The 71,133-nt window shown below is 44.5% G+C and overlaps 3 protein-coding genes across 6 annotated transcripts in view; 1 reads left to right on the forward strand and 2 right to left on the reverse strand.

Moving 5' to 3' along the window:
* Positions 1 to 2,602: 2,602 nt before the first annotated feature.
* Positions 2,603 to 38,476, reverse strand: Slc39a9 (solute carrier family 39 member 9). 3 transcript variants are annotated; one of them, XM_055595404.1, is made up of 7 exons: positions 37,731 to 38,476; positions 18,047 to 18,155; positions 14,851 to 15,051; positions 8,662 to 8,730; positions 6,393 to 6,478; positions 5,152 to 5,281; positions 2,603 to 3,189 (listed from the first exon to the last, which is right to left on the reverse strand). In XM_055595404.1, exons 1-7 carry the CDS (start codon positions 37,824 to 37,826, stop codon positions 2,978 to 2,980), a joined length of 903 nt encoding a protein of 300 aa, XP_055451379.1. In that variant the 5' UTR covers positions 37,827 to 38,476; the 3' UTR covers positions 2,603 to 2,977. The 3 variants fall into 3 exon arrangements, with proteins under 3 accessions (XP_055451379.1, XP_055451376.1, XP_055451377.1); XM_055595401.1 differs by having other exon boundaries at positions 2,603 to 3,194; positions 5,147 to 5,281; XM_055595402.1 differs by lacking the exon at positions 37,731 to 38,476 and adding an exon at positions 35,506 to 35,545 and having other exon boundaries at positions 2,603 to 3,194; positions 5,147 to 5,281.
* Positions 38,477 to 38,847: 371 nt separating this feature from the next.
* On the forward strand, positions 38,848 to 49,496 carry Erh (ERH mRNA splicing and mitosis factor). The gene is made up of 4 exons (XM_055595530.1): positions 38,848 to 38,942; positions 41,588 to 41,675; positions 45,830 to 45,950; positions 48,952 to 49,496. Exons 1-4 carry the CDS (start codon positions 38,940 to 38,942, stop codon positions 49,052 to 49,054), a joined length of 315 nt encoding a protein of 104 aa, XP_055451505.1. The 5' UTR covers positions 38,848 to 38,939; the 3' UTR covers positions 49,055 to 49,496.
* Positions 49,497 to 68,199: 18,703 nt separating this feature from the next.
* Galnt16 (polypeptide N-acetylgalactosaminyltransferase 16) overlaps positions 68,200 to 71,133 on the reverse strand; it is an 80,840-nt gene continuing 77,906 nt past the window's right edge. For both annotated transcript variants that reach the window (XM_055595425.1, XM_055595424.1), the window contains exon 15: positions 68,200 to 70,406. In XM_055595425.1, coding sequence (XP_055451400.1) covers positions 70,269 to 70,406 — 138 coding nt within the window. In that variant the 3' untranslated portion in view covers positions 68,200 to 70,268. The remainder of the gene's footprint in view (positions 70,407 to 71,133) is intronic.

Genomic DNA, 71,133 nt, shown 5'->3' on the forward strand with positions numbered 1-71,133 from the left:
TACAAACAAACATTTTTTCCCTTTCTATAAGAACAGCCCCTCCCTTTCTTCTCTGTAAGGATCCAAACCCCCAGAGCAGGCTGACTTGGCTGTTTTGAGTAAGCGAGTAAGGTGAAATACGGGAGAACACACGGCCTCAGTGGGTGGTACTGTTCCACCTGCTAGCATTCCAGGCCAGGGTGTCTGCCTGGAATGATGCAAGCTGGCAACAGCACACAGAGGAAAGCAGAATCAGGTGGCAACATGGCTGCCCTGCTGACATAGGGACAGCACTGGGAACTGGCGTGGGTAGAATCTGAAGAGCACGTAGTTTCCCGGGGAGAGACTCCAACTGCAGTTAAGACTGCTTTGGCCATGAGGACGGATGGCCCGTGCTTTTCCTTAATTAATTCTTTGGTAGCCCATAATTCCACTTGTAATTGTGGCAGCAGCTGAAGTATCATCAATGTGTCCAAATGTGTTTGCGTATTAAGGCCTCCACCTCCAGAGGGACTTTTAAGGAGGAAAACAACTGAAATGTGTTGTGAAGCGGACATCAAGGTAGCTGCCCTGCGAGCACTGGCAGCGCACGCGCGACCTCTCTGCACGTTCCCGCTGCCTGGAAGGCAGTTGAGCCCTATTAAGATTCATATGGCTATGTGAGCCTGCCAACCAGGGAAGGGATGAGCGGTCCCCAGGCAGCAGCTCCGGGCCTGAAAGAGGCCCCAGCTTCAGAAAGCTCATTACTACTGAGGCCCAGTGGGGAAGGCAAATTTGGAACTTTGATGATTCAGTCCTTGCCAGAGTCCAAGGCCCTACCCAGCAAGATATTCTAACCAAATTTATAAGCAAGATGGCAAGGCACTGCTGAATGAAAGAGGCTCTGGCCAGCTCAACAAATCTCTGACCACTGGACGTAGAGGGATGACAGGAGTTCCTTCTAGTCAAACCAAACCAGACACAGAATGGGCATTTACTTGACACAGTAAGGTTCTAGAAAGAATCAAGACATTCATATTTTGGAAGGACTGGATGAGACCAAACCTTTCCGAGTCACCTGTTTGTGCCTAATCGTAAGAGTTACCCACACTCACACACTGCACCCCTTAACGCGTTAGCATGGGATGCAATGGCTACCAGCCTCCATGCAAAACTGCACCCCACTTCTGCTTTCTTCACTGCAGCCAGCAGGGGGCTCACAAGTTTAATTCCACAGCTGCTGACCCAGTGACAACTTAGGAGAGAAATTAAGGAAAACCACAGGCATGCTGGCATAGGTATCGCAGAAAAATACAGATGACTGTACCCACTGCTCTGAAGAAACTAGTCTCGGCTCGTCTTTATGTAAAGTGTTTTGAAATGCTACAGAAAATATAAATTAATTCGGCGTTATACACTTATCTGACTAAATAGGATTTAAACAGATTTTGGCAAACATGGAAAAATTACCTTGTTGAATACTTTTGCTATCTCAACTGCCAAAATTATCAGAGTATTAGTGATTGTGTCAACTCACATGAGGAGGTGACATTTCTGAGGGTGTAATACAGTTGTATTTGAAGAAAATGAACAGCGACAGTGTTGTCTTCATCATCGCGGTTCAAGATGAGAAGAGATTGGCTTCACACACGCACTGACATCACCGGGAGCACTAAGCAGCACACGGGGGTGGGGTGCAGCGGGGAGAGGAGCACTGGAAGAGTGGGATGCCGACAGGACTGCAAAGAGCGCGAGGCCAGCAGCAGACACCGCCTTCTGATACGGCCCTCCTTTCCTCTGCACAGGAGCTACTGAGCAGACAGGAACATTCTCCACTCTGGACAAGGGCTTAGCCAGGGGGACTGCTGGCTGCTAAAAGAAATACTTAAGACAGCAGTTCTCAACCCGTGAGTCACGACCCCCATAGGGGTCGGAGACCACATATCCCATTATCAAGATATTTACATTACAATTCATAACAGTAGCAAAACTACACTTATAAAGTAGCAACAAAATAAGTTTATGGTTGGGGGTCACCACAACATGAAGGACTGTATTAAAGGGTCACAGCTTTTGGAAGGTTGAGAACCACTGGACTTAGAAGACAAGGATAACATACTTTATAATAGTGTTACTTTAAAAAAGGTTACTACAGAGATGTAAGTAACTATCCAAATTCCTGGAAATTTTCACATCTCTTAATTTCACTGTAATCACACTGTTCTTGAACTGTGCCTGAACAGAATCTGGCTAAGAATGTGCTGCAGGCAAATGTTCTGCAAAGGGTACTTCTAAAAAGAAAGAAAGCTATCTGATACCAGGCCCCTCTTCAAAGGCTAGTCCCACCTCCACTGCTCCACTGGAAGGAGGGGCAGGCTCTGTACAGGGAGGCACGTGCAAAGGAGCTATTGAAGACTCTAGACACTCCTTTTGATGAATCTCTCTTTCGGGTACAGGTCAGTTTGTGTCTCCTACCCTTATTTTCCTTACTCTAACCTCAAATTAGTTGCCATCACCTTTAGCATCTAAGGGGTGGGGTGTTGCCACCTTCTCTCAAGGCGTGTGGCACAGATACTAAAGCACCAGTCTTACATGGTGAGAACCATGTTAAAAACCAATGGGTAAAGTGGCAGAGCCTCTAAACTTAGGGAAAAAACTTTAGTTTAATTACAGAACACTGTATTTTCATAATTACCATTTCATTGTATGAAGTTCTCCACTTTTCTTTAAAACTAAATTCCATCTTCCCTGAGAATAGGGTTAAGAGAAACATCAAAACTCAGCTTGTCACAGTCCCTTTAGAAGACAACACAAAGTCTCTGATTACAAAGTTCCTGCTGTACACCAGTCCACTTTTCCACGACTGACTCTCATCTCCCTCGGACTGTAGGAACACGGGTGGAGATGGGCAAGGTCAGACAAGACACTGAGGAAGCGAGGAGCGCCACGCGCTAGCTCTTCTTCCTGGATGGCAATGGCCGGAGCTGAGGCTGGGCCCTCAGCGATTAATGCTGGTGTCCTATCGATAGGATGAGTGGTGTGAGACAACCCAGAACCAGGGCTGCCACCTCAAGGCGGCTGAGGCCTCGCCCTCCAGTGCTGTCAGGTCTGTGGCTGTGCCCCATTCCACCCACCTCAGGGAGGACATGGACGGTGGCAACATAAAGAAATGTCCCGGCAGAGAAAAGCATGGCCACTCCAGTGGCATTGACCTCTGACAGGGCTTCTTTACTGCTCTGTGAAGTAGAAGAGATTAGAATTAGAATTAAAACAAGTCACATCAAAGTCAGAGACAAGAAGCTGCCCCAACTAAATCTGAATATTTATACCTGGTACTGCTGACATCTTCAGGCTGGAAATTCTCTCATTTATGGGGAGGTTTTAAATAAAGGTCTAAGAATCTTAGTGACACATACAATCACAGCTTAAAAATGTGAAACTCACAATGTTTAGTATACAGATACTGTGATCTGAGAAAACAATGAGATAATCAAACTAATTAACATTTTATTACTTCAAATGGGTAATGATTTTGCAGGGAGAACATTCTAAATTTGCCCTTTTGCAATGAACATTCTACCTATAGCTGCTTTTCACAGCAGCATTCAAGCACTGGCTAGGAAGTTTCACTTGAGTCTTTGAACACGTATCCTCTGTGTTACCAGGCCAGGTGCTTGAGACACAAACTAATCAAGATGCAAAAGAGGCAGGTGGATCTCTGAGTTTAAGGCCAGCCTGTCTACATTGTGAATTCCAGGACAGTCAGGGCTACCCAGAGAGACCATGTTTTAAAAACAAAAACAAAACAAAACAAATCCAATAGCCGTACTAATAACAGCACTAAAATAGATTTCCCTCACTGATCTGGGTTTTGTTGGTTTTGATTATTTAAGAGAGTGAAGGGATGGCATCATAATTTAAAAGGAACTATCAGGGCAGGGAGGTGACAGCATGTGTCAGGCTCTGGGCTTAATCCTCAGTATCCAAGATAGGTGTGTGTATGGATAACCTATAAAGAACTGCCCACTACCCTTAAGGTCCTCCAGGTGAATGGGAAGGCCCCGTCTAAGAACTCACTTGTTAGACTCAAGACCAACAATCAATAGACCCTGGTTAACAGAATCTAACTACTCACTGACCATCTCATTTTCCATATATGCTTTCTTAAATCCTTCCATTTTCTTCCTTTTTATTTATTTTTTAAATGAAAAAACGAACAGGAAAAGAAAGGAGGAAGAAGGAAAAAGAGGTTGGAGATATAGTTCTTTGGTAGAGTGCTTGGCATGTGTGAGGCCCTGGGTTCACTCCCACCAACCAGCCAACCAACAGAAAACCAGAAGAGTCTGTATTTCTTTTAACATATTTATTGTTTCATATAATGATGGATCAATGAGGGTAAGGAGGAAAGCAGTTCCTACCAACCAGCACTGGTTAGTTAGGTTTTCCCCATATATTCTACTCACTGGCTTTTAGGTAAACTAGGAAGGGTTGTTGCTATAGAGAGATTTATAAGGCTTGGAAATGTAGTATGTGGGCTTTAAATTGCAGACTGATATCTCAAGTCTGAAGCTATATTTAGGGATAAAAAAGTAGAACTGGACTCCCAGCTGCCTACAGCCATCTTTGCTCCAGCTCTACTCTCCTGCAGGCCACTAAATGACTTGTCTTGTATGCTTCCTGTGGCTGCTTCAGCATTAAATGTTGGACAGTGAGGCTGGAGAGATGGTTCAGTGATTAACAGCAACCATATGGCAGCTCAAAACTGTCTGTAACTCCAGTCCAGGGAACCTAACATCATCACACAGACATACAGGCAAAACAGTAATAATACACTAATAAAATACCAATAATGGTTCTGACTTTATCTGCCAAACAAAATAAGCATGGCTGGTTAGACTCTTACTCTCAATTTTTATCTTAGTTTGGAAAAATACTGTATGTGAAAAATTCAACCTAAGATACCCTATCAGGTTTGTTGAGCCTTTGGGTACTGTGACATACCGTCCCACAATCTACAATATTTATGTTAGACGATAATTTAAAAGCTGTATCATGTTTCAGTAAGTTTCTGATTTTGTGTTAGGTCACATTCATAGCTCTCAGCTCCATGCAGCTCACAGGCTGCAGGCTGAGCACCTATGAGAGGAACTAGACACATGACTATGTAGCAAGAGATGCCCACACTTACCTTACTTAATCCTAAGTATGTCAGCATGGACATGGCTGGTGCTGCCAATGCAAATACCAGCAAATGCTTTCTAATTCGATTCCGCTCCAGGCCAGCATGCATCAGGAAGGAAACCAGCCCAAAAGCTGCTGGAGCCTGGAAATGACAAAGTAGCTCTTATTATGACTGGATGAGCAGGGCTTGTTTCCACATCAAGAAATGCATGTGATGGTATCTGAATGTGAACTCTTACAACAGAAACTTAGGTATCCCATCAAGGACAAGCTTGCTTTTTAGGAATCAGTGTTCTCATCAGGAAAACCCTGCATGTGTGTAAATACTATACATGCTGTACACACACGCACACCATACACAAAATTTTTTGAATTTTTAAATTTTTATTTATTAGTATTGTGCGTGTGAATGTTGCCACCTGTGTGCCACTGTGGGTGTGGTGGTCAGAGGACAACTTTTGGGAACTTGCTTGCAAGTACTTTTACCCACTGAGCCATCTAGTCAGCTATGTGAACAAAATTCTATAAAAAATAGAAACTGAGGACTGGAGAGATGGCTGAGTGGTTAAGAGCACTGGCTGCTCTTCCAGAGGACCTGAGTTCACCAGCACCCCCATGGTGGCTCACGACCATCTATAATAGGATCCTGCTCCCCTTCTGGCATGCAGGAGTACATGCAGACAGAGCACTCATATCATAAATTGCAGGGAGGCAGCGGCAGGCAGATCGCTGAAGTTTTAAGGCCAGCCTGGTCTACAAAGTGAGTTTAGGACAGCCAGGACTACACAGAGAAACCCTGTCTTGAAAAACAAACAAAAAATTAATAAGATTTTAGTCACTTGTGAACATGATACACAAATTTTATAAAGCCTTTAAAATAAGTTTAAGAAAATAACAAAAACTTAGCAATGAACATATTTAATTCTCCTAAATGGATAGCAACTAAAAAGTAAAAAAAAAAAAAAAAAAAAAAAAAGGGTGGGATGGGGCTATCAAGATGTCTCAGTGGGTCAAGGTGCTTGCTGTGTAAGCCTTGAGACCTGAGTTCAAACCCCAAGAACCAGGGTAAAAGGAGGGAACCAATTTCACAAAGTTGCTCTGACCTCATCATGCTAAGTAGTATGTGTGCCCATGTGTACACACATATAAATAAACATATTTTTAAGCTAAAAGAAAAATCACATTTTAGAAATGCATCAATGATCAAGACAAATTTTAAACACAAATATGTGCACTATCCAATCTTGGCTTACCTTGTGTAGCATTATTGCCACGAACACAATTAACTGGACACTAGTCTGTGAAGTAGAAGCTGCTGCTCCCAAAGCTACTCCATCCGCTGAATTTGGAGACAAGAAAACAAGATGCTATAAAAGGTGGTGGCTGCAGGGCTGAGTGCATGGGCTTCAAAGCCAGGCAGAGCTGGGCTTGGTTCTGGGGAAGTCACTCAACCTCGATGACATCAGTAAGCGGGGTGATGGAGACAAACCCCTTTAATTCTAGCACTCAGGAGGCAGGGGCAGGCAGATCTCTGAGTTTGAGGCCAGCCTGGTCTCCATAGTGAGTTCCAGGACAGCCAGGGGCTGTAAAACCAAGAAAAAACAAACAAAAATGCTGGGGTCAACAAAACATACATTTTTAGGGCTTCATGAGTGATGAAAATGAAAAAAAGAAAAACCATATGCAAAGAGCTTAGAATCTGAGTAGTCCACATGTTAGCAGTTTTTATTGTTGAAAATGTATGAAATCAACATCCCCCAATGGGTCAAGTTGTAATAATAGCAGTGCTAAGGAAGAACTTCAAAGGTGGCATCTTTCTGTCTTTAAGGCTGGAGGCCTCAATACAGATGATCCACACACGACGGGGACTATCTTAGCTTGGGTCACTATTGTTGTGATGAAACACCATGACCAAAGTAATCTGGGGAAGAAAGAGTTTATGTGGCTTACAGCTCCATGACACAGTTCATCAAAAGCAGTAAAGGCAGAAACCTGGAGGCAGGAGCTGAGGCACAGGCCTTGGATGGTGCTGCTTCCTGGCTTGTTCCTCATGGCTGGCTTAGCTTGCTTTCTTCTAAAACCCAGGACCACCAGTCCAGGGTTGGTATCACCCACAATGGGCTGGGCCCTCCCCCATCAATCACTAGCTAAGAAATGTCCTAAGATGAATCTTATAGAGACACTTTCTCAGTTGAGGATCCCTCCTTTCAGATGACTCTAGTTTGTGTCAAGTTGACATAAAATTTGTCAGGACAGGGACTTTGGCTGAATGGGTGTGTTGGAACACTGTCCAGAAATGGAGTCCTGTTAGGAGAATTCTGAGTGTTTGTGAAAACACTCCAAGAAAACAAACGAGGTCTTGTGACCTCAGTTTCTTCGAAACATACACTTGTTCTGGGAATGTCCACACGTTCTTCCCAGGTCTATGGATAGGAGCGAGTTTACTTCAAATTGCTCATTCTTGCTTGTTGTTGTTATTCAATTAAATGTTTTCCTTTATATGTCTCTATGACATGTTTTTGCCATGTGTGGCTCGTCCTTGTGGTTGAATAGAGCCTGAACTCGTGAGACCTTTACTCGTGTGATCTTTCTTAACCCTCGAGTATACACTGTCTGGGGCTCTGCATGAAGCTGACTATTGTGTAAGACTTTAGTCCGCCTCATTTATTTGCTCCATTCTCCCAGGCCCCCACCACTTCGACAGTGGTGATGAGGGTGAGTCTTGTTAGAAAGCAGAAAACAGCAGACTAGAAGTGTACTACTTTTCACAAATGTATTTGGTCCTGACAGAATGCTAGCGTCAGGTCTAGGTTTGGGTTATGGTGCTGAAGTGAGGCTCCTTAGCCCCGCTGCTGGGTCTTCTGCCTACTGCCTACTGCAGCAAGGCTGTGTGGTATTGACATGCAGAGGCTCTTTCCCAGACAGATCTTAGGGAAGAGGTCAGCAAACTTTTTAAAGCCCAGACAGGACATATTTGAGCTTTATGGGTTAATTGGCCTCTTGTAACTAGTCAACTCTGTCACTACTTTATAGAACAAGGCACAGGTAATATATAACCATGTGGCACAGCTGCCTTCCAAAATAGCATTATCACTCTAAATATAATTTTCCAGTGACAGGAAATATATTTCTGTTTGGTGCTGCTGAGGACTTAACATAGGCCTTTCACACACGCAACCGATGCTTTATAAGCTACAGCAACAGGCTCTTTTGGACAGAGTCTGGATATGTAGCTCAGGCTAACCTTAAACTCATTAAGTAGTTCAAGTTGGTCTCGAACTCTGGATACTATTGCCTCCACTCCTGGGTGCTTATATTACAGGCATGTGTTACTATGCCTCACTTACACTTTGTGTTTAGGTATTAAAAATGCAGAAAACATTCTTAGCTTGTAAATTCAATACAGGACATGCCAGGGCTGTGCTCAAGCTACAGGGCTGTGCTCAGCAACCCTCCCCCAAGAGCATTCAGTGTGGAGTCTTCTCTGTGAGGTGGGGTAGGCTTGCTGCAATCCTGACTTACCTGCGGCATGGACAACCAGCCCCAGCGTGGTGGTGATTTTGGAACTGCTAGGCCTTGCTGTTTCTGGATCTACACGAGAATGAGAGAGGACCACTAAGTAGTGTGACAGAAAGTTCTAGGACACAAGTCTACATAGAGAAACCCTGTGTCTAGAGCTGGAGTCTTGCTGTGCACTCCTGGTTGGCCTTGAACTCAAAATCAGCCTCGCCTTCCTGAGTAATGGGATTAAGGGTGTATGTGTACAACATTACACCCAGCTATGAGTACTTTGAAAGCTCAATCTTGAACTCTGATGTAGATTGTTTTCCTCACTACTGCCTTTTCTCTCTACTTCAAATTCTTGGACGTTCTCCTTGTGCTAAAGAGGCGGGTGTGAGAAAAACTCTTCCCTGGATAGGCTCCAGGGATGAATAACCCCACTGCCGGCCCGCCCTCGGTCTGCAGAAAGTGCACCATGGCCCCTAGGTACTTCTTTCCAGGCTCACCTACCTCCTGCAGCTCTGTTCTCATTCCAACATTTGTCCTATTTTCCCCTCTCCGCTTTGCAGCTACCACCCAATATGCATTTTCACCAATTTATACCCAAGTCACAACAGTTCGCCACTGCTTTTCTTCCTTTGCCTGAACTCACCTTAGCCAGAAATGTCAGAAGCATCTTTAAAACAGTACCTTCTGCTGCATCTTTTAAGTAGCTCAGGTCAGCTGCAACTATACTGTTGGGTAGGATTTTTCGTTTAGGAGCATTGAACCCAAGCCTTGTCCATGCATTTGAAGCACTCTTCCACTGAATTACAACCCCTAGTTTCTTTCTTACTTTTTTTCCCCCCTTAATTCTGAGACAGAGTTTCACTAAGTAACAGTCTGGCCATGAACTCACTCTGAAGACCATGCAGATCTTGGATTTGTGGCTTCCCTGCCTCAGCCTGGGGAGCTGGAATTACAGGCCCACAGCACCACACCTGACCTGAGGAAGGTTCTTAAGCTTTGTATCAGATGGTTCTCAGTGTTTCTCAGCTTTTAGACCAGTTAACCCGGTTTTTCTAGTACCTTCTAACATCATTACCCTCCTTTCCCCAAATCTCTCACCTCTAGTTCTTGGTTAAGTATTAAACTTCCCACATCATAAACACTGTTCCAAGTCGAATCCTAGGACCATAGTCATCAAGAAAGGATCGGAGAATGACCCAAGCTCCAAACAACTGTCCCCTGGCTCAACTAACATTCTGTGTAGCTGGCACCCATATGCCACTTCAAGGGTTCTGTATTTTTTTTTTAAACACATCTCACAGAATGTGCTGCAGCACTATGCACCCAATATCGCCTTTTAAGTTCTCTTGCTGGAGATTTCACCGCTTTTATAGGAAACAAGGGTGGGGGTTGAAGCAGGGTACAAAGTTCCACCCATTGCTAAGGAGCTACTGGCATTTGGTAGCTGCTGGGAGAAAAAGAGTCACACTTTCTGTAAGGGTGTGATCCCTAGTCAGCCACTACTCTCCAGGGCAGCCCACACCCCACACACAACAGTACTGAGCAACACAAGTTAGGCTCCACGAAGGCGTGCAGGAGGGAGAGAGAGCAGAGAAGGAGGAGGACGGAGAATGAACAAAGGTGGTGGGGAAGATGGGGTACTCTGGGAGAAGTATGTGTGTGTGGATGATAAAAATCATCAAAATACACTAAATGAAATGTCAAAAAGTAATAAAATATTTCAAACATTAGGGGTTTTAAACATAGTATTTTGGGGGCCAAAGATTTCTCAGCAGTTAAGAGCCCCTATGGCTCTTGCAGAGGGCCCAATGAGGCTCTATTCCCAGTACTCACATCTGGCTGCTCACAACCACCAGTGACCTGCTCCAGCAGGCTCCAACACCTGAGGCTCCAGGTGGGTACCTTTGTATGCAGACACACAGACACTGACTCACACACACAAACCATGCTATTCTCTTTTTTAAATTAAGATTTATTATTTATACAGTATTCTGCCTGCACGTACACCTGCAGGCCAGAAGAAGGCACCAGCTCTCATTATAGATGGTTGTGAGCCCCCATGTGGTTGCTGTGAATTGAACTCAGGACCTTTGGAAGAACAGCCAGTGCTCTTAACCACTGAGCCATCTCTCCAGCCCCAAAACACATTATTCTTATATGTTTATAATTTTTATATATTATAGCATATTTTTTCAAATGAAGTGTTTGAGGCCCACCTGAGCTACATAAAGAGATTTTGTCTCCAAAAAAACTAAACTAAAACTTAAAAACAAAAACAAAAAAAGAAAAAAAAATACACAGAAAAGGCCAGCAAAAACAGTGGTTGAGGGAGAAAACAGAAGGAGAAATGATCACATGCTACATTTTATTCTGGGTATAGGTACAGGGCACTATTGGTTCTATATAATTTATTAAGAAATATTTTGGGGGAGGGTAGTTATAGAGCGATAGCTCAGCAGTTAAGAGCAATGGCTGCTCTTCCAGAGAACCTGGGTTCAATTCTGAGCATCAATGTCTGTAACTCAACTACTCATATAAAATACAAATAAATAAATGTAATTTTTAAAAATTGTTTTTTCAGTGTTGACAATCAAGTCCAGGTCTCACATGTTCCAGGCAAGCACTGTGTCAATGAGCTGTATCTCCTGTGCCCTACTTTAAAAGTCCCAAACATTACAGCACAGACTGGTGACTAACTCTGGCTAACTGAAGCCCATGTTAAATATTCCAAGGAAGTCTATGTTGAGGTCTTTCCTTAATAATTCTCTACCTTGCTTTGTTTTGTTGAGACGGGGTCTTTCACTGACCCTTTCACTGACGCAACAAGGCTGGCTGGCCAAGAAATGAATGTTTTAGGGACCTTCTTGACTCCCTGCCCCCAGGATTGAGTTGATAGACAGCATGTCTGGCTTTTTACTTGGATACTAGGGCTCCAACTCCCCAGCCCTGGCAAAAACAAAACAAAACAAATAACACAACAAAAAAGCTTTGGGGTTTATTTGTTTGTTTTAAGACAGAGTCTCACTATGTAATCCTGGTTGGTCTAACACTCTCTATGTAGGCCAGACTGGCTTTGAACTCACAGAGGATCAGCCTACCTCTGCCTCCCAAGCGCTGAGGTTGAAGGTGTGCTCCACCAGGATGGGGAAAATGTTTTAAGGTGTACTTATGGACACAGTGGCACATTCAGCACTTGGGAGGTGGTGGAGGGAGGAGGATCAGTAATTCAAGGTCATCAGTGTCCACATAAAGAATCTAAGGCCAACCTGGGATATATGAGACTATCTCAACAAAGTGGGGAAGTAAAATAAAGACAGCAAATGTAAGGAAACGGAAAGCCTTTGTTGATATCAAGAGTTTTGTTTTTGACAGTATGTCATGTGTCGGTATGTAGCCAAGGCTGGTCTCTACTGAACTCACCAGCTCCAGCCTGTGCCCCCCGAAGAGCCCTGATCATATGCCCCCACCCCTGCCTATCAACCCTGCTTTCCTTTTGCTTAGTCCCATGTTTTTTTTCTTCTTAATGTTTGGAATTGAAGCTTTGCATTTCAAACCATGCCATGTTCAAGCACAGAGCTACATCCTCAGCTTTGTTCATTTATTCATTGCATGATTAAAACAAAACCAAACAACTTTTATTTGGAATAATGTTTAACCTTGAGAAAAGCTGCAATAGTTTAAAGAATCCCTATCTCCACCTGACCAACCATTTAAACATTTTGAACCATTTGCTTCACTTTCTATACACAAATCTTTACCACTTAAGAATCAGCTGTACACATCGGAACTGCTTATCTTTAGGTACTTCAATGTGTATTTCCTTAGGGAAAACATGTAATCATAAAGGGTATCAACTTCAGAAAATTTAACATTAATTCTGATTTCTGTTGCATATTCAAATTGTGTCAATTTTCTGATAATGCTCATTTTCCTTTCTAGGAAGGATCAATTCTAGGCTCACACACTGCACTCATCTGAGAGTGACATTTTTGGCAAATACATTCACCTCCTTGCATCCTTCATTTTTTTGTTTGTTGTTGTTGTTTGTTTGCTTGCTTGCTTTCTGAGAAGACTGCCTCAGCTGATCCCAGGTGCTTTTCATGTTGGGTCATATACCAGACACTGTTAGTAATACTAGCTCATGGATACTCTGGGTTCTTGTTGCAGGATATTTGATCCCATTATGAACCCTGACATTCTGTTACAGGAAAACCTGTTTCTAGTTGTGGAATGGCTCAGCCCCAGCACACATTTTTAATCCAAGAACTTTCTGTTTACTGTAAACAGGTGACCATGGTGTGGATCAGCCCTAGCACACACCTTTAATCCAAGAGCCTTTCCGCACACCGGATTAAATAAAGTCAATCCTAGGTCAGAGGCAGAGCAACCAGCTGACAGGGATTAAATAGAAAGGAGGGACACTGAGAGAAGAGCATTCACAACACTGAGAAGAAGAAACGGCTTTTGGCTCTTTCCTTCTGGGACATCAGCTGAGTAGGAAGGTCAGCTGGATGTTTTCTCTGCCTCTCTGAGCTAGCAGGTTTTTACTCCAGCATCTGCTTCCTGAGTCTTCATTGGTAAAATCAAACAATGACACAACAGGTTCTGTTATACTTTTATACAGAATTTATGTCTTCCTTTAAGTAAAACTGTAAACTATTTATGTTCAAACTATAAACTATTTTTTTGAACAGCTCAGTTTAATTGTTTTAGTTTAATTGCCTTAAAAAGCCAGAGATCTAAACAGCTTACTCAGAGAAACTGGGGCTGAGTTCTAGTGTAAGTTCTAGTTAAGTTCTAGTTAAGGTCTGCAGACCTTAACATAACTGATGCCCGTTTAGGCCGTGGAAGCCAGCACATAGGTAGCACCACCTGCCAAACGAGAACAACCCCTAATCTACCATAGTCCATCGTTCTGGGGAGTCCTTAACTGGATTAAGCTTGCTTTTTGGTTTCTACAGTTCTGATTCTGGCTAACTGTTCTAGCTAACTGAGGTGTGTCAACCCAGGATGTGGTTTTGTGCTTAAAGCTCACTCTGAAAAAGGCTCAGGGCTATCCTGGTGTCCCAAACAGCCAGTGTGATCACCCACTGGCCAGTAACAACTTTCTATTGGCTTAAACCAAGACCCACCCCATGGGAGAGAGCCAACCCCTGACACTATTGTCGATACCCTGCTTGCAGATGGGAGTCTAACATAACTACCCTTTGAGATGATCCACCCAGCAGCAGCCCTTCTCTTTAGGGCTCTGGTGTCCTGAGTTCTGTGCTGCAAACAACTGGGGACCTTCTGAGACAAGGTCTCACGTAGTCCAGGCTGACTTCAAACTTCCTATGTAGTTGAGTCCTTCTGACCTCACCTCCCAAGTACTAGGACTACAGACAAGTAATAACACTTGGGAAGACAAAGTTTCTGCCACAATTTTAGTTGCCCCCAAGGATGCTGACTTCTAACCCTGTAAAAATAGGTATCTCTGTTCCAAATATTGATACTCTGCAGACTGTACTTGCTCTCGGTGACTCTCTGCTGTCTTCAGATGGCAATTTTTAAAAATCTGAACAAGGTTTAGAGTTATCTGAAAAGGGGCTGGTCCGATGGCTTCCTGAGCTACACCAAAAGCAAAATGTCTGTGACATTGATTTTGATCACCTACTCAAAGCACTGCTGGACTCTTTAATTTACTTCTTTCCTTTGTGTATCTAATAAGCAGATCAGAAAGTAATATCAAGTTTATTTTTGCTTGCTTGCTTGGTCCGTTGGTTGGTTTGGGGTTTTTGCTTGTGGCTGACTAGCTTTTAGACAGTGCCTCCCTGTGTATCCCCCTGGCCGGTCTAAAGCTCAATATGGAGACTAGGCTAGCATATGTCCTAAGTTTATATAAAGATCAATGTTCCAATCATCGGGCTACAGGCTGCAGGCTGCCTAAAGGCTCCAGAGCACAACACAGGCTACTTATGCCCTAGAGGCTCACTCAAGTGTGACCAGTTTAAGCCCAGCGGGGTTAATATGTCAATAAACAGTTGCAGCATGCCACAACTCACCAGCTCCCCTAATTGAATAAAATGCCACATAGCACCTGAGGAGAACAAAGGAGTTTGGCATTTAAGTAAGGTCATTGGTATAGACCAAATCATTCAGTTGTTTATAAATTTCCAAACTGCAGAAATGCTTGAACAGCTGAAAAGTCAAAGGGCTACTCACCGTCAGTGGAATGCACATGGGAGCTGCCAATCTGGTCCACTAGCAACATGAAAACGAAGCCCAGTACAAGGGACACGCCAATGTACGCATGTAGCTGTGTATGATCATGGCTGTGCTCATGCTCATGGACAACTGGTATTTCTGCTGCTTTGTCTGATGCAATCACATTCTGCTTGGTTTCACTGGCTTGATGGTGTTTTCCTAGAGCAAGACAAACCACATAATGTAACAGCTTCCATCTGTATTTTAAGTGCCATTTAATTTACTGTAAGGACACCTAATTCCTATACTGTAATCTAGGCAACCATAAACTCTTTCAGTTTGAAAGGCTGTGATAAAAACATTCCCAAGATAAAAACATTCTGTTTTTGGCATGCAGACCTTCTGAGTGCCTATCAACTCAAAATCCTGGTCACAGAAGAAAATCACCATGCAAGAATGCAGTCACATTTCCAAGAGCCCCAAACCTAAATCTTCCTTTTTCATCTGAGAAGTTCATGCCAGTCTCCGCAGGAAAGCACATGAAGCTTCACACTGACGAAACCAGGTGAAGAAAGCACAGTGGCAATGAAAGCAAATGCAGCAATGTCACTACTTTTATACCTAGGTTGACACAAAATTCGCACATAAAAAGCAAACAGTATAGAAAACATTTAGCTTTTATAAAATATTAGTGAGTACCTTTCTCTCTCTCAAAATTAGCCAAAGGATATTCCTAATTTATATCACAGGTTTGATACTTCAAACACTGATGCTTACAGGCCAAAATTTTATATTTTTATTGAAAAATTTATACAATATATTTTGATTAAATTCTTTCCCCTCCTGCAACTCCTCCCAGGTCCTCTCCACTTCCCTACTCACCCAATTTTATATTCTTTCTCTCTAAGCAAAACAAAAACAAATAGACAAAAACAACAAAAATCAAAAATAATCAAAACATACAAACTAAAAAAAAAAAAAAAGAAAAATCAACAAAATAAAAAATATAAAAAAAATATCCAAACAAAACAAAAACACACAAAAATACACAAGGTCTGCTTTATGTTAGTAACTACTCCTGGGGGTTGGGTAGAGCCCTTGCCCCTAGGTTCTTTGCCTCAGGGTTCCTCTGTCCTCAGCTCTGAGAAAAACAAACAAACAAACAAAAAAGACAAAGTAACTAATCCGGGAGACAGGCGAGCCCAGGAGTGTGTCTGACACACCAGGTTTCCACCGGGGAAAGAAAACTTATTTTCCCTTTCCCAGCAGGTTACAACTGCAAACTTCTTGGTTAGAGGTGGGACTCTGTGTCCAGTACCCATCTCTGTGCTGGGACTGTGTCTGGTTTGGACCTCTACAGGTCCTATGTAGGCTGCCAAAGCCTCTGTGTGTTCACATGAGCACCAATCCTGTTGTGCCCAAAAGATATCGTTTCTCCTTCAAACTCTCACGCTCTTTCTGCCTCCTCTTCTGCAAAGATATCTGAGCCCAGAGGGGAGCTTTGATGAAGACATCCCGTTTAGAGCTGAGTGCTCTGAAGCCTCCCACTCTCTGTAATCGTCCAGTTGTGGGTGTCCTGTGTTAACTATTTGCTGCAAGAAGCTTCTCCGCTGAGGGTTCAGCCATGTTCTCCACTATGGGTATAGCAGTATCTAATTACAAGTCATTTGATTTACTATGTTCCTTTATCAGAATAGTAGTAGGTTCCCCCTAGGTCCATGACTTACTTAGTCTCAGGTTCTTGGCACTCTAGTAGTGTTGAATATAGGTTCCTTTTCTTGCAGTAGGTCTTAAATCCAATCAAAAACAGACCCCCATGGTAGAAGAAGAGAACAGACTCCCACAAACTGTCCCTGCACCATGGCATGTGTGTACCCACCTCCTCATACAAAACAATAAATAAATGTAATAAGAAATACGGATAAAGGAAGAGACCTGACACGAATGGGCTTCCATACTCCTGTGTACACACATTAACATGTACTTGAATGCATATAAACACATATATGTGCATGCATCACACACAAAAGATAACTGTTATGTTATAGGATATTTAAGTAATGTACATAGAAAACCTAATTGTTAGCATAATACAAGAGCCTAAATAGATATTGCAATTTTATGGTTCAGTGTGTCCTGAAGAGATGCAGTCTGAATGTGCCTCTAAAAACTTCCATAGATGAGAATTCTATGGAATGGAGAGTTACTATTTTAAGGCAAGTTCCTTGGGAGAGGTCTTGTGCTCTATGAACCGAGACCAGGTCAGCTGGGTGGCCTCAAGCTACCCACCATAAAGGTAAAATGGTTCGGCCCCTACTGACTTGGATTGCGGCCCCACCATTATAATGACATGGTTCAGCCTGCCAAGGTGTAGGGGAGGAGCTGGAGACTTCTTTTATAGGCAATTGGACCTCTGCTATAGCGCTCTCTTTTTTGGCTTGAAACAATCTTTTCAGAAGGAGCTCGAGTAAGAGATAGGGATCCTCTCTCTGGGCTTGCAGGAACAACACAGAAGCAGTTGGCAGGATACAGGCAAAACAGTTTCTAGAAAAGAGCTAAGGAGCCCTCTTTGGTCTGAAGGAGCTCAGGAGAAAGGTAGACTAGCTTGACAGAATGATGCATAGAAAAAGATTTCTAAAGAACGAGTAGTTTAGCTGTCGAGTCAAGCTTATACATAGAAACACTGTATATAGTTCAGAAAACAAAGTTACCTCACTGAGCTAGCAGGTTTTTATTTGTTTATGCCTCCTATACCTTTATTGGTATAAATATTAGATAATTTTCATTAATTAATTTACTTTACATCGATAGGAGCTTGTCCTTCCTCCTCTCATCCCAGTCCCCCTATGGCCCCTCCCTTTCTCCTTAGAGAAGGGGAGACCTCCCATGAACATCAACCTGCCTTGACATATCAAGTTGTAGTATGATTGGGCACATTTTCTTCTACTGAGGCTAAACAAAGCCATCCAGCTAGGGAAAAGGGATCCAAAGATAATTTAGACACTGTTACACTTAGAAAGACTGAACTCACCCACTGCAATATTAATTAGTGTTCATGAGTTACAGCATTCAGAAAACTGCTAAGGATTTGTGCAGTGTCTAAGGAGTCCAAAGGTGTCTTAAACACCCTTTTAGGACAAACATGAACTATGGCCACAAGAAATTCCGTTAATTCTTCTGCTGATATTTCCCAGGTAAGGCTAGTCTCTCTCACCTTCCAGAACCTCTTCATAAAGTGCGTGCACCCCTTCAGGCACAATAACTGCCAGTGCGGTTCCACAGAGAAGACCAGCACCCAACACAGTCACCAGCTTCAGTCGCTCCTGGAAAAGCAACAAAAGAAACCATTAGAGAGACTGATGGTTAAGGAAATTTTTCTATTCATGAAACCTATAGCCACAATGGCCAGTAAGCATTACAAATGATTAGCTTCGTAAGTAATGCCAGTTAAAAGACGAGAAGCTGGGCACACTGGCTTCTGAGGAGGCTGATGGAGGAAGATTGCTTGGGCCTGAAGTTAGAGACAACCTGGACAACATAAGATCATGACGTCTTTGTTTCTTTATTTGGAGGCAGGGTTTTGTGTAGGCCAGGCTGGCCTCAAACTTGATAATGTAGCTAAGGATGACCCTGAATTTCCTCCCATCTCTGTCTCCTAAGTTCTGAGAGCACAGGCACGAGATCTACACCTGGTTTTATGCAATGCTAGGGACCAAACTGAGGGCTTTGGGCATTCTACCAGCGGAACTACAGCTGGTCCATTTGTTTCTTTCTATAAATAGCTAATTCTTATTAGTTAAAAAACTTGCATACAAAGTAATGGATCTCATTATGGCATTGAACCATTGTTCTAGCCCATGGCATTTAATGTATTTTGAGCATATGTCCCTTCCCCATTTCACTCCTACTGTTTCCTTTCCTCTAACCCAACTAGTCACCCTGCTATTTTCATGTCTCTCTCTCTCTCTCTTTTTAATGATCCAATGAGTTTCATTAATGCAGGTTACAGGAGGCGAGTAAGGGTATGTTTACAGGACTGGGAGCATCTTTTTTTCTTTTTAAGATTTCTATTTATTTATTTACTTATTTATTTATTTATTTATTTTATGCATGAGTGCTCTATCTGCATATATGCCTGCATGCCAGAAGAGGGAATCAGATTCCAGCATAGTTGTGAGCCACCATGTGGTTGCTAGGAACTGACTCAGGACCTCTAGAAGAGCAGATAGTGCTCTTACCAGCAGAGCCATCTCTCCAGCCGAAGTGTGAACACCTTACCAATGGCTACATCACTGGAAAAAAAATGTCTAAGACTGTAGACATGGCTCAGCAGTTAAGGCACTGGTTGCCCTTCCAGAAGACCTAGTTACACTCCAGTACCGACATGGCAGCTCACAACTATCTGTAACTTCAGTTCTAGAGGATCTGACTCTGACTCTCTTTTGGCCTCCGTGGGCACTGCGCACACATGTGGTACACAGACATACATGCAAGCAAAACACCTATATACATAAAATACAAATAATAATTTAAAACAAAAAAGAAAATATAGTATCTCTTCCTCCCCCACAGACCACTGACTTCCTCAGGGGAGTGGTAAGGTCTCACTGACCTGGCCAGGAACTATCAGCCTAAGCAGGCTTTGAACCCACAGCAATCCTATTCAGGCTCCCAATTGCTAGGATTACAAGTATCAGCTACTACAGCCTGGGAAAGCACAACCCTTAAAGCAAAAAGAAAAGTTGGCAATGATGTAGGGAAACATTTACTACTGAGCAGGAGCAGCGAGTACATTTCCCTAACCCTGACACGGATGTGAACTGCCACAGCTTATTTGTCCACAATTGACAATTTAGGCTTAGAGTATCGAAGATGTGAGCTACAATTCTTGAGCTAGAGGGATGACTCAGTGGGTAAGAACCTTGCTGTACAAGTATTCGAACCCAAGTTCAAATCCAGCAGCCATGAAAAAAGCTGGACATAGGTATGTGCCTGCCCATAACCCAGTGCTGTGGGGAGGCAGCCACCTAACTCCAGGTTCACTCAGTGACCCAGGCTCAAAGGAATAAGGAAGAGAGTGATAAAGCAGGACACCCAGTGTCTTCTACCAGCATCCGCATGTATACATGGGTGCATATACCATCTTCACACGCATGTACATATACTAGTTACACATACAACTTTCATACGTACATACATTCCAAGGGGAATTTTTACTCACACTCCCTGCTCCTCTCTCTCATGCTCCCACCCTCCCACCTCAACCCCCTCCCCGTAAATTAAGTGAAATCTTTGATCCACAAACTTCACTTCTAGAAATTCACCAAAGAAAGAATTACAGCAAAAATGATCATGCACTTAAAAAAAGACCACTGTCTAGTCATGGGTTCAGAAAGTCATGCTGTTTTGGTATGAGGAAAGAATGGCAATGTGTACTGATAATTTGTTTGTGAGAAAATGTTTAGATGTGTCCAACTGTTCCAATAAAACACTCAGCAAGAGCAACTTAGGCAAGGGAAGGTTTATCTCAGTTCCCAGTTGAAGGTACAGTCCGTGATAGGGCAACGGAGGCAACAGGAGCTCGAAGCAGCCGGCTACATGACACCCACAACCAGGAAGTGGCGAGAGAGAGACTCCACAGGTCAGAGTCTCAGCCCCAGGAATGGTGTGCCCACGGCAGGCAGGTCTCCCCAGCTCAATTAATCTAACTGAGATAACCTCCCGTGCTCATTTCCAGAGGCCCATCTCCCAGGTGATTCTGGGTCACAGTACATAAAAATAAGCATATGGTAAATTAACAAGTTTTACTTCATAACCATATACAGAATATAATTACATACAACTTATAAATACATGAAAATAAACCTAGCTCTCAATACCAACATGGTTCTGTGGCTTCAGTTCCTTTTTCTTTGTGTGTTAACATCTGAATGTGGAGATGTGTGTGAAGAACAGAGATCAATACCAAGTGTCATCTTCTCCATCTCATTTTCTGAGACAAGGTCACTCTTGCAGAGGATTCAACCTAGGTTTACAGTACCCACATTAGGTGGATCACAGTCACCTATAAGTTGACTTCCACGTGACCCCTAACATCATCCTCTGGACTCAACTGCACACATGCATGCACAGACACAGACACAGACACACGGAGAGGGGGGGAGGGAGAGAGAGAAGAAAATGATTAGCTGTGTGGTGGTTTGAATGAGAATGTTCCCCTTAAGACGTAGTGGAGTCCTTGGTCCCGGGCTGGTGTACTCTTGTGATACTTTGAGGTGTGGCCTTGCTAGTTACACTCCAGTAACTAGGAGTGTAGTTAACTAGGAAATGGTGTGGGCTCTGGGGTTTCAAAAGCTGTGTGTCATAAGCCATGTGTCAGTCCCAGTTTGCTCCCTCAGCCTGCTGCTCCCTGATGCCATGCCTCCCTGCCATGGTGATGGAACTAAACTACTCCTTCGGTAAGCTGTCTTGGTCAAGGCTTATACCAATACTTGAGCCATAGTGTCAATTTTTATTGGGGGAGAAAAAAATTCTTAACTGTCATAGTTTAAGTTACTATTGCTCATGAAATACGATGACCAAAGCAACTTGGGGAGTTTATTTGCCTTACACCTCCATCCCACTGTTCATCATCCAAGGAAGTCAGGACAGGAACTCAAACAGGGCAGGAACCTGGAGGCAGAAGCTGATGCAGAGGCCATGGAGGGGTGCTGCTTACTGGCTTTCTTAGCCTGCTTTCTTACTGAACTCAGGGCCACCCTGTCCAGAGGGGACTCAACGCTAGCTTGTGTCAAGGTGACAGAAAACTAGCCAGCACACCACCAGAATAATTTTAGACTCAACCTAATTTATTTCAAGCCTAGCTATAATGGCTCTATGTTGTCTACATGCATGTATTCTCTCATAAAACTTTGCAACCAGGGATTCAATCTCAAATTCTGTGTTTATAAAGGTCAACAAAGTGCTGGCAGCTTCTATCCTTTGCCTGTGGTAAATCACTAATAAGGCGAATTTAAATGAGGAACTATAAACTTCAGGTATATTTCAAGATGGGAAGAGAGCTCCCTGAGCAACAGTTTCTGTCAGGGTAATAAACTATTTTCTCAAGAGAGGCATGAACTGTGCAGTGTCACTGGTTTTGTTACCTCATTTTAAAACTTCACAGTTGTAGCTGACTGAGCTGGAGAATCAGCCAGCTGTATTAATTAAAACAACAGCTTGCATTCAATGCCATTAACTATCAGTGCAAAGCTTTGAAGTCTGTTTAATTTTCTTGGCAGACAGCAAGTAGATTAAATAGTTTTTCTTTCCCCACTCATAAAAACAGTCAACCAAATACAAGTCAACACTTTTAGAAGCTTTTGTTACTGAAATTCCTGTCTCGGTCTTTGTGTCCAAGGCCACTTTAGTACTCAAAGCATCAACAATATCCTAAAAAAGAGGTAAATTTGTTAGAGCAGCACTGATTTTATCCAAGCACTGAAGAGGTATCAAGGAATATGGAATAATTTTTGCTCAAACAGCAAAGCTTTTCTCCAAACTCTTACAAAGCTGCTTCAAGGAGATATTTAACATTAATTTAGCCACTACACGATCTGCCATTAACATCTGTAACTGAGATTTGAATTTCATTCAAGTTCTTCTGTCTGAAACAAGGCAACCCCAAAGCTCCAGCTCTGAGTGGCAGCAGTGTGAACCTCCCGTGCTTCTGTGTCCTCCTCTGTATGCAAACGCTGTTGCTGTTCCTGCATGGCAACAGGATGTTAGCGCAGTCTGCAGAGACACTGTTGGTGCTTATCTTCGACATCATCTGGTGCACGAACAGCAAGCGTCTAACATTAGGGGATTGCTTAGAGACGCTTAAATGAACAGTGGCGAGGGACAGCTAGATTTCCCTCTTTATTCACTTAACATAAAGATTAATGAAGTCTTCCAGGAAGTAATAATAAGCATGCACTTTATTAACACCACTTCCTCCAATCTTAAAAGATAAGAGTAAACTGTTTTTCTTTCTAAACATAAAATAACTAAACATGGCAGTCAGTGGTGGCAAATGCTCAGAAGCAGAGGCAGCTGAGTCTCTGAGCTGGAGGCCAGCCAAGACAGCCAAGGCTGCACAGAGAAACTCTGTGCTGAGGTTTGAGAGATGGCTGAGGTTTGAGAGGTTGAAACTGGAGAGATGGCTGAGTGGTTAAGAGTGCTGTCTGCTTTTCCTAAATGGACCTGGGTTCATTTCCCGGCTACCACGTGGTAGCTCACAACTGTCTCTAACTCTAGTTCCAAGGAAGGTGACACCTTCATACTAATGCACATAGAATAAGGCTAATTAAAAAAAAAAAAAAAAAAAAAAAGAAAGAAAAAGAAAAAAGAAACCCTGTCTTGAAACACAAAACAAAAAGAGAACTGAACACAGCTAAAAATCCAATGTAGATTCTTTCAGGTGACCATAAAAACAAAAGCAGAAACTTACTATCAAAGAAGTTGGGAAAAGATTGGCAATAATTTACCAGTAATATATAAAGTCCAATGAACAGACTAAAATAATAAAAACATGTTTTTTCCTCTATCAAAGTTTTTTAAAAATAAATAAAAATAATGTGAAAATAAACTGTCATTTGCATTGATTAAACAAACATATTCTCAAAACATTGCAAACCTTCTTAGGGACATTTATGCCCTTTGACATTGTACCTTTTTAAATTTTTATTTTAATTTTTTTATTCCTGGAGACAGGATCTCTCCATTAGGAAGCCATTCTGTCTTGGAACTCACTATGTAGAGCAAGCTGGTCTCCAACTCACAGAGATTCACCTGCATCAGCCTCCAAAGGGGTGAGCCAGGGCACTAACCTCACTCCATGATTCCATTCTTGATTCTATTTTTCCCGAGACGGGGTTCCTCTGTGTAACAGCCTGGCTGTCCTGGAATCTCTTTTTAGACCAGGTTGGCCCAAAACTCAAGAGATCTGCCTGCCTCTGCCTCCAGAGTGCTAGGACTAAAGGTGTGTGCCACCACACCCAACTTCATTATTCCATTCTTAAAATCTGAAATATGGCCAGAGTTTAGACAAGCACAAAAAAGTTCACTCAATCTTTTCATGTCAAAAACAAATTGATTTCAGTATATAAAAGGACTGAATGTAGTAAAGACATTTGAAAATACATATATTAACCGGTGTGGTGGCGCACACCTTTAATCCAGCACTCAGGAGTAGGAGGTAGGTAGATCTGTGAGTTTGAGGCCAGCCTGGTCTACAAAGCAAGTCCAGGACAGGCAGGGATACATAGAGAAAACCTGTCTCAATAAACACCCCCCCAAAAAAGAAAATGCCTATATTAAATTTGAATAATAAAGAAATTATTCCCAAACAAAAGGGAAAATGTAAAATTGTACATAAATTAAAACAAAATAAAACTGATGTAAAACGTGTGGTGGTTTGAACAGGAATGGCCTCCACGGACCCATGTGCTTGAATGCTTGGCCATAGGGAGTGGCGCCATTAGGAGGAAGTGTGTCACTATGAAGTTATGTTTTGAGCTCTCCTATACACTTATACTAGGCCTGATGACACAGTCTCCTTTTGCTGCCTGTAGATCAAGATGTAAAAAGAACTCTCGGCTACTTCTCCAGCACATATCTGCCTGCACAACTGCCATCTTTCCTGCCGTGATGGTAACGGACTAAACTCTGAAACTGTAAGCCAACTCCAATTAAATGTTTTCCTTCATAAGAGTTGTTGTAGTCATGGTGGGTGTCTCTTCACAGCAATGAAACTGGAAGACAAAATGTCATTAGTGATCCTACCAGGCTGTAGGAAAATATTTTCTTTTCCTTCTACACATGACATTAAATGTCCCACAGTCTATCCATAATTGACCATAAACATGCCTCCTCCGCCCCAAAATGCCGGAAGCAGGAGACACGGCTCAGCAGTTAAGAGCACTGGCTGTTCTTCCAGAGGACCACCCAGGTTTGATTCCAGGAACCCACAGGGCAGCTCACAACTGTCTGTAACTTCAGTTCCAGAGTATCAGACATGCATCGTAGACATGCACACAAACACCCATACACAGATAATTTTAAATGCTAACTATGGGCTGGGACTGTAGCTCAGTGCTTGTCTAACAAGCATGACCACTGGGTTCACGTTCCTGCATAGTGGCACACACCTGTAATCCCACCATTAATGTGGAAGGAAGCAAGGGATTCAAAGTCATCCTTAGCTACTTAGCAGGTTCCAGTTCACCCTAGGCTAACTTCATATGGGGTCTTACGGGGGGGGGGGGGTGTATACATTTAATCCCAGGAGGCAGAGGAAAAGTGTATCTCTGACAGTTTCTGGCCAGCTAGGTTACAGAGTGAAACCTAGTCTCAACAAGAAAAAGCTGGGAGCTGAAGAGAGCTCAGCAGTTAAGAGTGCTCTGTCTGGGAAGGTTTGGATCCTAGCACCTACCTCCAAGGCTTATGAACACTTGTAACTCCAGCTTCAAGGGATCCTGTAACTTCCTTCTACTCTCTGTGGGCACTTTGGCATGTGCACGTGACACACACACACACAAATAATTTTTTAATTGCTAAGTTAATTAGAGACTATATAAACAGGCCTTGAACTTACTAAACACTGAAGCTCAGTTTCCTCTCTACTAACAGGGTTACAATCAACACAGAACTGCCTTGTAACTCACAGTGTAAGCTACTACAATCATTGTGCTGTGGTTGAATCAGAGGGCGCAATGCCCTAAATGTGATCATTTAGTTGTTTTCTCCTGGTGGGAGTGGCTCTGGGAGGAGTTAGGGGTAAGCATGATCAAAATACATTGAATGAAACTCTCTAATAAAAATATTTTAAGGATTTAAAATATGAATATGAATGCTTTCCTTGCATGTGTGTATGTGCTCCAGGTGCATGCCTAGTGCATCCAGAAGGTGGCATACTCCCCCAGAACTGGAGTTAGGAACGGCTGTGACCCCCCATGTGGGTCTGGGAACCAACATCTGCAAGAACATGTGCCCCTAACCACGAGCCCCTAAAGATATTTTTACAAATATGTTTTACCGAATGGTTTTAAACTCTGCAACTGTCAGGAATTCAGTCGCTTGCTCTCTGTCATGTGTATTTATCTCTTCTACTAGTCACTGTCCTGTCTGCAGACAGCTTAGAACACCCTGAGAGCCCCTCCAGAGGCTCTCACAATGTAAAGGTGGGTTGACAATGTATACATCTTTTTTAAGATGCATTTTTATTATGTATACAAGGTTTTGTCTGCCTGTACATTTGCCCACCAGAAAAGGGCACCAGATCTCATTATAGATGGTTGTGAGTCATCATGTGGTTGCTGGGAATTGAACTCAGGACCTCTGCAAGAGCAGCCAGTGCTCTTAACCTCTGAGCCATCTCTCCAGCAATGTGCAAATCTTTTTTTAAAAGATAGATTGATTTACTGATTTACTTATTATGCAATATTCTGCCTGCACCCCAGAAGAGGGCACCAGATCCCACTATAGATGGTTATGAGCCACCATATGGTTGCTGGGAATTCAACTCAGGACCTCTGGAAGAGCAGCTAGCAGAAGCGCTCTTAACCTCTGAGCCCCAATAATGTGTAATTCTTAAGTCACAAAATAACATTTGGAAGATTTCACACAAAAATCCAGATTTCCAGTTCTGAAAAAGTAGAAAGCTTTGGCAGTATCAGGCAGTATGTATCAAATAAGCGGCTTTCGGTTCATCACAACTACCTAATGACACAGGGCAGACACTAAAGGTCAGCTGCCACGTATTATGACACTGTTTTCTAAGACATGGGATCTTGCTATGTTGCTCCAGCTGGCCGCTCTAGGCTCACGTGATCCTCTTGTTTCAGCTTCCAGCATTTCTGGGGCTACAGGAGCACACCCCTTTGCCCCAGTTAAACTGTTGGATCTTATGCCAGAACAGAGTGACTGCTCAGCCTTCGTGCTGCTTGATTTTATGAACAACTACCCCACTGTATCAGCCAGAGTCCAACCAGGAAAGAGAAACCATAAAGTCACTTGAATAGGCAAAGTTAAATAGAAAGAGTAACTTTAACAGTAATGAGAAACTGACTAATAAGAACATACAAGCACCAGGTAGTAGTGGTGCTTAATCCCAGTACTTGGGAGGCAGAAGCAGGTGGATCTCTGAGTTCAAGGCCACCTGGTCTAGAGAGTGAGTTCCAGGTCAGCCAGGGCTACACAGAGAAACCCTGTCTCAACCCCTCAACCCCTACCCCCCCCCCCCAAAAAAAAAGACAAGTAGCAAATATAAGGAGTGGCTGCCTCCCAAGGACAGAGATAAGAATACCTCAAAAATAAATAAAATAAAAAGACTGATGTCCAAACCCTGCTGAAGAGGCTATGGCTGGGGTCCAGAGAATAGCACAAGTTTCTGAGTCACCAACAAGCCAGTTCTTGCTGGTAGAACTGGCTAGAAACAAGCACTCCAGGATGTAGGGAAAGTTGTTCATGGGTGTCTTGCTGGAGACTATCCCATAAAACCACCCAGGAGGGGTGCCAATGGAAACTGATGCCTGCTGAGTGCTGGAGCAGCTGTGTATGCCCCAAGAGCCCAGAACGAACAGCTGGCTGAAGTGTAAGAGCCAGGCACAGAGAAATCTACCCAGTAGGGCTGAGACTCCAGGCATGCTGCAGGCCCTGCCACAGCTGGACACTGTGCAGGGAGACTGACCTACTAAAGAAATCAGTGCCAGAGAAACTGCCTACGAGCCTGCTGAGCAAGCATACCAGAATCAAAGGGTAACACCTCCCTCTTATAAATTCTCTCTAGCATCCTCTACTGACAAGGAGTTAATATCCTGCCAGCTGGCAAAAGAAATATTTAAAGGCACAGGTACATGTTTTTGCAGAGAGGATGATGAAGACTGAATTTGGAACAAAAGGCTCAGCTGGTAACTGGTCCACTCGTTTACTAGAAAAAGCAGAAGCTAAGAAAGAACAAAGGGCAAAAGAGAGCAAACAAAATGCTTACTTTCAGGATGTCTGACTAATGAGACTTGCTGGTTCTCTGGATTAACTAGATGTCTGGATTAACAGATGTCTGGAAAGGTGACACCAATACTCTCCTTCCATCTCTATATAATTAGTGGTCAAGTACTCAGTAAACCACACATGTTCTACTATCATCCCTTTACATGTCTCAAGTAAGTACATCTATTATCCCCACTGTATGGGTGGAGAAACAGAGACCTAGAAGGTAATTTGCCTAGCCTCACATAACCAGTAAGTGGCAGGGCAATGACCTGCACCTATGAAGGCTAGCTTGCTCACTATGCTAAACTGCTTGTGGACAAAACTTGTTTTGTCGTTTAACAGCCTTTTGCTTTTAGCAAGCGTTCTCCCATTTGCCTATCAAATGCATAAAGAAATGAAGCTGAATGTACAGCTAGATGGAGAGACCAGGATTAGCTAGATTATAATAAATACTTAGGATCAAGGCAGCAAGCAGAACCTTCCATGATGATATAATCATCCAGACCTTGTCACTTCAAAGCCCATATAACTGAAACAGAAGGATTTCTAACCCAAAAAACCCAACTACTTCTGGCTCAGGAAGTTGGAAATCAAACGCTAGTATTCAAGGGTAAGTGAGAAGCTCTTTCTTCCTTCCTTTCTTCCTTCCTTCCTTCCTTTCTTCCTTCCTTCCTTCCTTCCTTCCTTCCTTCCTTCCTTCCTTCCTTTCTTTCTTTCTTTCTTTCTTTCTTTCTTTCTTTCTTTCCCCAGCTAGTCTATAACTCAATGTGTAGAATAAGCCCAACTTAAACTCACAAAAATCCACCTACCTCTGCCCACCACGTGCGGTGACTAGAGGCTTGGGCTACCATGCCTGGCACTTCTTTTCTTTTTAAAGAGAGTTCCCAATATGTAGAATATATGGCTTTGAACTCAGATCTGCCTTTGAACACACATCTCATCTGGGATGAAAGGGATGTGTTACCACACCTTGGAGAGGCTTCTGAAATTCCACCACAGATTCTAAACACCACACTCACACTTGGCATTACTGTTCATTACCTAGAATTTCAAACATCCACTGAGCCCTAGTGGATGTTAAATCTCATCTCTAAATCCTTCAGTTGTGGAGTTGGGGATATGGCTCAGGCTTTGTTAAAAATGAAGACCTGATTTTTGAACCTTAGCGCCCATGAAAAATTCAGGTCTGATGCTGCATGTCTGTAACACCAACATTTAGGGGCAAAGAGAGGTGGATGAGCAGGGGAGAGCTGCACTGGCCAGCCTGTCTAGCTGAAAGGGCAAGCTTCATGTTCTATGAGAGAGCCTGTCCCCCAAAATAAGATAAGGCAATTGAGGAAGACAGACACACAAATAAAATTTTCAATTAGAGGCTAGGTTAAGCCTGTCAACTATAAAAATATTCTGAATAGAGTTTTTCTCTTCTTTAAAAGTATATCACTTTTTGTACCATAAAAATGGAGGGCAGATTAAATAGTGAGGCTATTGAGTTGGAAACTGATCTTAGTTCCACTGGGCAAGTGTTCCAGGCATCTGGGCCCTGCACACATACAAGTGTTTACCATGGGGTTTGAAGCCTTGCTACCCCAACTAAGACCACAGCAGGAGAGAAACCAGTAAGGCAAATATTATTGGTGTTAAGATGCTCCTGAGTTAGTAGGCGGAAAAAAACTGCCTTAAACAGATCGTGTTCTCATGCCTTCTTTACAGTGCTCATCAGGAAAGTTGCATCATTCATTGGACAAACACTCTGGCCCGGCGAGTCAAACTCTCTCCACCAAAGTGTATGGCTCCTCCTGCCGAACTGCTTATCTGTAAAGCTCCGTCAACAATATCTCTAGATCTTGTCCTGAGGTTTAAATAAGACAATATATACCAATGCCTGATATATAGGAAGAGCGCAAGCAGCACACACAGGGTAGTGGCACACACCTTTGATTCTAGTATTCAGGAGGTGATGCAAGTGGGTCTCTGTGATTTCCAAGCCAGCCATATATAGTGAGGACCCTTTCTTTTTAAAATTTTATTATTATTATTTATTACAATTTATTCACTTTGTATACCAGCTATAGCCCCTCCCTTATCTCCCTCCCCCATCCCCCTCCCTCCTTCTTTCTTCCCTATGCCCCTCCCCTAGTCCACTGATAGGGGAGGACCTCCTCCCTATCTGACCCTGGCCTATCAGGTATCTGGACTGTCTGGATCCTCTTTCTCTGTGGCCTAGTAAGGCACCCATGGGGAAAGGTGATAAAAGAGCAGCCAACCAAGGTCATGCCAAAGACTACCCCTGCTCCCCTTACTAGGGAACCCCCACAGGGACTGAGCTGCCCATAGGCTACATCTGAGCAGAGGGTCTAGAGAGGACCCTTTCAAAAGAAAGAAATGAGAGAGAGAAAGAGAAAGAAATAGAAAAAAAAGAGAAAAAGAGAAGAAAGAAAGAAAGTAAGAAAGAAAGAAAGGAAGTAAGAAAGCAAGCGAGAGGGAAAGAGAGCAAGAAAGAGAAAGAGAAAGAAAAAAGAAAAAGAGGAACAATAAAAAGACTACTTTTATTATGTAAATAAATTTTAATCATGCATATCCATAGCATCTTAGAGAAAATAAAATTTTCATAAAAATGTTGAATCTGATCATATCATAATTTTGTCTCATTTAAACCTAAGTTTTTATCAGCCATAGAACCCTATAAAATAGTAATCTGTAGCTCAAATCTGAGGAACGACATGTTACTGGCTGCTTTCCAGATAAGAGTAAATTTACTGAGGTAAAATTTAAAGTCTTAGAACTCAGAAATGAAATTCAGAAGAGTGGCAAAGCTACTGCATTCTCATAAGGGAACAAAAGAGAAAGACACTAGACAATGCAAAAAATCCTTGAAATGCCATTTGGTCAAACCTACCTTAAAGGGGACCAATTGCCAGAGAAAATGAAAACCGAACAAACTTGTTCTTCAGGCACACAACCTTTTATGTGGTGGTAAGTCAAAACACCAGACACCTATTATGAATAAATCACTTATTATAATCAGACACAAACGATAACTTCAAAATGTGAAAGGACAGAACAAAGCTTAGAAGTAATATTTAAGTAAAGGAAGAAACAGAAAGGTAGCCGCCGGGAAGACTGCCACATGTAGGGAGGCTGGGGGACAAAGCCTGGCCTATCCATGCAACAGCATCCAGCCATCACCAGACCTCTGCAGTACAACAAATGCTGAAAAGTTCCTGTAACTGAGAAGGAGATGAGAAAAATAGCTCCTTCGTATTAAAAGTTTGTTCCCAAATAAAAACCATAAAGATTATAAATCAGGTTATAAATCAGTGGCACATGCCTGAAATCCCAGCAAGCAGGTAGTTTGAAGTCAGCCTGGTCTACATAATGAGTTCCAGGCCAGCCACGGCTACAAAATGAGGCCATCTATAATAACAATAATAATGATGATGAAAATAATAATAATAATAATAATAATAATAATAATAATAATAATAATAATAGAAGAGGCAGAAGAAGTGATCATCAGAGAGGGTCAAGGAAATGGGAGGGGAAGTGCAGAGGGGGCCAACCAAAACTAAAGATGTATGAAAAAGCCAGAAGGAGACCTAATTAATGACAAGCTAATAGAAAGAAAGAAATAAATAGTTTACATGGAAGTACCCTATGACGATAGATAAAGTTGCTTCCAGAAACCATGGCTTACTAGATGAAAATTCCAGTACCAGCAGTGGTATACTGGATAGCTTTATGTCAACTTGACATAAACTAGAGGCAGCAGAGAGGAGCGAGCCTCAATTTAAAAAATGCTTCCATAACACTGGGCTATAGGCAAGACTGTAGGACATTTTCTTAAGGTGGGAAGGCATTGTGGGTGGTACAACCTGTGGACGGGTTCTCTAAGAAAGCAGGCTGAGCAGGCCAGTGAGCAGCACATTCCCATGGCCTCTGCATCAGTTCCTGCTTCCATCTTCCTGCCCTGCTTGACTTCCTGTCCTGACTTCCTTCGATGAATGTAAGTGTAATCCAAATAAACCCTTTCCTCCCCAAGTTGCTTTGGTCATCATATTTCATCACAGTAATGGTAAGCCAAAATCATGGTGTGTGTTACAGCACCAACCAGCCAAGCAAGAAGCGCCCACTGGTGCAACAGTGGCAAGGCAGTAATGGGGTAACCAATTAATCCCTGCTCTGAGTTAGGACCTTCTCCACAGAAGGGTAAAAATACATTAGGTACTGTAAGCCTGGTTAAAAGTCCATAGGTGTGTAAGCCATAAGCAACAGTGGAAAAGCTACTGCTATTGTTTTGCTAGGGGGGACATGATATACCCATTAAATTGCTATCTAAATAATTGTGTTTATAACCATAGATTAGTCTGCTGTAGCTTTGGTCAGAAAAGCTCCATTTAGCAGTGGTCAGTGATAACGACAGAAACTCTTTACTCATCAAAGCGCTAAGAGTAAGAAGCTGCTGAGTGATCTGCTATAATGGGATTTTAATATCACCCTCTCCATAGTTTAGCATCATGGACGACAGGGTAGAAAGAATTTAAGAGCAGAGGAAGGAGTGCAATGAGGTAGAATGATGCTTTCAGAACATCACATCACCACTGTACTCTTGATGTCAATACAGCTATGATTACCAACAAAACGGGGCCTGTCAACATCCTATCATGTAAGGGGGAAAGGCTCATGGACCAACGCCTCCACAAAGACAAAATGTTGACATTGATGACCTTGCCCCCCAGAAGACGGTGAATGGCCACACTGGGAAGCTATAGCAAGATAGCTGTGCGGTTCCCCAGAACATCGTCCTTGCAGCCACGTGTCAAGGCTGTGGGCAAAGCCATTCCAGAGCTGAATGGGAAGCTCAGTGGCACTGCCTTCTGTGCTCCTCCCACCAATGTGTCTGCCCCGGATCAGACCTGCTGGGTGGTACAAAGACATCAAGAAGGTAGCGAACCAGGCATTGGCAGAGGGCCCACCAAGGACAAGAGCGTCTCCTGCAACTTGAACCTTGATACCCACTCTTCCAGCTGTGATGGTGGACTGGCACTGCTCTTGATGACAACTCTGTAAAGCTCATTTCCTGGAATATACATCCAGCAAGAACATGAGGGGAGAAGAGAGGCCATTGGATGCTGAGGAGTCCCTGTCTCAATTCAGGCCCCAACACTGAGCATCTCCCCTCAATTTTCATCCCAGACCCCCCAAAAGAAGGGGAGCAGCTCAAGGAGCTCTACTCTTTTGAATACTATCAATAAAGTTCACTGCACCCCCCAAAAAAATTATAAATCAGAAAAAGATCTTAAAAGGCCTTATCAGTAGTACCACATTTTCAAATGTCCTTACTATGTCCTAGGCCTAGCTTAAGCTTATTTTCATTTCATCCTTACTACAGCCTTTAAGACTAGCACCGATGAGATCTGAATGTGAGATCAAAGCAATGACACTGATTCGTTGTTATTGTTTTTGAGATAATATAGTTACATTTCTTTCCTTTCTTCCTTCCAAATCCTTCCATATACCCCTCCTCTCTTTCTCTTCAAATTCATGTCTTTTTCCATTATTGCATGTATATATGTATAAATATGTAGAGGAATTTTAATTCAGAACATGACTGTTCTGCCAAGAGATCTCATCCAAAAGCCTTCTTTCTAGGTTTGCGAGATACGGCTGGCAAGAGGTCACATCTAAAGATCATGTAGGTCTGTGTGATCTGGCTGAAATACAAACATGCCTTTAATCCAGGAGACAGAGGCAAGCAGATCTGAGTTCAAGGTCAGCTTGGTATAGAGCCAGTTTCAAGTAAACAGAAGCTTAGATCCAGGAATGGTGGTACATACCTTTAATCCCAAGCAATGAAGGTAAAGTTAGTTTGTAGAAGCACCTCCATCTCAAAGTGATGTCTAAGGAGAGAAGTTTAAACCAGAACAGTGGAATTGAACCAGCCAGCCCAGAGCTCAGTATGAACAAAAAAGGATGAACTTGTTATGCAGTAAGTCTCAGAGGCTGAAAACGTTCTAGGCCTAGGTTAGCAGACAGGCAGAAAAACTCCAAGAGAACAACAAAACCAGGCGAATGAAAGTTCCTTTTTACATACATATTCCCAGATATAAGCTGCTCAGTCTGTATGACACTGCCTGTATGTATGTTTTCAGGACTGGCCATATGATACTGAATAATCAATTGGTGTGTTCGGCCCTGTTTTGGTTTTTAAACAGTTTCTCTAGCTTAGGCTTGATAGAAACTCACTATGCAGTAGAGGCTGGACCTCAAATTTATGATCTTTCTTCCTGTGGCGGTCTCTCTCTGGATTAGAGACCTGCCCTGATGACACCCAGTGCTCTGGTGTGTCAGTCTCTCTGAGATAGGTGGTTAGTCCAACTAGGCTCTAAAATCATCCTCATTTGCCTACTATGGACTCACTGTCTCAACAGAGGAAAACTCAAACTGCTCTCACAAACACAAGAAGTCCCCAAGCTGAAAGTCTTCAGAAACTTTTATAACAATATGATTACTACCAGTTCAGGAGTAGTGACTGGTAGTAATCTTTGTAAGTCTGCTGACTCTAATAACAACACCTGTGGGACTGTATTTGCTATGTCTTTCTTCCCCCGCTCCCCCCACTTCGTTGCACTTTTGCAAATATACTGGTCTGGATTGGAATGGAAGTCTAAAACAAAAATAATCCTCAGACAGTCGACCTAAAATCCCACTCTGGCCATCTGTATCTACTTCACTTATCAATCAGGACAGCTGCTGAGTATAAACTAGGTAAACTGGTTCAGTCTGCATCCGCAGCACCGTTACCAACTGCAGAAGAAGAAAACGGCTCCTTAGCAACTGAATCTAAAACACAAGATGCCACACTGGACCTCATTTATGGAAAGTGAGCTGTGGCCTCCTTTACAAGTCTAGTTTTTCATTTCCCCATATGCTGAAAAATTAGCATTTTCCCTGTCATTAGTTATATATAATTGATTTGACAATTAAAATTTTTCTTTTTTTTCCTAAATCAAAAATCCATGAAGCTACAGTTTCCTGGCCTAAGGACAAAGAAAAAAGCCACACATGGAGAATGGTGGTTTGCAGGTGAGGAGGAAGTGAGAGGAAATTACCGTCATATACTTTCTGGGAGTCAGGTGTAACAGACTCTGCTACAGCAATCTCAGACTACTCTAACACTAATGCAATAAAAATTCATGGTTCCATCAGTCATCAGCCTTTATTTTTGCTCTGAGAAATTCTTTAGACAGACACAGAGGTACACGCCTTTAATCCCAGCACTGGGGAGGCAGAAACAGTTGGAGCTGAGGTCAAAGCCAGCTAGGTCTACAGAGTGAATTCCAGGACAGCCAGAGCTACATAGAGAGATTCTATGAACACCTAAACAAAGAAAAATTTCAAAAACTGGTGGGCGTGGTGATGCACACCTTTAATCTCAGCACTTGGAAGGCAGAGGCTCTGAGTTCAAGGCCAAGCAGGTGTACAAAGTGGGTTCCGAGACAGCCCGTTTCTACACAGAGAAACCCTGTCTCCAAAAACTAAAAACTGAAAACAAAAAAAAAAAAACAACAAATCAAGAACCAAGCTGAGAAAAAAGAAAACTCAATGGGAGAAAAAAAAAAAAAAAAAGAAGGGAAGCCAAAAACCAAGCTATAAATTACTTACTTGAATTTTACTCCAATTAAGCCAGGCCTGGCGGCACACACCGTTAATCCCTGGAAGAGGCCAGTAGAGACTTGTGAGTTTGAGGCCAGCCAGGTTTACAGAGAGTTCCAGGCCAGCCAAGGCTATACAGTGAGCCCTTGTCTCAAAACAACAACAAAAACCTAGATAAAATTTATCTCAGTTAAAATATTTAAATATACAAACCAATCCAAGCCTCACAAATGTTACCCTAATAATGTCAATCCAATTCCAACACAACTATAAGAAAATATATTGGGGCTCTGGTTAAGAACACTGCTGCTCTTCCACTAGATCTGAGTTCAATTCCCAGCACATACATGGTGGATCATCATTATCAACACTAGTTCTGGGGGATCTCCAAGGGTCCCAGGCACACACATGGTGCACAGACACAGATGCACACAAAACACACATATAAAATAAACAAATATTTTAAAAGAAAGAAAACATGTTAGAGGGAAAATAGGCTCAGAAAGCCTAGGCAGCAAAGTAACCCAAAAGAAAGGCTTCATTGATGAAGGAAGACTGTGACCTCACCTGCTGCCCAGCTCTATCCAACGGCTATCTTGAGGAAATAACAAAAACACAAACAGTAACAAAAATTTAAAAACACTAACCTATAGAGTAAGTCTGTGTGCTGGATTTGTCTATGAGCTACACAGTACATGTACTATGTATCCTTGCCACGATGGACAGAGGCTGAGTCAGACAAGCTCATTCCAGGATACTCTGTTTCCTTGTCTGTAGTGTAGCTCAGTGAGTCTGTTGTGGGTTTTGTTTGTGTCAATGCTAGGAACCAAACCTAGGCCTTGTATATTCTAGGCAAACTCTGCTATTTGGCTTATACACCAGCCCTTCCAATGAATCACATTAGGTAACGTATATAATTTTTTAAAAAGTGTTATCATTAGGAGCTGAAGAGCTAAAAGCAGCGGCTACTCTGACAACCCAGATTCAATTCCCAGCACCCACATGGTGGTTCACAACCCTTCGTAACTCCAGTTCCAGAGGACCCTGCAACTTCCAGCTACCAATGACAGCAGGCACACATATGGTACGGCTACAAACGTAGGCAAAACAACCACACACATAAGCAAACAAAACTAAATACCATCAGATTGCAAAGGGCACAGATGGAAAAGGATCAGACAAGGCAATGCCTTTCTGGTTGAGGGCTCTTTTCCTCACTGCCTAGCCTCACCACCCTTTCCACCACAGGCTATTCTCTTCACCATCAATGCCTTTCGTTCCCAGCCTCTTGGAAGCCAACTTCATGCCTTATCTTTCCTTTGAGGAAATTAGTCTTTTCAGGAATAGAATTGAGGTAAGAGCTTCTTTTACTGCTGATCTTGAGGAAAAATTGAATGGGGGTTTTCCTCCCTAAATTTTGAACAGTGCACCTAGGGAACTTTTGACAATTTAAAGAATTGATGTGCACATCTTGTCCCTCCCTCTGCTAACCTCTGTTTAAGGAACCAAAGCATCCAAACACATTAACTAAAAGTTTCTTTCTTTTTTTTTTTTTTTTTTGGTTTTTCAAGAGAGAGTTTCTCTGTGTAGCCCTGGCTGTCCTGCTTTGTAGATCAGGCTGGCCTGGAACTCAGAGATTCGCCTTCTGCCTCCCAAGTGCTGAGATTAGAGGTGTGGGCCACCACGCCCAGCCAAAAAAGTTTATTTCTATGCAAACAGATTTTAAAATAATCTCAGAATATCTATTCCATTCCAGTCCTTGGCTTCTTTGGAAAAAAACAAAACACAACCTACTTTAGTTCATTTTTCACACCAAATGTGCTTTTGGTGCTTTCCTCCAAAAACATTCATGATTTTTCTCCAAAAATTATACAGATTTCAACTCATATGGACAAAGCAATAGTCTCCATTTGTTTTTATGTTACCTTGATTCCTTGAAACCTCCGGGAATCATCAGAAATGTAATTACGGTTCCTGTCCCTAGGAAAATGCAGAGCCCCAATTTTTTTGTATATAATTTCCATAGAATTGTGCAGACTCCAGGGTCTCAGGGAATGATTTATCCACCACACTCGGTTAAGACTTGCAAAGCTAAACGTGAGCTTGTTTCTGCTGTGAAATGTTACATACATTTTCCTTAATGAGATCTTAGAGAGGAGAAACAGCTTCTCTTTGCAAATATCACACAGTCTAGCACCATCCTAACGCTTGGCAGAAAACGGAGAATTTCTTACCTCTGAGAAATTAACAGCCAAAGGAATGATTCCAGCCACGTAACATCCTACCAGCATTGCCAAAGACAGCAGACTAATGGAGAGAAAGTCATCCATTCTGCCCTCCTGTAGTCACCCTCTACCACCGGGCTTCAAAATTCCAGCGGTCTGAAAAGGCGCTTAGGCTGTTTAAACGTGTGGTCTTCCAAGAGAAGAAGGGAGTTTCCCACTTCTTTTAGCCTTGCCACCAGCCGGGGTGTTCACGAAGCTCGCTGCTCTCTTAAGAAGCAAGCTCCTTCTTACTGACACTAGCACCAGAGAAAACTTCGCGCAATCTTAGGTTCTTAGATGCCAGTCACTGGGATTCCCGTAGGTAACAGATGGGAGAAATTGTGCGACTAGATATCTCTTCAATTGTCGGAAAGACACAACGACCCACTCCCCTAGACAATGTCCCTGGTAGCAGCAGGGACAAGAGGTAAACCCAAGTGTCTTCTTCTCTGGCGGTACCTGTTCCCTAGGGTGGCTCCGCGGGTGATCCGCCCCCAGGGAAGAGACCAGCCCACCAGTCCCAGCAAACTCCCTTCCGAGTCTACCGTCGAGCAAGCTGTCCCGCAAGTCTCTAACAATGGATCAGAGGATTCAACAGCAAAGTCGACACATCGCTGTCTCTGCCCTACACCCGGTGTAGCCCATGGTACTTCCCTCAGCCAGGCCCTGACCCTGAGTCGCCCATACTACAGCTGCCATGGCCGCCAAGTGGCACCTCTTCATTACTCCCACTTCCGGATTGTCTCACCGCCTCCTCTTTAGCAGGGCACTTCCGGGTTACAACCGACCTATAGACCGCGGCCCTTCTATTACCGCCATTTTTTAGAAAGGCTAAAAAAGGACGACCGGTGTCACCGCGGCATTCTCCATCACTTTAACCGCCTGCCCGTTAACTGAAGTACACAAGGCAGCATCCCGAAACAAACCGTTCTTTCTAAAGCTGCGAAATATTCTCTTACACGCCTCGGCGCCCTCATCCAAGATGGCTGAAGCGGAGTCAGGGTCCCCTCCGGAAACCGGAAATGTGTGCCTCTCTGTGGGGCGAAAGGCTCTTTCGTGTCCCGCTTCCGACCACTTCCGGCGGCTGCTCTCGCGGGATTGGCTGTTGGCGGCGTTGAGGCTGAGCTCGTGTGCGGCGGCGGCGGTGTTGGCGGCGGCTGCAGCAAAGCGTTTGGCGCGATGGTGAGGCCTCAGCGGTTGCCCGGGTCCCCAACTTCGAGGGCCACCCCGGCTCCGTACATCTCCCCATCCCTGCGGTCCCCGCTCATCCAGCGCGAGCGAGCTGCTCCCCCCCCCCCCCCCCCACCCTACCCCAGCTCGCGGATGGACCCTTCCCGGTGCTGGGACGCGGGGCCTGGCTGTAGGCCCCGGATCTGGTCCGCCCCGAGGCTGCGCGCCCGCCTGCTGGTTGGGGCGAGGTGTGCAGAGGGCAGAGGATGATCTGTTAGCGGATCGCTGCCCGGGAGAGGGAGACGTGGGCTGCCGTTCTTTTCTCTAAAGCTGCACCGGCGGACTGGAGGAACAATGGCCGGGGAACGTGTGTGAGACGTTTCCTGAAACTGACACCCGTCACCTCACTATTCGCAGCATGTGGGCCCTGGGGTGGGGACGGGGGGGCTCGGATTTGCTTTGCAGTGTGCCGCCCCCAACCTCTGTGTTTCAAAAAAAAAAAAAAGTATATTTTTTTTCAATGTCCTTAGTTGCCTCGTTTAGGCAATTCCATCAGCCTTCAGTCTTGTTCTTAATTACATTCTCTTGGGAGTGGAGCATGAAGAAAAACTCCAGGGTCCTAGCCCCAGTGCCTGACAGGAATGGTAGTAAGAATCGGCTTTTACGTCCTGTAAAGGGTTTTGTTTTAGTTAAAGTATGTGCCTGTGTTTGTGCACGTGAACACATCACGGGTGCCCGCTGAGTCCGGAAGAGGGTGTGAGATCCCCAGGGTCTGGAGTTAGAGAGGGCGGTTTTGAGCGACGGATGTGGGTGCTGAGATCCAAAGTCGGGTCCTGTGTAAGAGTAGCACGTGCTCTTAACCACTGAGCTGTCTCTTCAGCCCTCTCATGATTGCTGTTTTGCTTTGGGAGATCTTAAAAGTTGTGGGGTTCTGTTTTTTGTTAGTTTCTTGTATGTGGGTGCTTTGCCTGCATGATGTGTGCTTCTTGCATGCAGTACCTGCGGCAGCCAGAAGAGGGCGTCCGATTCCTCTGGGATTGAAACTGCTAATGATTGTAAGCGGCCATGTGAGTGCAGGGAATAGAAAACCAGTCCAGTGGAAGAACAGCTTGCCATCTCTCCAGTACCCCAGTCCTCTTGCTCTTAAGTAAACAAAAGGGAGAGGTTTTCGGGATATACTTGGAGCAGGTGTGTGTGTCTACACTTTTCAAATGTTATTCTTTCAAATTATTCCTTAATTTGCCTTAAGTTTTTTAAAATGTGGCAAAGAATGAGTAGCTTGTCTAGAATAAGGCGAGAAAAGATGCAAATATGGTTTCCATAAGACTATTTTCTTCTCAATGCGTGACATACTGAAAGTGCTTTTTGAGTAGCTGGCCTTTTATGAGCCCCTCTATAACAAACCTAATCCCATGGTTTCTCTGGCTACCAATCACTGGCAAAACTGTGTCCGTACATATTGCTCTTATTGCCAACTTAGAGTTTTGCCTCAAGTCTTCTCAAACTTAATCAAAATGACTCAGATCTTGCTGGGGAGGGTGAAATATAATGCTCTTTCGATATGTGCAGTTTAAAGTTTTTTGTTTGTGCTTTTATCCAGAAAACCCAGATCTCAAATGTCTCAGTTGCAATTTGTTGATAGTTAAATTTTTAGATTGTCTAAGGGTTGGGGATTTAGCCCTGAGTTCGGTCCTCAGTACTGTTTTTCTTTTTGGATTGTCTCAAAGCAGCTTGGCCATCCTGATATAAGAATTTAGTTTTTAGCCAGGAACTAGTTTTGCAAGCAGAGAAAACAAGGTGAACAGTTTGGTTGAGGATTGGGCTTGCAGTGACGTTGCATCATACTGGCATTTGTTTAATTAATTAGTCGTTCTACATGCAAGGGAGACACTAGATACAGCCATAATTCCAATAGGACTCCTCCTCATCTCCCAGGGACATTTGGAGGCATTTTTGGCTAATGAGAGGTAGAGAAACCCAGCAACTGACCCCACCCCACCCCCCCGGTGAGCAGGAGAGGGAAGCTTCAGTGTCGCTGTTGTTCCTCAGGTACAGTCACAGATCCTGCAGTGCGACAAATAACATGGGTATGAGCTAGCCCCTACAGGCCAGTCACCTGGGAGGTGAATAGGTAAATGGAGTTTTTTAAGGTGCCATTTACTATGTACATTTTATGTTACTACTATATCGTATCCTTGATGCGTAAAATATGGCTCCACGGTTGTATTCAAGTCAGAAAAGATCTTACATTGATAACAGTTATTTGAGTATTCCCCTTTCTCCCTTTATCACCTCGTGTCTTGGAATTTATTGAGTTAATATTGCTAGAGACCAGTGGAGGCAGATAACAGGTGTTAGAGGTTGGCCAAAAAAAAAAAAAAAAAGACAGAAGGGAGAGTACAAGATAGCTTGCTAGTACTTGTTGGCAGGTATATTTGGAGTTTGAGAAATGACCCAGAGTTAGGGGCAGATTTAGTAAGGGAGTTGTGGACCCAGCACTGATGACATGCTTGGACATAGGCATCTGTACTGTGGAATGAGCAACCTAGTTAATTGTGTTTTAGTAACATTTGTGTCATGTGTGAGGGGTTTGTGTTGTGTTTTGAATTTCTGAAATGCATATAAGGCTATTCATTGAAATTGTTTTTCCCCTTCAGTCTCACACCATTTTGCTGGTACAGCCTACAAAGAGGCCAGAAGGCAGGACTTATGCTGACTACGAGTCTGTGAATGAGTGCATGGAAGGTGAGTGATCGCAGAAGGAATTAATCAAGGGTAGAAATCTTTGGAGTCCCTCGGAGTACACAGGCCATTCTCTCGTGAGATAAATAACATTGGGAACTAGAGCTGGTTTTTGTGTTAAGATTTCTTTAATAACTAAGCAGGGAAAATAGGATTTTAGCATAGACCGTTAATTATATTTGCTATAATACATGGGTGTTTTATATACCTATTCTGGCTAAACTGTAGCACTATAGATTAACACTCAGCTCTGAGAATGCCTTGTGAAACCCAATAACTTGTCTATTAAACAGATGTTAAAGTTGTTTAGCTTTGGTTGTACACCATGAGAATGTTAGAAAATAAGTAAGCTCAGAGAAAGTCAAGGTTCACAGAAGCAGGTCAGTATTACTTACTGTACATTTGCTAAACTCTCATTGTGCTGACTGACATTGTTCCGAGAATATTGTTGGTTCTTTTCTTCTTTCTATCAAAAACTTACATAGTTACTTTGGTTTGGCTGCACAAGTCCCTAAAACTGTTGATTATTCAAAACTAACTTGGTCAGGCCCAAATTGAACTAATTTTAATTATTAATTATTATTAATAATTAATTATTAATTAATTATACCTGTGAAAACAAAAGCTGCTTATAATCAAAGATGGCTTCAAGGTAGCACTGCCATCAAATTCTACTTTTAAAGATAAAAGGGGGAGCCGGGTGGTGCTGGCACACACCTTTAACCCCAGCACTCCAGAGGCAGAAGCAGGCCGATCTCTGTGAGTTTGGGCCAGCCTAGTCTACAAAATGAGTCCAGAACAGCCAGGACTACATAGAGAAACCCTGTCTTGAAAGAAGGGGGAAAAAAAAGGTGTTGGGGGTGGGATTGCAATGTCTCAGGTCCATTCTTCTGCTGACATTTTATTTGTTATTAAGGTCAACTATATAGATTAACGAACTACTGCCTTAGCACAGTGTCTCTGGGCCCCTGTTGTCATGTTTGAATTGCAGACAGTGACCTTTCTTTTAGTAAAGTCTAGCTTTATTGTTTGTCTATGACAGTTTTGATACCTATCCCGGCTAACCTGGAATGCAAGATTTGCCTACCTTGGCCTCCTGAGTACTGGGATTGTAGATATGTTCCACGGAGTCTGCCTCTAATATTTTTAATTATTGTACTTTAATTGATAGGTGGTTTGTGGAAAATGTAAACAGAATGTAAAGTTAATCCCCCTGCCTCTGTTACTGACATCGGGCATTGGAAGTGTTAAGGCTGTTACAATAGTGAACTGGGGTTGATACATTGTTAACTCAGTGTAGTTTACTTTAGGGTTCATTCTGTGTAGGCCAGTTCTGTGGAATGTGCCAAACTGATGAGATGATGGGCTTGCTAATATGGATGTTTTCAACCCATGATTAATTAAATTTGTGAATGCTAACTGCTCCACACAGGCCCTTGTGGCTAGTTGGAATTGTTGCATACAGACTTACCGTGCTCGTTTCTGTGACATGACAGTGCACATTTAAGGTTCTTGTGTGTTTTATGACTTCGTTTTCGTTTTTAGACTAGAAGTTGTAGCTTGTAGGCTTGGGGTGTAGCTTGTTTTATAGAGCCCTTGCCTAGCATGTAGAGCCTGAATTTGTTCCTTGACACCATAAACAGGTATGGTGCTATGCACCTGTAATTCTAGCACTTGGGAAGTGGAGGCAAGAAGATCGGAAGTTCAGGTGTATCAACTGTGGGAAGCTCAAAGCTAGCCTGGCTACATATGACATCCTCTTAAAAAAGGAAAGAAATGGTAGTTTATCTTTCATTTTAAAATTTTAAAAGATGAGCAGTGGTTATTACCATCATGTAATTCTAGCACTTAGGAGGCAGAGGCCAAAGGAGTATGAAAGCCAGCCTGAGCTAAGTTGCAGGGCAGCCTGAGCTGGATACTGGGATGCTGAATACTGGATACTGGGTGGGGCGGGTGTGGGGGAGGTAACTGAGAGGTGTCACTCAGTAGCAGAGCATTTGTTTAGCATGCATGAAGCCCTAGGTTCAAGCCTACCACCGCCATCTGCAAACCCTTTCATTTCCTTGAAAATCTACTTGTATGTCCTTCCCTCCCTCCCTCTCCACAAGTCTGCTTCATTGGTAAGAGCTTTATTTTATTACATTGTATGTGGAGGTAATTTTTTATTATTATATAGAAATATGGCTGATCTTCATGTATTGATCTTGTATGTTATAGCCTTGGTACCTCGTTTATTAATTCTAACGGTGTTTTGGTGGCTTCCTGTCTGCAAGATCACCTCATTTGCAGATAGAGACAGCTTACTTCCTTCTCTCTGATCTACAAGCCTGTTAGCTTCTTGCCTCATTGTCTGGCTACAGCCTGTAGTGAAATGCTGAGTAAATGCTCATTCTTCCTCCTGGTGGTAGCAGATAAGAATAGTCTGTGAATAGTCACTAAACATGACGTCAATGACAGGTCATTGGGCTTCACTTCCTTTTTTATTTTATCAGTTATATGATTTCAATGTAGTGTGCTTGTAGCAATTAAAGGGGGCAGGTAGCTTAGTCAGTAAAGACATAAGCAGCATTGAGTGAGAGTCCAAAAGCCATGTAAACCAAACCTGGTAACCTGCACTTACAATCCTAATGCTGAGGTGTAGAGACAAGTAGATCCACCGACTAGCTGCCTAGCCTGAGCAAGCTGCAGGCCAGTGAAGAGACCCTGTCTCAGATGAAAGGAGACATGGCATTTCACCTCCACACAAGTAGACACACAAAAACATGTAAAATAGTTACCTTGTTATTTCTGTTACTGAGTGTGGCCTTTCACTGGGAATTTTAAGGATTTGTTGTTGTTGTTGTTGTTGCTGTTGTTGTAGGTTGTTTGTTCTCCCCTTTATTGTTTTGTTTTTGGGGCCTTTTTTTTCCCCCTGAGACAGGGTCTCTCTGTGTAGCCCTGGATGTCCTGGAACTCTGTATAGACCAGGCTGGCCTCAAACTCAAGAGATCCACTTGCCTCCACCTCCTGAGTGCTGGGATTAGCCACCCACCCATCCCCCCTCCCCCCCCCCCCCCCCCCCGTCATGCTGCCAGTCTTTAAGAGGTTTATTTAGAGGTGCCTTAGGGGCTTATGTATTACAGCATAAGGCCTGTTGCCCACAGGTAACTAACATTGCTAACACCTTTGAGTAGCTGGTGGTAGCAAGGGACTAAAAAGGTAAACTCCCCGTTTGTAGAATGCTTTTCAGGCTGAAAATTAACAGGTAATATTCTGTTGATAATTGTTAATGATTTGGGAGTTTTGGTTTTAGTTTTGGGAGACAAGAGTCTCATGGTATGCTTTGGTCAAACTGTGGCTGAGGATGAGCTTGAACTGGTGCTGGGGTTGCAGGTGTGGCTGCCACACCTGGTGTTGCTGTCTTGGAGGATTTACGAGCTTTGCTTTGTGCTCATGTGATATAAGCATGATTTCAGACGACCTGTAGAGCCCTCTGGAAAGGCATTTGCTGTCTACCAGGGAAAGCTTACGAGGTGGAGGCATTTGTCCTCAGTCTTGTGAGAAGTGGGCTGGCTTTCTGGGTTTCTAATGAGCCCAATGTCTAGGATCCTCAGTGCCATCTTAGGATAAGCTCCAGCTTCATTGCCAGTTACTGTGACTTTCCATTGCATCAAAATTTGAAGGTAAAATGGGAAATTGTGGTGGTGGTGGTGGTGTGCTCTCTGACTTTAGAAAGATTTGCTGGGAAACCTGATAAAAAGAAACACAATACAAGCCAGGCATGGTAGCACACGCCTTTAATCCCAGAGCCTGGGAGGCAAGGGCAAGAGGATCTCTGAGTTCCAGGATAGCCAGGGCCATGTAGAGAGACCCTGTCTTAGGGGAGGGGGAAAAATACTGTTGGGAAAGGGTCATTGCTAATGAACCAAACATAGACAGGCCCTTGTTCAAGTACTCTCCCCAGATGACCAACCCAAACCCTTAATGGCCCTCCAGTTCCAGTGGTTTGAAATAATCTTCTAATTATAAAGCTCAATTAAGTTTGAATTTCTAGTCGCAGAAATTGAAACAAAAGTGACCAGCCAGCGGTCCTTTTTACAGCTCAATTTTCCTAAACTAAATTTACCAGCAAGATAGTGCTACTTGTGTTCATGAGTTCTTGTTCTCTCCCCCTGTAGGTGTTTGTAAAATGTATGAAGAGCATCTGAAGAGAATGAATCCCAACAGCCCCTCCATCACATATGATATCAGTCAGTTGTTTGATTTTATTGACGATCTGGCAGATCTCAGCTGTCTTGTGTAAGTATTAGCCACTATATCTTTTTTTTTTTAATCCATTTATCTAGTTACTGCTGTTTCACTTACATATAGGTCAAAAATTAAATCGATAATATAAAGCCAAAGTCATAGGAAGGTTGGCCAGCTCGTAGTGTAGGGTGAAGATAGGCTGATTTAAAAGCTCCAAATTGTTTGTGCCCTAAACCTAATAGTCCCTTTTCTTGGGTTTTTCTGTCTTTTTCCTAAAGTAATTGTTTTCAGATTAAAACCAAAGTTCCTTTCTTGAAATTTAATTTTAGTCCTATCCTGTGTAAACTTATTTGGTTTCATTGGTGTGAGGTTTTAACATGCTTACTGTAGTTGTATTTAAAATTTATTGCCAGTAGTACTGGTGTAAGTATAGTATTGTAGTCTACACCTTGAAATAGACTAGGTTGAGACTTACTTAATTAGGATATATGAACAGAGGATGCTCCTAGAAAATGATTCACTTTTTAAACTAATTCCCGTAAAGCAGCATTAGTAAGGAACTGTGCTTCTCTGGGCTTGGATAGGCAATGTTTGAAGCCTGTGCGCTTGTAATACAGCCTCTGGCCTTATCACTTGGCGAAAATTCACTGTTGCTTGAAGCATTTCTTCTTTGGGTTTATTTACCTTATTGGGAATTGGCCCTACTTGTGGAGATGTAGGCTTGTAACCCCAACTACTCATGAGGGTGAGGCAGGAGGATGGAAAGTTTAAGACAACTTAGTAAGATCCTGTTTCAGAGCGTACGAGAGGCCTTGGGTGTGTGTAGCTCAGGGTGGACGGCTTGCTTACCAGGCACAAAGCCCCATATTTAGTCTTTGGAACCATGAAACAAAATAGCATGTAGATTTTTTGCTTAGTCGTTTTGCTGCCTTGAATGTCTAAGTGTACTGTGTAAAGTACATGACAAGGTTTATGACCTGAAGAAAATGAACATTGCCCAGCATCGCTTAGCTAGTAAGTTGTTTCTCTCTGAGCCTTAATTTCCTCACTTTTTAAAAATAATTATAGCTACTAAGAGTGTTATTTTTAAAAGACAATGAACTAATTCAGATACTTAAAATAATATTGCAAACTTAATAACAACTTTGGGGTGGGGGGTTCGAGACAGGGTTTCTCTGTGTAGCCCTGGCTATACTGCCTCCAAAGCGCTATAATTAAAGGTGTGTGTCACCACTACAATTTTAATTTTAATACATACTATCACTTATCATCTAGTTCCTTTTTTATTTGTATGTATGTCTGACCTGTGTGTATGTCTGGTTACCGCATGCATTTCTGATGCTCTCAAAGGCCAGAAGAGAGTATCATTCTCTGACTGCAATTACAGATTTATATGAGCTATCGTGTGGGTGTTGGGAATTGAGCCTAGAAAGTGAGCAATCTTTTGAGCTCTCCCCACGATTTGTCTTTTGTTGTTTTGTTTTGTTTTTGAAAGAGTGTTTCTCCATGTGGCCCTGGCTGTCCATTCTAGCCTGCTCTGTAGACCAGGCTGGCCTCATTCACAGAGATCTGCCTGCCTCAAAGTGCTGGGATTCTGGACCACCACAGTTGGTGTTTTGTCAGCCTTTTTATACTACAGTGTTTTTGGTTTTGTGTTGTAGTAAATTAAAAATAAAATGGGTGTTGGGCTATATAATTTTATTAGTCCTATGAATATCACGGCAGTATTATCTAACCCGCTATCACAAGTAATAAGACACAGACATCTGTTTCAGTTTATAATTGCCTTATTTGCCTTGGGCTGGGCACATCTTCCTACCTACACTGTCTAAATCACCTCACCATCCATCTCCCTGCCCCATCCAATGGCATCCTCCTCAACCATCCTATTTTCTATCCATAATCTTTTAAATACTTGCTTTTATTTTTCATCTGGGCCTTTTCACACCATTATTGGAGTTCTTCCTCCCGGCTCCACGAGGTATCTTCTCCAGGCTAACCAGCATGGCATCCTCCTCCTTCCTCTCCAAAAGCCCAGGAACCTTAGCCAAGCCTACCACATTTTGCCCTGCCCAGGTATATATAGGTTGTTTAATCAACCAATCCGATATGTCTTAGGCAGATTTACAAAACAAAACAAAAAAAGGTGTAACCAGATCTTAAGGACCAGTAACACACATCAGACTACTTCTAACAGTTTTGTTATTTTCTGTGTATGAGTGTATCGCCTGCATGTATGTCTGTGTACTGTGTGCATGCAGTGCCTTCAGAAGTCAGAAGAGAACATTGGATCCCCTGGTGCCCAGGGTCATATACCTTTGTGATCTGCCATATAGGTGCCAGGGATCAAACCCAGGTCCTCTGGAAAAGCAACCAGTGCTCTTAACCACTCACAAAGCTGTCTCTTCATCCCTATCCTGCAGCTTTAGTATACGTTCCTCCACTAGATTGGGTTTTAGGCGAGCTGAAAAGTTTCTCTGTTCAAGTCCTGTAGCTGCCTTGACTGGCGGGGTGCTTGGTGTGATGCAGGCTCTGAAACCTGCATCATCAGCAGAATTGTGCTGCTGCTAGTCTTCCTGCAACCCTTCTCTTCTGAAAGAGAGGTTTTTCTGAAATTTTCCTTTGTAGGCCTTTCCTTTGGTTTTTATTTTAAAAAGCAGATCTTAAACTATGAGTTCCTTAAACATCAGCAGGAAATCATTGTTGAAGTAATATTCTATTGAGATTTCTTGGTTGATTCAGAATAATTTTGGGAAATCTAAAGCTTGTACTAGTGTTTAGCTTTTGTATTCACTGAAAAGACTATAAAAATAGTTGTATAAAAATAGAAGCTGTGGGAGAAAGCACACATGGTTTTGGTCAATAAGTGTGAAACTGAGTGCTTATGAGCTGTGGGCCTTGTCCTTTACCCCAAGGATTATACTAGGTGGTGTGGTTACAGCAGCATTGTGCACTTCTAATTCAGTACTTGTGCATATTGAAGCCACACCAGGCAGTTCTGTGGACCTCTAACTGACCACTGTAACTCTGCATGTTTCTTTCTGTTCCTCAGTTACCGAGCTGATACACAGACGTACCAGCCTTATAACAAAGACTGGATCAAAGAGAAGATCTACGTGCTCCTTCGTCGACAGGCCCAACAGGCTGGGAAGTAGGAGATTTGGAAGCATTGGGGGCTGGGCTGGGCTTGGAACAGGTGCATACAGTGTGCTGTAGTGAACATTTTGTATGATAGTAATCCTGTTTCCACTTTGTTACACTAGAGCCAAGATTGAATGTAAGACATGAAACGTGAATGATCTTTTCATTCTGAAACCGCCATTGCCCCTCTGCGCCTTTTCTTTCTTTCTTTCTTTCTTTCTTTCTTTCTTTCTTTCTTTCTTTCTTTTTTTTTTTTTTTTACTAAACATTTTTTTGATAATTCAAATAGAAAGTGTTTTTGCCATTTAAGGTTGATTCTGGTCCTTGAAACTGTTCATACCTGCTTTATAGCAGCGAGTGCACTAACCCCCCGTGTGTGTGTGGGGGGGGTGACAAGGTTAGTTATGTCCTCTGGGAAAGTCTTAGAGAAAAATAAAGAAATGTTCTGTAGTTGTATTTTCTTACTGAGTGTTTTTTTTCCTCTCTAATTATTGAATTGTCTGGCAGAGCATTGTCAGTTTTAAAATCAGTGGGCTGCTACAGAAGAACTTGAAGGTTCATATGTTTGGACCGAGTTTGCTGTGATTTGACACTAAGAAGCCTCATTTTCCCAGCAATCAATAAATCTCAGTCCAACTCAACAATGGGAATACATCCCATTTCAAGTTGGAAATAGTCCAGGTCAAAAATGCATTTAGTACCACAACCTAAACACAGTACACTAGAACCCAGCTTTCCTCTCCTGGCTGCCTGGTGGCTGCAGCTAACCTCACTGCAGCTTCCTAGCATTGCTAGAGATTTAGACCTGATGTCATCAGCTTAGAAAGAAAACCACACTCAAAACACACAGTGTGCATCTTTCACACCATCCTAGGTTGGGAACCATTTGTAAGAGTTTCTGGGAGTCTGCAGCAGTGAATACTAACTGTCCACTATCCTGTGGAAGCTCTTAAGGTGAGGGGAGACCCCCGAAAACAAAGTCATCTTTTAATACGATGGTTCCATCATGACTTGAACACGTCACACTGTCCTTCCGGTCATTTTGTACATGCACACTTCTAAGTCTATTTCATGGTAGTAAGCATCTTCATATACCGCGAGATTGATGGTTTACAGGGAGGCTCATGGCTGGCCTAATGTTCCCTCTTTTTCTTTAACCTTATCTTTTTCATTAGACTCTTAACTCTGTTTTATGCAGAATCAACTTCTGAAATTGGTGTTCGTTTATTGCAGTACTGGATGAACTTGAGGCCTTGCACATTGGCGTCATAACCAGTAAGCCCCAGCCCTCCTTGTCTTAATGGAAGTATCACTGTAGCAAAGAATTAAGACTAGGGTACCTGACAGAATTCTAGCAGTGATGTTCACTAGGAATTAGCCTGACTTTTAAAATCTCAAAAGAACTAGCTGCAGAGTTAAGTCAGATGGCCCTGCTTGTCAGTGTCCATTCAGCTGATACTGTGTTTCTCTAGCGTGACCTTGGCTCTAAGGTAAAATAGAGCAAATCTGCAGGGAGTGGGACCCTTCATTCTCCAGTGTGTAGATTATGATGGATTTAGAAAGAAAAAGGTGTTTTAGCCATGTCTATTGTCACACAACAGGTCAAAAGTGGCCTTTGGGGTGCTGTTAAGATTGCTCAGCAGGCAAAGACAGGTGATCCAAATTTGATCCGAATAACCCCCATAAAGGTGGAAGGAGCAAACTGATTTCAGTTATCCTCAGACCTTCCAATTTATAATTTTTTAAAAATTAGTCTTCTAAGGTAAGTTCTGTAATAAACCTTAGTGGTTTGGCCCAGCTATTACTGCACTATCCCAGTGTTGGAAAGATAATTACAGTGGATAGCTGGCCTTCTCCGTAAGTAAAGCGGGTTTGATTTCTGCCTTGAAGAAAAGTTACTTATGGCATGGGCAGTGAAGTGACTCAGCTGATAAAGGAACTTGCTCCCACACCTGACAACCTGAGTTCAATCCACAGGACCTGTGGTAAGAGAAGAAAACCAACTCCCAAAAGTTGTACTCTGATCTCCAGTGCACACTCAATAACACAGATCAATAAAAACTTGGGAGAAAAAAAAAAGTCACTACCTAAATAAGCTAGGTGTCAGCTGGACACGGTGGTGCGTGCCTATAATCGCAGCACATAGGGAGACAGGTGGATCTCTGGTCTACAAAGCGAGTCCAGGACAGCCACGGCTACACAGAGAAACCCTGTCTCCAAACAGAACTAGGTGTCTGAGTTGTGACGGACACTTAGTAGGAGTAGTATTGAAGCATTTTACATGAATCAAGGCATCAGCAGTTAAAAAAATGACCAGACTAAGCTGGGAGATAGGGCGAGGCAGTTCTCTACCGAATCAGCTTATATGGAGGTCACCCCTACCAGATACTTTAGATTTAAGGGTTGGGATGAATAGGACTGTTACATGTGCTGTCTCTGGGACACCAGTGTGCATGAAGACCTTTAGGGATGTGTTGGGGCCAGCTTGATGAGGCCGAAGTTAACACTTAGGCTGACATTTTGTTGCTTTTCCCCCCAGTTTTTTTATTGATCTGTGTGTGTACATGTGTATACATGTAGAGATGATTTCTCCTGGGCTCTCGTATAAGGAAATAGGGAACACTGTAATTGGGATTTGTTTGTTTTGTTTTGGGGTTTATTTTTTTATGCATTTTAAGTGGGTTTTTTTTTTTTTTGTTTGTTTGTTTGGTTTGTTTTGGTTTTTTTTTTTTTTTTTTTTCTGAGATTGAGTCTCCTGTAGCCTGTCTGATCTGACATGCAGCCTAGACTGATAACAAACTCAACAATCCTGCTTCAGCCCCCTCGATACTAGGATTATGGGTGTATGAGAGCATGTCTATAAAAGATGAAAAAATAGGACCAGGCTGAGTGATTCGCTCAGATAGCATAGCAACAGACTTTGCTAGATGGAAAAGACAAGATTTTAATCTCAAAAGGTGTTCAGGGGCTGAGACAACACAGATTGAATGGCTGCGGCCTATGTAATGTGACTGCTGTCAAAGGAACCTGATCCGACTCCAGCACTTAGATTCACAAGCCTGACAAATCACTTAGCACCGGCTTACTCAGAACACAGCTTGCCAGCTCAGCTGTCTCAGGTTTGCTACTGCTATAGGAAGGCCCCAAAAGTCACTTGCTGAGGAAAGGGTTTATCTGGCTAATATATCCCAAATCATGGTTCTTTGAGGGCAGCCAAGGCAGAGGGATGCTTACCTCAGCTGGGCAAATGCTTCTCCAATGGTAGTAATCCTCATGGTGGGACTTCCACTTCCCAGGATTTGTCTTCCCAAAGACTCTGCTCATGTGCAAGAGCCACCCTGGCCTAGTCACCTCATGCACAAGTGTTGCCTCTCATAACTGTGTACGTCTCTTAGAGCAAGAGGCAGGTAAACCCCAGTTACGAGTGACAACTTGCCCCACCTCGGACCTGTAACTTCTCCCAGGATAGGTATAATTTGCCATTTGAGGCTCATTGCTTACATAATTGGCAATCTTTTTTTTTTTTTTTTTTTAATTTATTTAATTTTATTTTGTGTGCACTGGTGTTAGGGTGTCAGACCACCTGGACTGCTTACGGACAGTTGTGAGCTACCATGTGGGTGCTGGGAGTTGAACCCGGGTCCAGTGGAAGAACAGACAGCGCTCTTAACCACTGAGCCTTCTCTCCAGCCCCCATACTTGGCAATCTTGCCTAGGAGTACATCATTACATTCTCTCAAAAATGAAGCTGAAAGTCAACCCACAGTCAGGTTTGTCCTCGGAGCAGAAGCTGTGCTAGTCCCTTCTCTGCTGGCACGTAGGAAGTATGGGATGGTACGTAGAGCCAGCACCATGGAGGAAGTCACCTCTAAGTTTGGGGGATACACTTCTGCAACATTCTCATTTTGTTGCCAAACCTGGCCTCAAACTTTTGTGCTCTGGTGGTCCTTCCCCTTTGTCTCCTGAGCAGCTGAGACCACAGATGGCCTAGAGGTCATGGGCTTGGAAAAACAGCAGGAAGTTAGGACAGTCGGTGGGGGTGTGACACAGGATGTGTTTGAAGGATAGTATGCCATCATGTTTGGAGTAAAGAGACCATATAACAGAGTAAAAGCCAGCAAAGCTATGGTGGAGGTGCCTTAGACATCAAGCTAAGGCTTAGCCTTAATTCCGTAGGCTGCAGGTAGCCTTAAAAGATTTTTCAGTCATAACCTATGAAACCTTGGCATGAGAAGGATTAAGCATTCTGCTTTGTAGTCTGGATTGGAAAGCCAGGGATATAATATCCTCAAAGCCAAGTCAAGGGAGTTTTTCTGTGAGACAAGAAGAGAAATTACAAACGGCTTTTGATCTGTATTTTCAGAGCTCTTTTCTGCAGTGTACTCTAAAGACAAATAGCACATTTGCAGGTAAAGAGGACGGGAGCATGGGCTGTGATAGACGATACACCTGATTCTAATGTTTGGGAAGTGGGAGCAGAAGGCTCAACAGCTTGAGGCCAGGGAGGCTCTATAAGAGCACCCAATTAATAACCAGGTGCTCGCTCGCCTTCTCCCTCCCTCCCTCTCTCTCCCACACACACACACAAACACCTTCCCTGTCATGAAAGGCTTTACCCTCATTTATGATCCAGTTGCTTTTTGTCAGGGATTTGTTTGGTTTGGTTTTGGGTTTTTCAAGACAGGGTTTCTCTGTGTAGCCTTGGCTGTCCTGGACTGGCTCTGTAGACCAGGCTGGCCTCAAATTCACAGAAATCTGCCTGCCTCTGCTTCCCGAGTGCTGGGATCACAGGCAAGGGCCACCGTGTCCCCCTTTTGTCAGGGATTTTATTACAGCAACAGGAGAAGTAATGAAAACAACAAAGTTCATTGGAAACTTAAGAATGGGAATGTGGGTCCACGTTGGAGGTTGGACGTGTGCAGTCACGTACGTGAATGGATGTGGAGGCCTGAGGGTGGCCCTGGGTGTCATCCATCCCTCAGGTGCCAGCTCCTTTTTTAAAATGTGAGACAGTGGCCTGGAACTTACCAAATAGACTAGAATGCCTGCCCAGCGAGCCCTGGGGGCCCACTGGCTGGAAGTCCAAGCTGGCTTTCTAAAACGTGAGTCCTGAATGTTGAACTTGGCTCTCCATGCTGGTGAGGCAAGCTCTTTACTGACTGAGCTGTTTCCAGCCCTGATTTTTTTTTTTAAATGAGGGCAATTTACTCACATGTATAAACAGAAGAAATGGCTAAAGTGTTTATTTTTATTTCTTTAAGATTATAATGTAATTACATGATTTACCTTTCCCTTTTCTCCAAACCCTCCTGCTAGCTTTCAAATTCATGGTCTCTTTTTCATTAATTATTGTTACATACATATGTGTGAATAGAGACATACAATTTGTCCAGGTCTTAAACAGAACCAGGAAAAATTGTAAGAGCCAGAGGAGCAGGGGTTCTTGCTGTGAAAGTGTCAGAAGCTATACACATAACGTCTCACCAACATGGCTGCCTGAACAACAACAATAAGCTGAGGAAGCGGCGGCACACGCCTTTGATCCCAGGACTCCAGAGGCAGAGGTGGGGAGATCTGTGAGTTCGAGGGCAGCCTGGTCTACAGGGCTATACACAGAGAAACCTGGGAGGGGATGGGGTGTGTGTGACCAACAATGGACACGCTAATATGCACGAGGGAAGCTCGTGAGGCCTTAATCCTACACGAAGAACTTACACCTAAGGAATGCTGGGAGTGGGAGAAACAGTCTTCCCAGGGAAGAGCGCACCAGTTGCTTCTCTAATACCAAGTGGTCAGCCCTGAAAACATACGCATAAAAGTAACATACAGACTCCGGTTTTTGTTCATTTTTAATGTATTGGTCTGCGTGCTACAGTTTTTCAAACCCAGAGAACTGCAATGAATCAAGAATTTGGACTAGGGAAAATAAAACACAAAAATTACCCCGACTTTCGCCTCTAGCCACAACAGAATAAAAGCCCAGGCTAATCAAACCAGTAAGGGTTCCACTTTTGAGCTGCTAGGCAACAAGGCAACACAGGGCCGTGAACTAGGGCAAACTAGAGGGAGCCCTACACCTCTGCCTGGATGGATTTTTCCGGATCGCAGACATGGGGAGGGGGCCACCGAGTGCCAGCTACCTTGCAGCTGAGGAGACAACTTAGAATCTCAGGAAAAGTCGGGCCAGCTGGGAACCATGGGGCAAAGATCTGGACAGGAGGAAGCTGAACAGAAGAGGAACTCCCAGAGTGCCAGGGAGCAGGAGCCGTGGAGGAATGAATCTTCATAGTGGCTTACTCCCCAGGTTCATGTCTCTATACAACCCAGATCCACCTGCCCAGGGCCTGCCCCACCCGCAGTGGGCTGAGCCCTTCTACATTATCATTAATTTAAGAAAATGTCCCACAGACTTGCCTACAGGCCAATCTGATGGATGATGCGTTTTCTCTGTTGAAGTTCCCTCGCCCTTGTATCAAGTTGACAAATTGGCCAGGGCAGAGAGGGCAGCTCTCTAAACTGGGGTGAGGAGACATTCAAAGAGTGACCATCCAAATAGGGTCCTCTATGATTACTTAGGGCGTGTTCTGAAGCCCACAGTGTGTGACCCATTCATAACAAGACTGAACTGTCCCTCAAACCAAACCTGGTCTAGACTTCCTTACCGGGGCTTAATAATAATGCACAAAGGAATCAGCTGATCTGCAAATGATTTGTGTGCCAAAATAAAGAGCAACATTTATTAAAGAAAGATGAGTAAAGTTAACGTTCATGTGTCCAACATTCAAATTACTAGTCAGAGAAAAAAAAAAAACAAGAAAACATTGCTTACAGCCAGCGATGAAAATCAGACAGCAGAAACTACCCTTGAAGTAACAGGGATGGCTGGGCGCGGTGGTGCACACCTGTAATCCCAGCGCTTGGGGAAGCAGAGGCAGGAGGATCTCTGTGAGCTCCAGGACAGCCAACACTACACAGAGAAACCCTGTCTCCAAAAGTCAAAAAAAAAAAAAAAGAAATAACAAGAGATGCAGCTACCAGACAGCAGACAAGGACATTAAAATAGCTATTATAAATACATAGATCCTTAGAGTTAATGTGACTGAATTAGGAAAAATAGAAGATATTTCTAAACTTAATAATTTTTTAAACAAATGGATTCTTGTTTTGTTTTCGAGACAGGGTTTCTCTGTGTAAAGAGCCCTGCCTGTCCTGGAACTCGAGACCAGGCTGGCTGTGAAATCCCAGAGCTCCGTCTGCCTCTGCCTCCCAAGTGCTGGGATTAAAGGCCTGTGACACCATGCTTGGCTACAGATGCAATTTCTAAAGATAAGAAGTATATTGGAGCTGGAGATAAGGCTCACCTGTTAAGATCGTGTATTACTTTTCCAGAAAAACTGGGAGTTCAATTTCCAGCATCCATGACAGGAGCTCATAGCTGCCTGTAACTCCAGCTCCAGGAAATCCTGGAGGCCTTTGGCCTCCATGGGTGCCACACACTCCTGGAAATGCACACACATACACCTGACTGAAAATAAAATAAAAATTGTAAATATGTGTATGTATACATACATATGTTTTTCAAATGCAAATTCCACTGATAGGCTATAGATAAAAACAATGTGCCATATTCTTGAAAATTGCTACAAGTAGGTTTTCAGCTTACCCAAAATAAATGTTAGGTAATTCATGTGGTAATTAGCTTGATTTTGCTTTTTCTGTAATATATAAATAAAAGATGTTATACATGGTAATTGCATATGATCTGTCAATTAAATAAGTTTAAGAATAAAATGGAATTTTAAAGCCATATTCAGAGTATACTAGTTTCATTTCTGTAGCCCTGATTAAACATCCTGACTGAAAGCAATGTAAGGAGGGAAAGGGTTAATTTGGCTTACACTTCCAAGTCACAGTCCATTACCTAGAAAAGTCAAGGCAGGGACTTGAGGCAGGCCTGCTTGCTATTCCGTACAGCACTGACCAAGGAACGCACTTCACGGTCAAAGAAGGGTGGCGGGAACGTGGAGGATTCTGGTGACGGCTGGCAAGCGGGCTATTTGCTCTGGCTACAGAGTGGTGCCACCCACAGTGGGCTGGACCCAATCAGGACAATCCTCCACAGACCAACTTGATCCAGGTAATTCTTCAGGTAAAAATCTCTTCCCAGATAATTTTACATTGTGTCAAGTTGACTGTTACCAGAACATAAATAAAAATGATACATAAGAAAACAGTTGACAATAGAAAATGAAAGACTGAAACACAGAAAATTCTGAAAAGGAGGAGGAAAAGGTGGTGGTGAAGGGAAGGGCTTGGGCAGGGCGGGGAATGGCTCAGCTGTTAACTGCTTCCTGCCCTTCCAGAGGACCAGAATTCAGTGTCCAGCACCCACCCAGGAACTCACACCCGCCTGTAATTACAACTCTAAGAAATCTGATGACCTCCCTCTGGATTCTGCCAGCACCAGGCACAGACACACACACGTTAAGTCTTAAATATATATATGTAAGAGATATAAATAAATCTCCAGGGCTAACTCTGGTGCACATACACTTTGGTGGGACACTACAGCAAAGATCTGTATGGCCCCTGTGCATTAAAAATAAAAACACATCTTTATTTTGTAGTCTTCAAAAACCAAATTCTTTTCACAAGATAACTTAGAAAAGGAGACCCACCCGGGGTTGGGCATTTGAGAGTGCTTACACAGAAGCATCAGGAAAGATAAGCAAACAGGAGACCTTTTCTGCTTTTTAATTTTATTTTTCACTTGTGTGTGTGCATGTGCACCTGCCTGGCTATGCACGTGTAGAGGTCAGAGGTCAACACTGACTAACTCCCTCTTACCACCCTCTGCCTCTCCAGGACAGAGTATCTCACTGAGCCCGGAGCTCACTGGTTGGCTGGGCAGCCAATCCCTGCCTCATGTCCCCGCCTTCCAGGGCTGGAATGACAAGTGTACATTGCTATGCCTGGCTTTTTTTTTTTTTTTAACTTGGTTATGACAATTTAAATTCGGGTCGTCATGCTTTTTCCAGCAATCACGAGACATCTCCCCACTGAGTCATCTCCCCAGCACTTATTTTTAATTTATTTAGTGAAACATTCACCTAGCCTGGCAAGGTGGCACATACCTTTAGTCCCAGGCTCGGGAGGCAGAGGCTGGCAGATCTCTGGGGGGTTGGTGATCAGCCTGGTTTACATGGAGAGTCCCAGCACAGCCAGGATTATCTAGAGATACCTTGTCAAAAAAAATCACTGCTTCAAGTAAAAACATACTGTGAGGTTTATAACAGGTAAGTCGGATGCATGACAGCATAGCTGTAGCTATCGCTCGGTTGGTAGCGTGCCTGCCTACCTAAGCAGGCCTGAAGCCCCAAGTTCAGTCTCTGGCATCATACACATGTGATGACAAACACTTGTAATCCTAGTTCTTGGGAGTTAGAGGCAAGAAGATCAGAAGTTCAAGGTCATTCTCAGCCACATAGGGAGTTTGAGGGCTATATTAGACCCTGTCTCAAAAAACCAACTTCAAACCAAAAAACAAACAAACAAACAAAACCCCACAGGCAATAAATTGCTCCTGAGGAGACTCGACAGGCACTTATTCTAAATGCTGAACGTCTGGGTATCTTAGTCATTGGCCTGGGGTGAGGCCAAACATTCTACATTTTGCAAAACTTCTACTTTGAGTAGAACATACTTTTGAGTAGCAAGGTACCCCACATCACATAGCTTTCCATGAGGTAACAGAAAAAAGTGCCTGGTGCATTTACAATCACATTAATTAAAGTGACTGGAGCAGAGGAAACACTCTAAGGCACAGGTTCAGCTGTGAAAACAGGCTGTTCTCAGACAGTGTTGGGGAGGAGCATACGCTTTAGTACCAGGTGCTATGCAGAGCTGGGGGAGGAGAGGACAAGGAAACAGGTGACATGCCCACTACGGGAAGGTCAGCCAAACAGTAGACTAGTTGTTCAGGTGAGTGACGGGTGACGGGGTGGAGGGGTTGAGAGTCTGAGGTCCTGGAGACCTTTGAGAGATAGCAAGGCTGGGAGAAGCTAGCTAATGGTCTGCCACAGGGGAAGGGGTCGATGATGGAAACCTTGGGGGAATAATTTTCTAGTGATATACTACGTACTCCAATTCTCAGCTGAGGAGGCCCTAAGCCAGCCCTGAGAAAGATGTTTCGTCTTTGAAGACAGCAGCAATTCTTCCTGCCACGTTGGAGGGCCTGTGCCAGCTCATCCTCCACACACCTTTCTCTTTGGTAATTATATACTTGCATTGGATGCCAGATTCCAGACATATCGTGGAAAGGTTGGTCTAAAAGCCTCTTCAGTGCCAAAGGTAATTTGCTTTATGCTTCTCAAGAGAGCAGGGAGAAGATAACAAGGACTGATTACATCACTTAGCCGAGACAGGCCCTGGGTCCTTGTCAACAGATGTTTGAATTTAAGGCCTCTGGACTGTAATTTAAGAGAAGTGGGATAGATCATGGTTTCTTTCTTAGAAGCCCGGGGCTGGAGAGTTGCCATGGTTATGCTAACTCCCACCTCCACCTACAGACTTTGGTTGAAGAATACTTGGCCTGCCACAGGCCTCCAACCTTAGCCAGCTACATAGCTCCTGTGGTCTCAGAGAAAGAAAGCGTGGGTGAGCCTTCCAGCGTCTGCTCCAGGGTGGACAGGTGGAGGACACCCAGCAACACTGGGTCCTTCCCCTCAGTGGCCCTGGCCATCACAGCGATTACTCTGCCTCGGACCCTTCATGAGCCCAGATGCCTATTGGAAACACGGCTCCCATTTCCACCATGATGTGGTTCTAGGAAGGGCTGTCACAGTCAGCCCATCATCACTCCAGTGGCAGGTCACAGTTTCAATGACAGTGTTGGCAGGGGATTGAGGTGCTGGTACTGAAAACAAACAAACAAACAAACAAACAAACAAAAAACAAAACCCCCAAAACCCTTGATGGCCCCAGAGGCAGCAGCTTCTGAGTCAGGATTTCTGAGATTTCTCAAGAATTTGGATCAGTGGTTCTCAACCTGTGGGTCTCAACCTCTTTGGGGGAGGAGTCTTTTATCAGATATTTACATTACAATTTGTAATAGTAGCAAAGTTACAGTTATGAAGTAGCAATGAAAATAACTTCATGGCTGGGGGTCGCCACAACGTGAAGAACTGTATAAAAGGGTTCCAGCGTTAGGAAGGCTGAGAATCACTGCTGTGGAGAGAGAAACAGTCTCTTTCTTTTGTGTGAAAGACTGTGGTTGCCCCTGACACAGCTACATACAAGAGACCTGTGTTGGGGGGAGAACATTTCTGTGATGTCACCAGTTTTTGCTATGGCAACTGCAGACACTGGGACCATGCAGTCTGGGTCAGCCTTCAACAGGCCCCAACAGGAGGCAGTGTTGATGGCCCCCAAAGGAGCTAGATGGTTTGGTCCTAGAGCGGCTGAAGTCGCTCAGGCTGCCCACAGAGATCACCTCCTCCCTCCAGTAGTTTTCTGAGCAGCCGCCCTGTAGGTCTGATAAGTGCCAAAAGGTTTAACAGAAACATGGGGGCTGGGGTTACAGAAGGGACTCCAGGAGTAAAAAGCACACTGCCTAAGGTTGAATCCCCCAGATTCACAGGCCTGATACTGTAGCGTGTGTGTCTAGAATCCGAGCTCCTTTGATGAAAGGCAGACCTGAGACTCCCTGCAAGCTCACAGGCCAGCTAGCTGGGGCACACAAAGGAAACTAGTTCAAACAAGGTGGAAGGTGAGGATCAGTGCTCAAAGTTGTCCTCTGACTTCCACACACGTGTTCCCACAAAGGGAGGGATGGAGGGATGGAGAGAGGGCAGGAGGGAAGAATAGAGGAATGAAGGAGGGAGGGAAGGAAAAAAATAGGGAGGGAGGGACTTGTGGAGAGGCCTTGATGCTAACATTCTTGTCACCCTCTGTGCTGACATCTGTCTGGGCTCTAGTCTCCCGCTTGCTGGGGGGGCAGGGGGTGACTCCCGCATGGTCACCCTGCTCATTCCCATTGGTGACTTCACATTCCTAGGACTGCCATCAAATGGCAGCCGGGCTGCTTCCCTCTCACTTTCACCACAGACCTTCCTTCAGCCTTGGGTAGATGTGAGCGGTAGCCATCTTCGCACGGCTATCGGGCTCCTGGGTGTTGACTCGGTATGCTGTAAGGACAGTGCTACTGATAAAATACTACAGAAAGAAAAGATTCCTTCTGCCTTCAACCCAGTTCTGCCTCTTAGAGGCCTGGGGCCCTCCGGCAGCTCGGCTTCATAGACGAGGAATCACATTCCATGTAGACGCTTCGTGGTTCCAGCATGTCAGTAGGACCTCACTGTGGCGAGCTGTCTCCTCCTTTGCCTCCTGTGTTGTTTGTTTTGCGCCTGGCACAGTATCCTGTCAGGGATGCAAGACAAAGGAGAAGGTACTCCCCGCACCCGGTTGCCTCAGGATGAAGCTGTTTTGTTTTTTGGTTTTTTTCCTGAAGAATTAATAAGTTATATGGTTATTGTCATTTTTATTGTTTTTTTTTTTACATTTATCATGTGTGTGTACATGTTCATGGTACATGCGCATGCATGCCTTATAGCATGCTTGTTGAAGTTAGAAAACAACAGAATAGCTTACAGGGGTCGGTCCTCTCCATCTGGGTCCCTGGAGATCAAACTCAGCTTGTCAAGCTTGGCAGCAAGTGCCCCTACCAACTGAGCCATCTTGCTGGTGGCCGAGGGCAAGCACTCTACCACCGGGTCACATCCCGGCCCCAGCATGCTCATTCTTCATTTGTTAACTTTTAGAAGAAATACTGAAATATTTTGCAGGTAAAATGGCGTGATGCCTGGGGTTTGCGCCGGAGGATCCCACGGACAAGTGTGCTGAAACAGGGGTGGTCATAAACTGGCAATTGCTGACAGTAGGGGGGAGGTATTAATCGCTGCTTTTTCATATGCTTGAGGTTTCCCGTCCTTTAAGAAGGTGGAAGGGACTGACTGTGAGGCCAAGCCGTGCCTGGCTTCTGCAGACCCGGGCCTTTCTTTTTACACACCCTCTCTCATCCGTCCTCTTAGACGCATAAAGAGATGTTGCCTTCTCAGAACCATGCCCGGATAAGCCACAAAAAGAGCTTTTGGGCTGGAGGACTTTTGTCTGTGTCTGTAGCCCAAGCTAGCCTTGACCTCGTTGTCCTCTGGCCTCAGCCTCCTGAGTGCTGAGATGACAAGTGTGTACCACCATACCTGAGCAAGGAAGCTCTTGCTCTGGACTGTCTGGCCGGCTGCTTGCTGGGGGGGCTCACGGGAAGCTGGGGTGACTCTGCTGTGTCAGCTAGCCACTCTACAAGTCTAGAGACATTTGGAGCTGAAGCTGCATTTCGGACACACTCATAAGCCTCATCACCCATCCTGCGCATCTTCTAGTGCTTTCTCTCTCTCTCTAGGATACACGTGCCTGTATTATACTGCTGTCCTTGTGCCCAGTATAGTGCTTGCTGTACACTGAGTGATAAGATGTGGCATTTTGCACATGTGTGTAGTGTGTAGGCATGCATGAGTGTATGTATGTGTGTCTGTGTGTGCTTGCATGTACGTACACATACATGTGTGTGGGTATATATCCCTGTGTATACGCATCCATATGGAGGTTAGAAGTAGATGTTCGGTGCCTCCCTTGATGGAACTTCACTTCATTACTAAGCATGTTCTTGCTGACCCCAGAGCTGGGCACTTCCTTGTCTTGCTAGTTCAACTTGCTCCGAGATCCTCTTTCTCTGGCCCCGAGGGCTGGGAAGACAGGCTGGCAGCCATGCCTGTCAATTTTTTGTGGGTGCTGGGCATGTGAATTCAGTTCTTGTGTTGGCAAGGTCAGGGCTTTATCCACTGAACCATCTCCCAGCCCCACCTTAGATTTTGCTGTTGTTGTTTGTTTGAGTTTTATTGGTGTTTCTGTCTGTATATCTGTGTAAGGGTGTTGGATCCTGGAGCTGCAGACAGTTGTGAGCTGCCATGTTAGTGCTAGGAATCGAACCCTGGTCCTCTGGAAGAGCAGTCAGTGTTCTTAGCCACTGAGCCATCTCTCCAGCCCCCCACTTTAGATACTTAAAGACACAAACTCTCTGGCCCGTATTTTCATTTGCACTAAAGATGCTGCTCAGTCAGGCGTGGTGGCGCACACCTTTGATCCCAGCGTGCATGGGGGCAGAGGCAGGCAGATCTCTCTGAGTTCGAGGCCAGCCTGGTCTACAAAGGGAGTCCAAGACAGCCAAGACTACACAGGGAAACCCTGTCTCAGAAAAAACCTGAAAGAAAAGGTGCCACCCCTCTTACTCTGACTTTCACTCCCAGAGAGCTTGCCACGTGGCCGGATTTCAAAACAGTTGAGGCCCATGCCTCTTCCCTGTGCACAACTGTGAATAATCTTAACAGAACTGTTTCATATTTAAAGAACTGTAAAGAATATGTGTTTTTCAGAGGTGGTGGAGTTTAAAAATACATTCTGGGCCCAGTCCTTTCCTAGCTGTGTGACCTTGAATGACACCAGTGCTGAGTCTGGAGGTGGGCACAGGACCCACCCATCAAGGTACTGTCGAATTAGGTGAACCAATGCCATAAGCAACCAGGGAGGGTCCTGGGCACCCTAATGGCAGGTTCTCTCCACCATCCGTACCCCCTGTCTTTGCCTGTTTCCTCTCTCCTGTGCACTCCTGGGATGGAAAATCTGGGTCAGTGTGAGTAGCTGCTTAAGTGAGAGGAATATTGAGGAGAAAACCTCAGGAATTATAGCCTTCGGGAAAGCAACGACATTTCACTTAAAAATTGCTTGACTGAAGACTGTAGACATTTGCAATTTGTATGCAAATAAATGAGACTCCCCTGTCCCGGGCTGAGACATAGCCCTGGGCAAAAGCTTACGGAAGGAAGGTCTCTGCTCGGGCAGAGGAGCCTGTGTGAGCTTCCCTCCGCTGCCCCTTTAAAGGAAAGCCTTCCCCACAGCCTCCACAGCCCTACCCCTTTGCGGAGTTCATTAGTATGTCAGACAGCTAACTAGCAAGGCTGGTTCTCCTGCGGGCTTTCCGCATCTTCTCCGCTGTGAAATCCATACACTCAGTGTTTAATCAGGTACTGATTTGGCATTAACTTGCAAAGGCTCTTGGTGAAAAAGAATCTTCGCGTCGCCAGACCTCACCTGATTTCATGAAAAGCCAAGTCAACAAAGTAGGGGAGGCGGAGAACAAACTGGCACGCGTCCCCGAACTCTGACTCCGCAAAGTCAAGGGAGACATGCAGTTTTATTGTTCCCATGTCCACGCGTTCATTCATCTGGCAAGTACTTAATTCAGTACCTACTGTGCGCCTGACACTGTACTAGGAAATGTGGATATGAATGTCTTCATGAAGTTTGTAATTCAATGAGAATAAAACAAACAAAAACAAACAAAACCTTGCAGGCAGCGCTAATAAAACGCTGACTCAAGATAAAAGGGCAGCCAGCCAGGGAGCCCCTGCCAGGGCCCCTCAGCCAGGTGGCTCAGAACAGAGATGAACCTCATGAAACACCTGCCACTTACTGCCACTTAGTCATTTAGTTCTGAGAAAAGATCTCACCACTCTGCAGCCCTGGTTAGCCTGGAACTCATTACGCAGAGAGGGTTGGCTTCAAACTCCTGGGCAATTGTCTTGCCTTGGCCTCCCAAGTGCTAGGACCACAGAGGATTCCAGGTGTGCACACCCACACCCAGCAGCGATCCGTCTAGCCTGCTTGTTCTGTGTGTCTCCCGGTGTTTCGGCCTTGCTGCTTGCTTCTTCTGTGTAAAAGATGATATAAGAGCTGAGCCCAGGATACCATTCTCAGCAGCGGCCGGGAAGGAGGTGAGGGACCCAGGCGGGCTTTGGTGAGAACGTGTGCAAGGTTTGTGCGGGTTTCGGTGTCCCGGACGTACAGACAAGAGCACCAAAGGGCCAGGGTTGATATGGACTCATCACTGAGCCGTGAAAATCAGGGCGGCAAAAAGTGAGTATGCTGGGTCAGATTTTGTCTGTCTGTAGCCCAGGATGGCCTTGAATTTAAAGGACATCTCCTATCATATTTTTAAACATCTTGAGATTTGATTTATTTTTGTTTGGTGTGTGTATGAGGTCCTAAAACAATTTAGAGAACTTGGTCTCCTCCTTCCACCCTGTGGGACCTAGGACTTATTTAGGTCAGCGGGTTTGAGGGCAAGTACCTTCATCTGTTGATCCATCCTGCCAATTCAGATTTCATGATTGAGCACTGAATCTACCTTCTGTTAACTGGGTGACCAGTAAAAAATTTTAATGTTTTATTTCTTTGTGTTTTATGCACACGTGTTAGTGTTTTGCCTGCACGGTTGTCTGTGTACCATGTATATGCAGTACTGGAGGAGGCCAGAAGAGGGCATCAGATCCTCTGGAAGTGGAGTCACAGATGCTTGTAAAGCCACCACGGGGGTGATGAGAACCAAACTCAGGTACTCTGCAAGAGCAGCCAGTGCTCTTAACCGCTGAGCCATCTCTCCAGCCCACATTGGGTAATCTTGAGCGAGTGTGTTAATGTATCTGGGAGTCCTACTTTGTGGATGGTGTGACCTCAAAAAGTTGCGGGAAGGACTGAGAGAGTTTAAATGTGTGGCCCTTGGTATATTGTCCAGTAACGAGCAGGATGGCTCTAGGTGGAGGAGCCTTGGAAAGGACCCACCATGTGACTTACAGAAGCCGGTGGTATGGCACTGATTCGTCAATTAATGGATCATTGGTGTGGAAGCTTGTCTAGAAGAAAGGCAGCCATACATGGCTGCTGCTGCCGCTGAAGAGACTCATAAATCATAGAAAGAAATGCTGGCATGTGGCGCCAGGCTCAGTGGCAGCCCTCAGCCGAGCCTCACACCCACCCCTGCTCCACAGAGATCCATCACTGCCTAAGCCCTGTGGCAGGCACCCTGCTTAGCGTCTGTGAGGCCATACCACAGGGCTCAGAGCCTTCTGCCAAAGGTTGTGGCCCATAACTTCCAGTCAGGAGATCAGAACTCATCTCAGTTCTGAGTAAACCAGTTTACTCAGAAAGGAACAGGCAAGGTGGGTACCATGGCTTTAGCCAGTAATGCTAGCACTAGGGAAGGGGGGCTAGTAGGAGCAGGAGTTCAAGGTCACCCTTGGCAACATGGCAAGTTGAAGTCAGCCTAGGCTATATGAGACCTTAACAAAACAAACAAACAAAAACAAAATCAAAATAAACCATAAAAGCATGCCTCAGAATCTTGCTGAAGCAGCCATCCGTTGGTGGCACACGCCTTTAATCCCAGCACTCAGAGGCAGAGGCGGGCAGATCTCTGTGAGCAGCGCCAAGACCACACCCACTTCCCAGAACCTCAAGGGACTCCTGCCTTTGAGTGGATAGGAGAGACCCAAAGAGCAAGAAGAAAACAACCATTTCTTGGGCTTCTAAATTATTACTCTCCTCGATCCTCCCCACCCAGGGCCACTGAGTCTCCCAGGCCTCCTTATGGGGAAAAGAGCAAACAAAACAAAACAAAAGCCAGGCCTGGAGAAATGATCCCTAAGTTCAGGCCTGGCCTCTGCAGCTTTCTTCTAGATCCTTCAATGGGAATGGACTGAGTCTGCTGTGTACACCCAGAAAACGCCCAGGCCACCCAGCAAGGTGACCACTGAACCCAGCCTGGCTCCCCCTAGACCTAATTGGCCCAAGGCAGGCATCACCCAGATGGTTCTGGAAGCTGTTGGGAAGCATCATTTTCAGAAGGATTGAGCATCTCGTTGACTCACACCATTCAGCAAAAAAAAAAAAAGGGGGGGGGCTATATGTGTGCGTTCATTCGAGTGTGTGCTTGAGCATCTTTCTATTTTTTTTTTTTTTACTGGCTTGTTCCACCAGTGGCCGCTGGCCAGGAGAGCACAGCCCCTCTCCTGCTTCATGACCAGGCTTTAACTGAGCTCCTGGCAGGCAGGTTCTCTTACCATGAGAGAAGTTGACTGGGTCCCCTCCCTCCTGGAAGAGTGGTGACTCAGACCAGCACAGGGGACAAATGCCAGACAAGAGTTGGGTGTGGTCGTAGGGACATTGTGAACTTTAGTCTCTCCAGGTTTCCTTTTTTGGTCCCTGGTGGGAGAGGACCACACCCCAGACAGTGCTACAGAAGAGTCCTGAGGCTGCCTGAGGAGCAAGTAGAGCTGTCTGCACTGATCTCTCACAAGAGTAAACAGAGAGCAAAAGGAAGAACCTTGGTGAAGATCAAAGCCAAGTGACTTGCGAGTGCCGGTCAGCAGGGAGCACTTGAGTTCCATGTTCTGCACCACAGGAGGCAATCAACGAGCCAGCCAGTGAGTTAGACAGACAAAATACAGAAAAATGAAGCCACATCCCAGGACCCAGGAAATGCTTTCTTCTGGACAGTCGGGAGGCTGACCCTAGCAAACATTGCTCCTGTGTCCCCAGCCCTAGGCTTTCCTGCAGGCTCATGTGAGGCCTCTGTGTGCAGTGGGGGAGGGAGTTGTTGGCAGCACTCTGGCCGCTCCACAGCAGTTTATACACACACCAAGTCAGTACTTATTTTTATCTGGGTAGGCTCAACTTCTGATCACAGAAGTGGTGGAGTATGTCTATTGGTTTCTATGGAAACTGTTAGGTAGAGCATCTGCTGCCCGATCAAACAAACCTAAGCTGGTGGGACTCTTCTCGAATGATTTTGCTGTTTTTACCCAGGAAGACCATCATGCCTGAATGCTTCCCTGTGAACAGAGCAGGGAAAAAGCAGGTCTGAGAGACTAGAATGGCTCCCAGGGAAAAAGAACCGTTTGAGTGCAAGCATGGTGTCATGGCCACATCTATTCTGAGAAGCCCTGGGATTTCTATTTCTAAGCAGCAACAGGACCTCCATGATGAAGCAAAGAATGTGGGCTCAGCCCGACACCCCACTTCCTGGGTCCCCGCCTGCCCTAGCAGCAAGGCCACCTGCTGGCTTCACACAGAACAGCTGTCCCCCAGATACAGGAGAGGATTCACCTTGAGCATGTTCCTATCATTCATTCCACCTAATAGAGACCTGATTCCCCACCGGGCAGTGGAAACCGGCTTGCAAAGTTCTAAATCAAAGGTGCTAGCACATGTAGACATGTAAGAAGTGTTTTTATTCCAGGTGTGTTTCTTAAAGACAGCGTCCTCCAGGACAGCTTAGTGGCACATGCTTTGGTCAAGAAGAAAAGCAAAAACAGAGTTGGACCGAGTCCCTGCAACAGACAGCTGACAAGTGCAGAGCCTGGTCTGACCACAGGAAATGGGGGGAGAGGCCCTCTCAAGGCTCTCTGAGTGGCAGTCCTTACATTCACATGGAGAAGCCCAGGTTCCCAGCCCCAAGATGGAGCAGGGCCCAAGCCTCTAAGGAAAAGCCTCCACTTTGGCCCCATTTCTGTCCTAGACTGAGGCAGGAGGCTTCCCAGAGGGTTACAGGGTCCAAGGCCAGGTCTGTAGATAGCAGTGTGTAAGACATCCCAACAGGAGAGGTGAAACTTGGTCACCAACGTGAGGGGCCCTCTGCCGAGCCCAGGGGTGCACACATATTTGGCACAGAACTGCTGAGAGGGTGCTGGTGAAAGGCAGAGGTGCAAGGTAACTGCTGGAGAACCTTCCAGAGTGGGTACCACAGACCAGAAACTTGGCTTCTAACACTGAGCGATATACAGGCCAGGCCTGGCAGGGCAGGAATATAGAAGCAGAGCCGCAGATAGTGGTGGTGCTGATCCAGAACAGAGGATCAGATCCTCTGGAAACCAGGAAGCAGGGGAAAATCCAGGCTCCACTCCCACCTAAAGAAATTACATCTGTACACACACATGCAGCATTCTGGAGATTCCTAGACCTTCTGGAGTCTGTAGACTCCCTGTGAGCATGTGGCTGTCTGGTCTATGAAAGACGAGGGGGCTCCTGGGGTAAGAGTGACCTCCTTAGACTGGCTTACTTTAGAAGGAAGACCCCAAGAGTTCTGGGATCTTTTATCCAGATTAGACTGTGTGAGCCAGTGGTGGGGAGAGGGGTGGGATTTCAGAATGGGACCAAGGTGTGGTCTCTGTGTTCTCAGTAGTGGGAGAGGAGAGAGCAGGGGGTTCTCTGCACACACAGGAGCCACTGGCCAGCGTGGCAGCCCACTGCAATCGCTGGCCTTTGGAGAAGGGCCGTAGCATGAGGTCTGGCCTGGGTGACTTGGTCTCTACTGACTGGGAGATGGTTATACTTCAGAAAGGGGATGTAATTCTGACCAGCCACCCTGCCCCATCACACTGTGTTTACAGAGGCAAAGACCTTTGTAAAAGGTGGGGGTCCAAGAGAGTGAGCAAAGATGAGAGCATTTCAGGGTGTGTGATCAGGAGCCAGTTAATAGGGACAGGGTGTACCAATTTCTCCTACAGGCCCAAGTGTGAGGTCTTGGCCTGACATATGGCTAAGTGAAAGTGGGGCCCACTTAATTAATTATGCCCCAGGTCCCTTTTATGTACTCTCTTGCTAAGAATGTGGTCACCTAGAGGGGCTGTAGGCATATGTTAGGCCTGGGGCCTGATGCTGGCAAAGCATGGACAGGATGATGTCCTGGAAAGAGATCTTGTTTTTTTGGTACTTCACGGCCAGCTGCTTCTCCATCCACATTCTTTGAATCCCCATCCTCTGCTCCCAGAATGCATCCTTCCCTCACCCACCCACTGGACTGTACCTCCTATCCTTTCCTGTACCTTAGCTGCCCTTGCCTTCAGCCTCTTCATACACAATGCCACTTGTCCTCTTGTGTTGACCTCAGGCTAGCCCATGGCCCAACTTGGCTCCTCTGTAGGTTTCTGTCCTTGCCCCACTTAGGCAACAAGGAGAAAGCCCACATACCACTGTCTGGGGCAACCAAAAGGGCCAAGGGAGAAGACAGAGGGCCAGGAGCAGCTGCCAAGTCCCTACCCAAGACAGCTGCATTCTAACCATCTCCTCTCCCAGGGCAAGGCTGGAGTGGCACAGAGGGCATGGTGCTCGCCAACTGCACCCGCCCTGAACTAGCTTTGGAGAAACGCGTGGTAGGGGTGTGTACTGATGATCCAGTAGAAATGTGAGGAGATGGGAAACAGCCCGATTGACACTCCCCCACCCTAGCCCCTTCCGGTCCCCAAGTCTCATGCAGAAGGTACAGGAGGCTGGGGGCTCCCATCATGTGTGTGGCAGCGGTTGCCATTGCTGGGCCTGGGCATCCGCCTGACACTTGCTGGTCACCAGCTGGGCAGCCTTTGTCTCCAGGCAGAGGCCGCTGACGGAATGCTGGATCAAAGATCCTTTCCTTCTCCATTTCTGGGTGGAAGGGAGAGGGCGGGAAAGAAGAAGAAAGTGATTAAAAATAACAATATATGAGCTGAGGGCGGAGCTTAGTGATACAGAACCTAACCCAACATGAGCAAGGCTGTACTCCATGGCCAGCACAGGGCCAAAAAGTGGTTTGTACTTTCACTTCACGTGCATGCACACAATACTGCATATGCCTAGGACACGCCACACACATTTATTTATTTCCTTGGGTGTGTAACTGTATGCATTTGCATTTTCCTAGACCTGTGTGAGCATGTGCTTTCGTGGACGCCACAGGTTGATGTCATGTGTCTTCCTTTATCACTTATCTTTTGTTTTTGTTCTTCTTTTGTTGTTGTTTTGGGATGGGGGGTTGAGACAGGGTTTCTCTGGGTAGCCTTGGCTGTCCTGGACTCGCTTTGTAGACCAGGCTGGCCTCGAACTCACAGAGATTCACCTGCCTCTGCCTCTGCCTCCTGGGATCAAAAGTGTGCGTCACCATGCCTGGCTTCATCTTATTTTTTTTGATACACTGGGCTGGCAGGGACCCTCCTGTGGGCTTCTCCCCAGGGCTGAGGCCACAGGCTGAGCCTGGCCTCTTATGCGGGTGCTGGGGATCCAAACTGAGGCCCTCGTGATGACGCAGCAGGCGTGCTCACCGCCGCAGTGTCATCTCCCCAGCCCTCATCCCCTTCCTTTAGAACAGACTGTGTCCTTCTGCGGGTGCTCACTT

This window comes from Psammomys obesus, unplaced genomic scaffold, assembly GCF_907164565.1.
Source record: "Psammomys obesus unplaced genomic scaffold, mPsaObe1.curated_primary_1811, whole genome shotgun sequence".
Classification (NCBI taxonomy): Eukaryota; Metazoa; Chordata; class Mammalia; order Rodentia; family Muridae; genus Psammomys; species Psammomys obesus.

Bases quoted from the DNA above. Each gene is read 5' to 3' on its own strand.
- Slc39a9 (XM_055595401.1), bottom strand. From the start codon at position 37,826: ATGGATGACTTTCTCTCCATTAGTCTGCTGTCTTTGGCAATGCTGGTA. The intron at 18,156-37,730 runs GTAAGAAATTCT...TTGCTTTTCCAG, and splicing joins TGGCTGTTAATTTCTCAGAG to GAGCGACTGAAGCTGGTGAC. The intron at 5,282-6,392 runs GTAAGCCAAGAT...TGTCATTTCCAG, and splicing joins TGGCAATAATGCTACACAAG to GCTCCAGCAGCTTTTGGGCT.
- Erh (XM_055595530.1), top strand. The intron at 41,676-45,829 runs GTGAGTGATCGC...CTCCCCCTGTAG, and splicing joins TGTGAATGAGTGCATGGAAG to GTGTTTGTAAAATGTATGAA. The intron at 45,951-48,951 runs GTAAGTATTAGC...TCTGTTCCTCAG, and splicing joins GCAGATCTCAGCTGTCTTGT to TTACCGAGCTGATACACAGA.